Source organism: Zootoca vivipara, chromosome 1 (assembly GCF_965207765.1).
Source record: "Zootoca vivipara chromosome 1, rZooViv2.hap1.1, whole genome shotgun sequence".
Lineage (NCBI taxonomy): Eukaryota > Metazoa > Chordata > Lepidosauria > Squamata > Lacertidae > Zootoca > Zootoca vivipara.
In genome coordinates, this window is record NC_142582.1 from 105451584 (window position 1) to 105523672 (window position 72089).

At 43.5% G+C, this 72089-nt stretch overlaps 1 protein-coding gene and 1 long non-coding RNA gene across 2 annotated transcripts; both read left to right on the plus strand.

Annotated features, from left to right (window-relative positions):
• Window positions 1-330: 330 nt before the first annotated feature.
• IFT43 (intraflagellar transport 43) lies at window positions 331-50810 on the plus strand. Its single transcript, XM_035108145.3, has 9 exons — window positions 331-402; window positions 991-1077; window positions 12185-12255; window positions 28559-28594; window positions 29388-29434; window positions 47214-47286; window positions 47713-47788; window positions 48388-48450; window positions 50530-50810. The coding sequence occupies exons 1-9, from the start codon at window positions 361-363 to the stop codon at window positions 50647-50649; spliced, it is 615 nt and encodes a 204-aa protein (XP_034964036.3). The 5' UTR covers window positions 331-360; the 3' UTR covers window positions 50650-50810.
• Window positions 13252-14624, plus strand: LOC148687700 (uncharacterized). The gene is made up of 2 exons (XR_015950656.1): window positions 13252-14008; window positions 14250-14624. It is a non-coding gene; the product is annotated as an uncharacterized LOC148687700 (long non-coding RNA).
• Window positions 50811-72089: the final 21279 nt, after the last annotated feature.

The window sequence follows — 72089 nt, forward strand, 5'->3', positions numbered from 1 at the left end:
CTTCCGACGTTAACAAGCGGACAAAATATTGCGGCTCCAGGAGGCGCTTAGCTTGTTTCGGAGTGGCGGGGGAAAGTTGCTGCCGGGTGATATCCGGGGAGATGGAAGTAAAGGGCCCTCCCTCGCTCCCCGCGTGCTGTTGGACTACAACTCCCACCGTCTTTAGCCAGTTTAGCCAAAGGTCAGGGATGGCGGGAGTTGTAGTCCAACAACCTCCAGGGACCCTATAAGGTTGAACAGCACGGGGGCTGTGGAGGACTACAGAAAAGGTTGCGGTCCCTTTAAAGGGAAATCAGTGGTTGCTAAGGACGCGCGCGGGGGCGGGACTTTCTCCCGGAAGTGAGCGGCTCGGTCTGAAAGATGGACGACGACTTGGAGCTGGACGAGGAAGTCTGCAAGGGGGTAAGAAGACGAAGAAGAGCGGGCCCGAGTTGCCATGGCGACGGAGAGGCCTACCGGCTGTCCTAACGTCCGGCGCTCCACGCGCTGCCTTTTGCCCTGTTCCCCCGATCTGCCGGAGGGGAGGACCGCCAGCCGAGGGCTTTGGTTGCCCGAGGCAACAGCCCTTCTGGTGGCCCCTTCCCTGTTTTATAGCGGAGAGTGGGGGGGGGGTGTGAGGTGTTGATGGGCTGCAACCCCCAGAGTCGCTGGCCATTGGTGGGAGCTGGAATCCAACAAACGCCTCCTTCACTCCCATTGGCTTTCTTTTAGGAGCCGCCATATATATCAGGCATAGGCAAATTCGGCCCGCCAGATGTTTTGGGACTACAACTCCCATGAGCCTTAGCTATCCCAGTGGTCAGGGATGATGGGAATTGTGGTCCCAAAACATTTGGAGGGCCAAGTTTGCCTATGCCTGCCATATATGAACTTCCCTAAAGACTGACTGTGTAACCTGCTAGCCCAAGCTTGATCTGTACATCTGCCTCCTTGACCACGCATGTTGTGACTGAAGCTCCCCTTTTGAATCATTCTTTGTCCTCCACGTAGGTAGTAGCAAAGATGGGCCGACGAGCTCACCAGGATTTCGCCCCAGAGGAAAACCATCTTAGCCTGACCAACTCTCCAGCTTTGCAGGTAGGTGCAACTGGATGGGTCAACACCGATTGTAACCTGGGCTTAGTTTCACATCAAACATGCTGAATGACTTGATCTAGGGTAGAAGACTAAGAGCCAGGTTATTATAACCAGGATCTTAACCATAAGTCAAACTTGCATAAGAGTAAGAACACAAGAAGAGCCCATAAGAAAATATCAGACCAAAGTCCAATCTAGCCCAGCCTCCTGTTTTCCTCAGTGGCCAACGAGATGTCTGTGCGAAGCGTACTAAACCACAATGATTATTTCTCCTCTTCTGCTTCCATTTTAGTAGATGATTAGAACAGTGACTTGGGGGTGGACGAACGGGACTTTTGTAGGTAACATCTATTCAGCTGAAGTTTTCATTAAGGCAAGATGGGGAACTTGCCACCCTCCAGATGTTGAAATTCAGTGCCCATCATCCCTTAACAATGGCCATGCTGGCTGGGGCTAATGGGAATTGGAGTCCCACAACATCTGGAGGGCCACAAGTTACCCACCCCTGATTTAAGGAGTTCTCTTACACTGAAAAAGTAAGGATTAGCATTCTCAATTGCTCCAACAGACATTTCTTTTCCATAGTTATGTGGTAGTGGCCCAAAGGGCCATAATGAATGTGATAATGTAAACCCCTATACAGTGGTACCTCGGGTTACAAACACTTCAGGTTACAAACTTTGCTAACCCAGAAATAGTACCTCAGGTTAAGAACTTTGCTTCAGGATGAGAACAGAAATCATGCTCTGGCGGCGCGGTGGCAGCAGGAGACCCCATTAGCTAAAGTGGTGCTTCAGGTTAAGAACGGACCTCCGGAACGAATTAAGTTCTTAACCAGAGGTACCACTCTAAATCCTTGAATATGCTTCTAATAGAGAAGTTACGGTAACCTGTTGCTTTAGGAAACTGATGATTTTGCAAGATGCCATCCCCCACTGGGACAGAAGGACAGCTAATATGCAAATCACGAAGATACACCTCATAAGCTAGAACATAAGTTGATACATGGTGCAAATGGCTACACATAACACAGGTTCCCAACATGCATACTAACACAATGAATGTAACTGATCACAGTGGGAATCAAAGCTTAGTCAGCAATGCTTATTGCACATGCGTATTAAACATGAAATGAGGTAATGATACATGATTGGTGAAAATTGAAATCCTTTGTTTGAAATGTTATAAATACCCCTGCCCGGACCTTTGGGCTGGGTTGCAGTTTTGCGAAAAGATTCGACTGTAACCTATTGCTTTGCAGTAAACAACAATGGACTCCTAACTCCTCTTGTCTCTGAGTTTTATTGGCGTAGCTCAGAAGATAAGACATTTTTGGCTTACAACAGTTTTACTGTGTCTTCATGGCTAAATATGGAATTATGGCACCCTATCTCAGAAGCAGAGGAGCTGAAATATTTGGGATGTGCCAGAACCTCCTTGGAAAGTAGAAGAAAAATCAAAATCTGGCTTCTGACTGGTCTGTTTGTTTGACAGCAAAACACTCCACCAGGAGCCCTTTATGAGAAAACCAGCTAACAACATTACTGGTTAACTGACTCATAGTGAATAGCCATACCTCTGCTGCAGATTAGACTTTGTAGTTGGTGACATTCTGGCCCTCAGCCTACTGCAGTACCTAGTCTGTTTTCTCTGTCTATATGTTCTCTGGTGGCTGAATCTCTCTTAACTAGTGCATATATCTGAAGCATTGGTTGCCTTATGAAGTTGGACATTCTATACAAGATCTCAAAGTAGCTGTCTTATTACAAAAGAATTTCAGAAATAGACTGGAAAGAGAAGTTGCTGAATTGCAACTTATTACCAAACTTAAAACCATGGAGAGACCTGGACTGAATAGAGACATTGGATTCTTATCTCATTATACATGATAAATCTATTTTTAGCCATCTCACCCCTTGCTTTTTCCTGTAAGACCAATTGCAGTTGTTAACAGTCGTCAACAGGTTTACCACACCTATCAGCCAATCACCCATTCCCACCACCCTTCTGAGTAATACCCCTCCCCACCCTCTCACTATATATAAGGGCCTGGTGAATTCTGTTTCAGTGTATCTGAAGAAGTGTGCATGCACACAAACAAAAGCTCATACCAATGACAAACTTAGTTGGTCTCTAAGGTGCTACTGGAAGGATTTTTTAAAATTTTGATTCCAATCTATCTAACAGTTCCCCAAAACTTGAAAATTGATCTTACAGCAAATGCTTTCTGCTACCAGCATAGATCAGGCTGATTTGTATGGATGCCTTTTGAGTATTATCTCATAAGCACCAATTGTTCTTTGTATTGGAAAATTATGAAAGCATTGAAACTATTTTCATTCAAAAGGTGTCATTTGAAAACCCATGTTGTCTAGGCAATATTTATGTGGTTTAAGCTATCAAAAGTTGCTCATCGGTATAGCATTAAAATTCTAAGGTTTCCCAAATTCCCTCAGCAGCCAATCCAAAAGCTGCACAGGTGCACTGTGATATCAGAGCAGCTAAGCCAGTGGCAGCCAAAAGGGCTGTAAGGTGATACCTTGGTCTGCCAAGCCCATTTGAGACAATTGCTTACTTACTGCCAGGCACTAAACCATGGTTTATTGTGACAGGAATGAGCCACAACAATCCTTGGGCTATCTTACCTCCCACTCTTTCTATGGCATGACTTCAAGGAAGAGGTCCGAAGGTTTTGATTCTGGTTTTGACTAACTGCAGTTTAGTGTTACATCTGAAAGCTGACCTATGGTTTTAGCCTATCTATGGTTTGTTGAAACCAGACAGCTTCATAAACAAACCATAGTTAAGATCAACCACAGTTTGTCAAGTTTGGATGAAACAACAAACTGGTTAATAAAAAATAGAGGTGAAAGCTTCTGATCTCCTTACATCCACACTGGAGGAGGGCAGTCATGAGTGCATGAGCCCAAAATTCACTGAGGCTTGCTCTTATTAGAATGAAGCCACAATCCATTATGATTCCAACCAGATCAATGGCAGAATCAGTCAAAAAAGTATTACGTTGTACATAATTTCATACATATGTTATAGGGACGCGGGTAGCGCTATGGTCTAAACCACTGAGCCTCTTGGGCTTGCCAATTGGAAGGTTGGCGATTCAAATCTGTGCAATGGGGTGAGCTCCTGTTGCTCTGTCCCAGCTTCTCCTAACCTAGCACTTTGAAAGCATGCCAGTGCAAGTAGATACCGTGTTTCTCATATTATAAGTCATGTCTTATAATCTTTTTTCCTCAAGAAAATAAGCCTATGGCTTATATTCGGGGGGTGTCTTATTATTTTTTTAAAAAATTACAGTATGATACCTCCCCTGTCCGGCGCCTGGAACTGGCTGCTGATGCGCTGCTGGGCGCGTTGTCGGCGCTTCAGCAGGGCACGCTGCTGGGTCCCGCCGGGTCGGGGCTTCACGCGGCGCGTGCTGAGGCTCTTGCCGGATCCCGGCTTGGAGCAGCGCGCGCTGCGGCTCTTGCTGCATCCCGTCGCCGGGTTGGGGCTTGGAGCAGCGCCAGCGCCAAGCGCCAACCCAGCGGAGGGACCGGAGGGACCTGCAGCGCGCGCGACAGGAAGAGGAGGGACCAGCGAGTGGCAGCCGCGGCGGCCAATGAAGGCTCGGCCGGGTGTTTTTTGTCGTTGTAGCTGCGTCCCGCTGCGTCCCTCCTCTTCCTGTCGCGGCTCGGCGCCCGGAACTGGCTGCTGCTGCACGCGTTGTCGGCGCTTCAGCAGGGCACGCTGCTGGGTCCCGCCGGGTCGGGGCTCCACGCGGCGCGCGCTGAGGCTCTTGCCGGGTCTCGCCGCCGGGTCGGGGCTCGGAGCAGCGCGCGCTGCGGCTCTTGCTGCGTCCCGCCGCCGGGTTGGGGCTTGGAGCAGCACACACTGCGGCTCTTGCCAGTCCCGCCGCCGGGTCAGCGCTTGGCGCGGTGCATGCTGCTGGACATTTTGGAGGGGCAGCAGCAGCCGGTTCCGGGCGCTGACAGGCATCTTCCTCTTCCATGGCGCCATCCAGACCTGCTCCCACCACTACGGCTTATTTTTGGGTATGTCTTATATTTCTTCAACTCAGGAAAATCCTGCCATGGCTTATTTTGTAGGGATGACTTAAAATATGAGAAACACGGTAAATAGGTATTGCTGCGGTGGGAAGGTAAACGGCATTTCTGTACACTCTGGCTTCCATCACGGTGTTCTGTTGCACCAGAAGTAGTTTAGTCATGCTGGTCACATGACATGGAAAGCTGTCTGTGGACAAATACCAGCTCCTTGGCCTGAAAGCGAGATGAGCGCCGCAACCCCACAGTTGCCTTTGACTGGACTTAACCATCCAGGGGTCCTTTGCCTTTTTTACCTTTTACATATGTTATATGTTACATTTTAGATGGACTTTAGAATCTTAGGGTATACCTAAGAAAGTCATGTGTAAAACAGTCCTACTGTGCTATTCTGCCAAAGTTTTGCTTTTTGCAATGTATCATAGAGTGATGTAATGTTATTATTTGTACCTCAGACTTGCCATCATGGGAACTGTCCACCCTCTGCAGTGCTACAGTTTGGTGCAAACTTGCTACACGCTATGATTGTGGACAACGAGCCACAATTGAGGAGCAGCGTGTTATGCAATTGTGGTACATAAGACCCACACATCGAGTCACATCATACATATATGGCAATCTTCACTTGCTATGATATGACATTGCTGTTCTCCATCCAGACTATTGTAGTTCACACATGCAATGCACTGAGCCAGTCTTAGTGCTTAGCTCCTTGGGAATGACTTCACTGCTAAATATCCTTTCATATCTACTCACTAGTTCTTGGACTGAAATATACTACTGTGTCCTATTCATAGTTGACCTTTGGCTGGTGGGAGACATGTACCTTCCATCAAAAGAGGATCAGAATAGGTGAGCATTGCCTGTTCCACTCAGGTTTCTGTGTAATGGATCAGTGGTTCTCCTCCTGAAGCTACCCAATGGCCTGCAAAAGTGTTGGGCTTCCAGCTGTTCCCTAGGAATATGGCCAAATTCTCCAACAGGAATCTGGAAAATGTAGTTGAACTCATGTTCCCTAATTAGGCCGGCTTATTTCGAATGAGCTCTGGCCTCATTCAGCCTGGAGCTCCCCAAGGCCTTCTCGTCAGCCCCTGGCACCCTGAATAGCTGCCTAGTTATTTTCAGCCTGCTGGGGTTATCTCCTTATCCTCAATAACATTTTTCATCATCCTCACCAAAATAACTCTCTTAAGCATCTTTTCTTTCCCAGCCCTTTTCGTTTTAGTTTTCGCTGTTAGTTTGCATTGATGATTGCTGAGTGTTGAGCACAAAGCCATGGGAAAGACTTATATTAAAATTCTATTTCCACACATTTATTTCATTCTTTGAATAGTTTCCAACTTGAGCCCACTGAAGGAAGAAGGAGGGAACCATTGGCTGAACACTGTTACACCACACATCTCTCGCCTCCTAGGACACTGTGGCTATATGGGTCTACATATGCCCCCTGAGGGAGAGGCCTGGGATCATTGGATCCCGGCAGCATGATGTGTGGGAAAGATAAAATTGCAGCTTGCTGTCAGGAGTTGTGTGGTCAAATTAGCCTATAAGAAGGATATTCAAAGGATTTTAAATCTGAACTCCACTGAGGTGTTTCAAGTTGCAAGAGACTCCAGATTTGGTTTCAGTGAAAAAATGTGTTTCATGTACAAACATGGTAGAAAAGCCCTCTATCACACAGAGTGATCAGCAAAAGAGGTATATTCAGATTCCTATACAGTAATGGCTTCCACTGAAACAAATTGACACGATTGAAAGATATACTAATTGACCCCGTTCAGTTTCAGTGAGAGAATTTGCAGATGATACAAAATTGTTCAGTGTTATAAAAAAGACGCTGGACCTCTTCAAACTGAGTGAATGGGTGTAAAAAAAAGTGTAAAATGATGCTTGTCAGGGCAAAAATATTAATCTCATATATATGTTCATGGGGTCTGAACTAGCAGTTATTGACCAGGAACAATATCTTGCTGTCATAGCAGATAGCTGATGAAAGTTGTAGCAGATGTGAAAAAGGCAAAGGAATTGAAAATAAAACTGCTGACAGCATAATGCTGCTATACAAATATATGCTTTAACAGCATTTGGAATACTGTGTACAGTTCTCACCTCAAAAAGAAAATGGTAGAGCTGGAAAACATTTGGAAGAGGGCAATCAAATGATAAAGTGGTTAGAGCAGCTCCCCTATGAGGAAAGTTTGCAATGTTTGGTACAATTGCAATGTTTGGTTGCAATGTTTTGAGAAAGGCAAGTAAGAATTGGCATGATAGGCATTTATAAAATTATACATGGCATGGAGAAAGTGGATAGAGAAAAGTTTTTTTCTCTGTGTGTCATTATACTAGAACTCAGGGCTGAATGCTGGATGATTCCTGAAAGATAATGAAGTAATTCTGCACACAGAGTGTAGTTAAACTATGGAACTTGCTCCCTCAGGAAGGAGGGATAGCCACCATCTTGAATAACTTTCAAAGAGGGTTAGCTAAATTCATGGAGGATAAATCTGTTAATGGCTGCTAGCCATGCTGGAGGCTATAATTTGCCTCCACAGTCAGAGGCAGTAGGGGAGAGTGCTTTAGTACTTAGGTTCTACTTATAGGCATTTGGTTGGCCACAGAGAGAACAGGATATTGGACTAGATAGGCCATTGGCCTAATCCAACAGGCTTTTCTTATATTTTTAATTTCTTATATTCCAGTCTTGCAATCTCTTCCATATATTGACCTTGTTCTCTCCTGGCTTTTTTGTGTCTCTTGACATCTTTCGTTCATTCGGCTTCTTTCCCTTTTCTTTCAAGAGCTCAAATCTCTGCCATTCCTAGAAAAAGCTACCTTTGATCCCACTTCTCCTTCCACCTATTGCTCTGTCTCTCTCTTTCCTTTACACATTTTTCAAGTATATAATTTATAACTCTTTGTGACTTTTATCCTCCCAGGTCTCTGCTTGATCTTATTTTTTGCTTGTTTCACTCCTTTGAAACTACTCTCACCAAATTACCTTATACAAAGATTTAAGGGCTGTTTATTGATCTGCCTGTTGCCTTCAACCCTCCTTATACCGTTTTCTTGGCTCTCCATTTTACAGTTTCAGGGTTCTGTACACTCCTCATTCCTCTACCTCTCTCACCACTCCATTATTATTTTCAGATCCTGCTCAAGTTTATTTGAAAGTATATCCCACTGAATTCCATAGGAGTTATTTCCAAAGTAAGTGTTCCATAAGATTGCAACTTTTGTCTCCTGGGTTAAACCCGCCAGAATATTCTTACTACACTTGGAAAGCCTGCACTTGAGTGCATAATGTACAATTCTAAAGTCCTAAAAATGTATTAAAATCCAGCATACAAAATTAGTGTGAAGACAAAAGAATCATTTTCAACGATCCCCTTAATGACTTGGATCAAAAGAGCTCCTTAGGGCCATGCGAGGGGTTTCTGCTACCTAGTAGAATTCACTTTCTTAAAACATGACAAACTGCTTTTTAAACTTTCCTCATTGCTATGTCACATGGGGAGACGGCTATTCAGTCTAAAATGGGTTTTAGTTTGATTTCTGTACACTGCATAGATATATTTTTTTATGAGTGTGCCATATAGAAATGAAATTTTAGTACTAATTATAATAATATACAAATGCCCTCCTTTCTTCTCTCTGCATGCATATATACAAGACACATGCACACCGTCATTCCTGTTCCTGACTTCTCTTGTCCCCTTTGTGCTGATGTCTACTACATCTACCTTTCTACTCATGGGAACTCATTTCCTGCTGGCCTCTGATGGGAATTGGGGAGGGGGGCACCCTAAAACTAAAGGCCTGAGCTGTTTGACTGCATTGCATCCCTTTGTCTTTTCTTTTTGTCACTGAAACCGTCTCGCAATATGAATAATATACAGGGGAATCCCCACTTACGCAGAGGCTCCGTCCCTAGCTGCTGTGCATGTCACCGGGACTCATGTGAGTGGGGATTCCCCTGTTCTGTCCCCGCCCCTGCCCACCCCATTCAACCCCTCCTTTCAGCACTGAAAACAGCACACATGTCAGCAGGAGTGCACATGCTGATCGCACACAAGTGGGGAGACATTGGATGTTGCTGAACTACAACTTCCATAATCCCTGGCCATTGGTCATGTTTGCTGGAGCTGATGGAAGTTGTTCCCCACACCTCAAGGAACACTTATGAGGCAGTTTTCATACGCTGTGTGAGGAATAGGATAGAATCTGGTGTGTGTGCCGCCGAAGGATTGCCTTAACTGTTGGGCTTTGGAAAGGGTTGCACTTATAGCCATCTGAGCTTCCTATTCCCATTTTAGAAAGGATTGTTAGTACTCTTTTCAGTGAGATGGAGCAGCAGGATAGGCGTGTTGCCTGAGGATGTCTTGTCCTGTGACGTACATATGTGCAATTTACTTATGGGCAGCGGACAAAAAAATTTATTAGAAACTTCCATGTAAAAGGTTTTGTTTTGTTTTGTTTTTTTAACAATAAATAGGTTGCAGTGCTTGCATATAAGACAAATAAATGTGATCCCATGAGAAGGTTTTGTGTATATTTTGGTGGTATATTTTGGTAGGATGACACACTATGTGTAGGCTCTTTTGTGTATGTGTACATGTACATCCATATGTGGTATGTTTTCCTGAAACATCCCAGTTTGAAATGCTCCTTTTTTGGCACTACAGCCTCTTGGTTTTGGCATCTTAAGAATCTGGAGGAATCATTTAAAGATCAGAAAACTCCATTCAATGCAGCCCCTGAAGGCTTCACATTTTGTGACACAGTCATTCCAGTCGACTGAGCTCTGTCGCTTGCGGATGAGCCCATATAAGGAAGCTGTTTCCTGCGTTCCAAGCTATCCGTTTGTCCCTCTGCCCTTCCGCGCCCCCTTTGCTGAAGAAAGCTGGTATTTGAAACTGCAGCTCTCGGCTCATTCCTTCTCCCTGTTTATTTTTGGAGAGTTACTATTTCTGCTCCTCTTAGGGAGCTATGTTGGGTCGTGCCCCCTTCTTCCAGCAGGCAACGGACCCCAATGACAAGTATTGTCTATTTCCCACAGTCACAAACATTACATCAAGAAACAATTTCCCCCCTCACCTGGCCTTTCCACCAGAGTGTAGGTCGCAATGGCTTTTGAGAGACCCTCAGGATCTATTCTTTTCTCTTGCTACTTTCTGGAGGGATCTAGTTTCTGGAGGGATCTAGAATGTTCTCCCCCACCCCCTTTAGCAATGAAAAAGCTGAAGTGACCTGAAGAATTTACACCTCTGCAAATGTTGTTAGAGTTTGTGATAGTCAGCTCAAACATGTATCAACAACATGTGGTAATCCTTGCAGGAGTGGACAACAGCTGGGGGATCAACTGTTAAGAAAATAAGAAGAGTCCTGCTGGATCTGATCAATGGTCCATGTTGTTCAGCATCCTGATTCTAAGAATGGCTAGCTGATGGGAAGGACACCAGCAGGCCATGAACCCAGCAGGCCATCCCCTAGGATAGCTCAGTTGGTAGGGCATGAACAGGGCTTTTTTATATAGGAAAAGAGGTGCTGGAACCAAAGTGTTTTAGGGGAAGGACACCGCAACGCTGCAGAGGTGCTGGAACGCACAAAAGAGGTGCCAGAACTCAGTTCTGATGAGTTCTGGCTGGAAAAAAGCCCCAAGTGTAAGACTCTTAATCTCAGGGTTTGAGCCCCACATTGGGCAAAAGATTCATTCATTGCAGAAGGTTGGAGTAGATTACCCTCATGGTCTCTTCCAGCTCTATAATTCTGATTCTATTTTCATATGTTTTGAATATTTAGGTACCACAAATTCCACTTTCTTTTGCCAGGCTGAACTACTGCCAGCTAATTTTATTACATGATCCCAAATTCTAGGATTTGGAGGGGGGGGGAATCCAACCATTGTCTCCACACTCTTCATAACTTTGTCACATGATTTCCCCCATAGTAGACTTTTCCACTATGCTTTAAAACCTTTCCTAATAGGTAAAAACGATTCAACGACTTATCACTGTGGTTGCACTTTTGTATACTTTCCCCAGTGTTATGGCATCCTTTTTGAGATGTGGCAACTGGAATTGGTTGGGCTGAGGCCAGGTCCAAACATGTAGCAGAATGAAGTGGGAAAGTGTTGAGGTGGTAGAATGGATTGTATCTGTTTAGATTGCACAAGGGCAATCATAATTTTGAATGCTCCCCCACATTTTTTTAAAAAAAACTTCAAATAGAAAATGAGAACAGTCTGGCTAGAACATGTGCTAGTTTTCTTATTGTGGGGGAATGTGGAAGAACCTTCAAAACTGAAATCCTCAATCTCTGGTGGTACATTTCATTCTCTCACCTTGTACATATTTCAGATGGGAGGGAGGGAGGGAGGGAGGGAGGGAGGGAGGGAGAGAGAGAGAGAGAGAGAGAGAGAGAGAGAGAGAGAGAGAGAGGTTTGCCTTAGGTCACCTGGTAAGATTTACACCAGGGATGGACTGGTTTCTTAGTCACTGCCCTACACTAGCTCTTTTCAGGTTATGAGGTGGGCTTGCCAAACAGGTGTTGAAGGTTTTTGAATAAGTAGAACAATTTCTCAGTGATGAAGAGACTAGGATAGTATGCAAGTCCTCAGAGAGTTTACTGTATATACAGGTTTTCTGTGATATGCCACATCAGAATTTGGAATGAGAAATTTGTTTTGTAAATATTGGTGCAAATGTGTCTGCTGTGGATTTGGCTAGGGTTGCCTCATTCTTCAAAGCCTAATCCCAAGGGAAATCCCATTTCCATAAATTTAAGCAGTTACGTTTGCCTTTATTGTATAAATGTTAGCTGAACTTGTACCATTTATATTGTCTGCTTTACAGTATTTGCTTAAATTATTATTATTATTATTTTGAGTGTGTTTGACTGTTGTTTTGTTATGAATTGTAAAGCCATCTTGGAGGTTCCATTCGTAGGACAGAAGGGCGGGATACGAATTATGATTATATAATAAAATAATAACCTAGGTTTTCTTTCCTGTTTCTCCCTCATATTGCTTGCTGCCTTGCTGTAAGCATTCGCCAGTTAAACCGGAAAAAATGCGGCAAAAAGTATGGTATGGCTCGGTTGGCATCAGCGCTTCCAAGTGAGTGCAGTTTTGTTTAACTCAACAATGATTGAAAGTGTGCTGTTGTGGTCACTGGGGCAGTTTCATAGAATAGCAAATATCTTCCTTAGGTCTTTACACCCTGCTAGAGGCATTTCCTTAGGCTGTTAAATTCCATTTCCTCTGGCATCAGTGACTGCAGAGAAGATGCCCTTCATACTTGCCCCAGCAAGTACCAGATTTCTTCTGGTTAGTGCAACAGAGCTGGCAGAGATGAACGTCCTCAGCAGTTTTGGCATACCAAAAGGAAGAAAATGACAAATCTCTGTTAATTTTATTATTTATTTTATCCCAAAGAGTGCCCAAACTTAATGCTTAAGTTTGAGTATGCTAATGAGGACATTTTATTTCTTACTAGATGAATAGTAGGTTAGTTTTCTGTTAAAAAAAACACAACCCTCCACATACCAAGTTTTAAAGAAATGGTGAAGTGCATATAACTCAGGTAAACACTGTGCAAAACTCCCCCCACCACGATTAACACCAGTATTTGTTTTGTTTTGTTTAATCTTGTGCCCTGCTGTGCTATATTTAATGATTTGTATGTTTTAAACAATATATATACTGTAATTGGTTTTTTAAAATTGTGGATTTTTTTCTACGTTTTTAGCTATTCCTGTTTCTATGTACAGTATGAGCTGCCTTGAGTCCCATCAGGGTGAAAGGCAGGGTATAAATAAACATATAATACTAATATCCTGAAATTCAGCTTAGAGCAAAAAAAGGTTACATAGGTGTGTACATTTTGCCTGTAGCCCCATTCACTCAGAGAGTGCAAGAAAGGTGGGTGAGGAGGACTGAAACTAGTGATTAGGAAAAATTGTTTCACAGAACAAGAGGAACAATTCAAAGCATGTATGAACAGCAAAGCGAATAAGAAATTGTGGTCTAGTTGCCCTCTATGTAGTTCACCCACTCTTCTCAGAATACGGTTAGCTGAAGTCCTAATATACAGTATATTATTTCTGCGGCAAGGACAATCTCCAACCAGCAGAGGGCACTCCAATTCTGTTCCTGAAGCTGATGGACACAGAGGCGCTTCATGACATCATTACCTTTTGATAAACAGACTTACAGTAAATGGCCCGTTATGTTAGCTCATGCATTATATTTATAAGACACAAGGGGAAAAGAGCATGTGCTTGCTGAAGAGATCATCAGGCGCCTGACAAAGAGTACTCACGTTAAGAAATTTCAATGGAATGAAGGGAGGACGGCAGTGAGAGACTCACCACCACATCTTTCTAAAAACACAGTAGTTCTAGAGATCTCTTTTATGGAGTCTGTTACAGTTAGTATCTGTTCCTTTCTCTGATCTTGTTTAAAACAAAAAACAAAAAACCCAACCAATATTAAGCATAAATTCCTGATTTCTGTTAGTTTCCATACATGAAACATTATGTTGTCTTTGTCTTAAAGTAAAAATATATTGGTGGGAGCTATCAATACAACCACTTACTTGCTTTAGTCTTAATTATGTCTCTCCTAGGATAGTGGATAGGTCTCTATATTGCTGTACAGTCATACCTCGGGTTGTGAACGCTGCGGGTTGCGCGTTTTCGGGTTACGTCTGGGTTTCGGCGCTTGCACATGCGCAGAAGCGCAAGATGACGTCGCGCGTATGCGCAGAAGACCAAATTGTGTCATGCGCGTGTGCAGTCGCAGCGCTGTGGGTTGCGAACGCTGCGGGTTGCAAACGTGCCTCCCGCACGGATCACGTTCGCAACCCGAGGTTGTTGTTGTTGTTGTTGTTTAGTCGTTTAGTCGTGTCCGACTCTTTGTGACCCCATGGACCATAGCACGCCAGGCACTCCTGTCTTGCACTGCCTCCCACAGTTTGGTCAAACTCATGTTCGTAGCTTCGAGAACACTGTCCAACCATCTCGTCCTCTGTCGTCCCCTTCTCCTAGTGCCCTCAATCTTTCCCAACATCAGGGTCTTTTCCAAGGATTCTTCTCTTCTCACAACCCGAGGTATGACTGGGGAATTGGGACCAGAGGAGTACAAGACCATCATGAAGGGCATTTCATGAAGTCCCTGCCTGCACCCATCAGAGTCTTCTCAAAGCACCCTAAACAGCTTAGCCTAAATAAAGGACACATTTTACTTCATTGTGGTTGAACACTTAAAATAATATGCAAACTACTGTTTTTAAGTATAGCTAATGTAGAGTAGTGCCTAAGAGTCTGAGGTGCAGTTGGAAAATCTGCAGAAAGTTGAAATATTGACACCTATCATAAACTCACCCAGATAAGCCACTTTCCATCAGCAAAACTGGGATACTAATATTTACCAACTTACATATGTGTAATAATGATTACATAACATAATGTATGTGAAGCATATTGTTGTTGTTATTGCTGTTGCAATTGAATTTTTATACAAAATCACACTGATGCGGAATTCTGAATGATTCATCCAGAATCATTGGAAAGAGTGAAAAGGAATTTCACAGGGATATTATATGATATATTTTCCAGCCCCATTAGCACAGAAAGCACAGTGAACAAGAAAGGAGGAGAGTGGGATTGACAACTAGCATGAATAATTAGATTGACAACACAATCCTATGCTTGTCTACTGACACATGCAAGTATATATAGGATAGTAGCCTAATTACCTCATTTGGGGGCCAGAAACTTGCCTGTACAGTACTAAATTACGTACTAGAGATGTTGTTGTTATCCTGCTTTCTCTCCTCAAAATAGGCTCCAAATGGCTGACCATAATATAATCACAATATAGATTGATAAAAGCAACACAGTAAATAAAACTCACCATTAAAATGTGCAGAACTTGAAAATCCAAGCGCAGTACCCAGCAGCTAGAACAGAGCAAACTGATTAAAGAGGAATCAGCCAAAAGCACAGGAAAATAACATCTCTCTAATGGGTGCCTGAATGCATAGAACAGGGGCATCAAACCTTGGGGAGAAATTTGATGTGTTTTGATTTACATTCAAGATATGAGCCCCTGTAAGGTGGAGGGTGGGGGCTAGAAAGAAATGTTTCTATAAGGGATGAATGTTTTTCCTTCCTGAATAATCTAGGCAAGATGATTATGTAGTTAAAACATAAGAAACTGGGTGGATCAGGCCAACAGCTGATTTAGTCCAACATCCTCATCTTACAGATGCCTATAGGAGACCCACAAGCAGGATTGGAGCATACTGCCTGCAACTGTGGAGGCAGAACACAGCCTGCTTCGTGGCTAGTAGCCATTGACAGACTTATCCTCCGTTCATATGTCAAAGCTTCTCTTAAAGCCATTCAAGGTTGGTGGCCATCACTTCCTCCATAGTTTAATTATGCGCTTCATGAAAAAGCACTTTCTTTTGTCTGTTCTGAATCTTTCAGCGTTCAGCTTTTCTGAATGTCCACAAGTTCTAGTGTTATAAGAGAGAGAATTCCCCCCCCCTATCCCACTTTCTCCATGCCATGTACAGGTGAACTCGGAAAATTAGAATATCATCGAAATGTGCATTTATTTCAGTAATGCAACTTATTATTATTGTTATTATTATTATTATTTTACAAATGCTTTCTTCTGGAAATTCCACAGGAATAAAACAAATAGTTACAATAATACAAAAATAAACATTGCTATTACATTTCATTAATTACATTCCATTTACAATTGACCCGCCTAACGACAAATAATGACAATTACAACAAATAAAGGTTTGACATATCTTGCTTGGCATGTCATGCATCTATCTCACATATTGGTTTCACCTTTTAAGTTGCATTACTGAAATAAATGCACTTTTCGACGATATTCTAATTTTCCGAGTGTCACCTGTATATTCTTTGAAATCATTTCATGTTACCTCTTGCTCACCTTTTCTCTAAATGCAATGATAGATAAGTATAGAAAGGTACATAAGAGCAAGCTTTTCGTGGCTTTTGTAGATCTTACATCTGCCTTTGATTCAATCTGTAGGGACAAACTATGGCAAAAACTATATGAAACAGACATTGATAGACGACTTCTCAAAATACTTAGAGAGTTACATACAGATACCACAGTCAAAATCAGAACCGGGATGTCAGGCAGCTACACTGACCCACTGCCACTGGGGAAAGGGGTTAAACAGGGTTGTTTGTTAGCACCGTTCCTATTTAATTTTTATATAAACGACATTGTTCAACATATGGCGAAGTACAAGTCATCAGCTCCTGCCCTGGAAGGCAAACATCTGAATATATTGCTATATGCTGACGACATGGCTGTCATGGCACTTACTCGAAGGGGCCTACACAGCATGCTGGAGGGGCTCGCAGCTTATTGTTCCCAAAACTCTCTAAAGATAAATTATGACAAAACAAAAATTGTGGTGTTTACCAGAGCTCGCCACACATTTAGATGGTCTTTAGATGAACACATAATTGAACAGTGTCCTTTTTTTAAATATCTTGGTATTACTTTCCAAGCCACATCTAGCTGGCGTGCCCATGTCAAGGCTGTAACCCTTCTAACACGTAGGACAATTGGTGCTTTGCTCAGCTTCTTTTATACGAGGGGAGGGCAACTGGTGATCCCAGCACTAAAAGCTTTTGTTGGAAAAGTGATTCCCCAGATGCTATATGGGGTAGAACTCTGGGGATGGAATCAGAAGCTGCTAGAACGGCTTGAAATCTTCCAAAACTTTTATCTCAGAAGAATTCTAGGCCTCCCTCAGGGTACTCCGGCAGCTTTCCTAAGAGTGGAAGTAGGATTACCTTCTGTGTCTGCCAGGGCCCACTTAAGATTTCTGCGTTTTTTCACCAACCTCGCAGATGCCTCAAACACCTTATTGGCTAAGCAAGCCTTTGTATCTTTACAACATAATACTACTTGGCGTCAAAACCTATTAGACATTCTATCCAGATACAATCTACCTGAGTTTAATACTCTCAAACTGTGGAGCCCTGATAAAGTTCGGGAATGGATTTTTGAAAAAGACGCCTTTTTGGACACCACGAAGATAAAAAACTCTGGGTTTTCCTACTGGTTTCCCCGAGTAAAAGCAGTCAGAATCTGTGCCAACTACTTGGTGGAGATCACTGATCCCACCCTTCGGAGAGCTTTTACTATGGCGCGGTTCCAAACATTGCCAACTGCATATCTGACCGGTAGATTCACAAAAACCCCAGTAGAACATCGTTTATGCCCTTGCCTTATGAAAATTAAAGAGGATCTTACCCATTACCTCCTCTATTGCCCCATTTACTCGGGCTTTAGAGATGCAATGCTGCAAATTATACCCAACTCTATAATCAATCCTGAAGATAGAGTAAAATTTTTGTTAGTTGATGCAAACCCACGTATTACCCATGCGGTAGCGGTTTTTGTGATGAAGGCCATGAAAGCCAGGGAAAGATTTATGGATGACAATGTAAAGACCCCTTCATCATCTGTTTAACTCGTTGCTTGTCTTCCTTCTCTTCCTGTTTTGTGGGATGAAGGTTTTGTTGGGATAGCATGCAATGAATTTTAATATTTTTAATTATTTTCTTAACCATTTAATATTTTTAATTATTGTTGTGTTGTTATTTGTGTACAGGCATGGTCCTCACAATAAACGGATTTGTTGTTGTTTTCTCTAAATGGGAAAAGTCCCAAATGTTGCGACCTTTCCTCATAGGGCAGCTGCCCCACACCCTTGATCATCTGGCTTGCTCTTTTCTGAACATTTTCCAGCTGTACGGTATCTTTTGGGGGGTGCAATTTTCCATATCAAAACTTCCAGATTGTACCTCAAGAGCATCTGTAATTCAGAAGTGTTTTGAGAGCTCACTCTGCAGATGGTTAGAGGGAGGTGAAGTGTCTTTGGAAAGCTCTGAAGTGAAAGAGACATCTATCAGTGGCAGCTTTGGGTTCTGAGCTAGCAATAAGTGGTTGAGGCTGACAAGGCTCGGAAGTCCTCAAGCATTTAAGCACCGGAGGCTTAGCACCTCAGAACTGGAAACCGAACTGGAGACTGAATCCTTAATTTGAGGGCTCTAGAGATGTGAAAATCTGCTAATCACAGATGGAAATTAATTTGATTTTAATAGGATATTTTCCATTGATGATCTAATTTTTATAGTTTCCCATCCCACGTCTTCAGAACAAGTTGGGCTCTGAATTCAAATTATTAATAATGCCATCGTATTTTCTTTGCACATAGTGACTCTTAAGAATTGATAAAATCTCAAGAGTAACTCCTCTCATGCTAGCAAAAGCTTCTATTGCCAAAGTCAAGGTTGCAAATGGGATGTTTATTTTTGGCCACCCCAGTAAACATTCAGTAGAGGGGGTTATGCAGAGATACCGCCATATAATTTATTTATTTTAAAAATGTACTGCTTAACATAATAATGTGGTTGACATAAAAAACCAATATGGCAAATTTCAATACATTTTCTTAAAGATAAAAATGAGATAAAAATAAAACATAAGTGTATTATCACAAATAAAATCGAACCATTAAGACATTAAAAATTAAGAGAATTATGCTGTTCATGGCTAGCATCCTGTAGGAGCCACTTCCACTATTACAATGGCTACTGACACCTACATACTTCCTGGTTCATAGAGAGGTTTCTCCATTCAACATTTTAAATGGGAGGGAGCCAATAAATGTTCCCTTTGGATGTTTGAACCAGCCCATAGTCAAAGAAGGGGGCTTGCTGGTGGCACTGCCATGGCTCCTGAAGCTTAGCTACCTTGAGATGAAAGCCTTTCCCTGTATGCTTCCACCTGTTGATGTCCTTGCTCGGGGACCGGGAGAGGCGGGGGGCACAGGAAGCAGAGTGAGTGAGCAGAACTTGGAAGGAAGGAAAGGAAGTCTGATTAAGTTTTGTCTCGAAGTGTCTGTTTTTGGGTTTGTCCCTGCATTGATCTGCAAGGGAATGAGGCAAGTAATGGCCCCTTGGGGACCTTCAGGACTTTCTTCTCAATGTCAGCCGTCATTTTCAATCACCCTCTCCCTCCCAGCCATTAATTTTGGCCCGGGATCATGGGGACTTGTCCATCTATCACACCTAATTGACACTAAATGATCTGTCAGTTTATTGATGAACGGCAGGAGTGGAATTGTCACAATATATTTTACTTTCTAACAACTCCTCCTGACAATTTTACCTTGTCCATCTCACTCTCCTCACATAAATCTCCATTGGCCTCTCGTTCCTTCACTTGGGCTGCTCTGGTGCCAGCCGCCTCCATGCCATCAGCACGCATCAAGGGCATCAAGATGGCGGGAGAGCTGCAGCGTGTGGCTTTAGATTTTTTTCCCTTCTTTTTATAGAGTGGATGTTCCAGGAATGCTAACTGGCTCCTGTCCTCTTCTCCTTCAGTGTCATTGCTGGGGTGGTTCTCTCCTTGCCTTTTCACAGCCAATTCTTATGTTGAGACCCAGCAAAAAAGCAAAGGCAAAGGGAGAAGCAGGAGACTTACCTGTACAAAGGTGGCTGTAGGGTAAATTTAGCGTTCTGTTCTCTGGGTTTATTTGTTCTGTTAATCCTAGAGGTATGTGGATAATCACAATTGGTTGTTGCTTTTCTACTTTTTATCCAGAAAAGCTGGAAGAGCAGGATTTTTACAAAATGGGGGCAGGGTAGTAGGGTTTTGTTACTCTGCTTTTTTTCTTATAAGACCTGATCATTTCGAGACATTGTTTTCTAAGTAGAGTAAGTCAAACAGTAGAGCTGGAAAAAGGTGCAGAAAATGGCAACCAACATGATAAAGTGTATGGAGTATGGCAGATGGTTACTTTGGGGGCTATTCAGCTTTGGGAAAAGGTGAAGAAGAGAGGACATAATCAAGGTGCGTAAAACAATAGAGAAAAGATAAGGAGAGGTTTCCCCTCCCTCTCTCATAATACTAGGCCTGGGGTCATCCAATGATGCTGAATGGTGGAAGATTCTGGGTGGACAAGGTATTCCTACCCTTTGGGGCCTGGAGACTCATGAACACCACAAAAGAGGCATTTCAGAGAAGAAAAATGGGCGATGCTCAGAATCATCTGCAAAAACCTTAAAGAAAACACAGGCAAAAAAAAAAGACAACTCACCACGCCAAAGTCAGAAAAACTCTCAGTTAGAAAAATAAAATAAAATTGGTAAAGGCACAGGGCCTTCGCAGGTGACTAAGGACATTATGGTGCCCAAATGCACCACATTTGGGACCCCAGGAATAGACAAATGGAAATGCTTCACGCAGTGAACTGTAATGCTGTGTAATTCTTTACAAGATGCAGTGATGATAGTCAAATTATGTGGCTTTAAAATAAGTTAATGGAGATAAGGCTATCAATGGCTGTTTATTTCCAGTGTAAGAGGCAGGATGCCTCTGAGTACCAGTGGCTGGGGAACATGAGCGAGAGAGTGCTGAAGGGCAGGGCTTTGGCACATAGGCCTTACTTGTGGGTTTCCCAGAACATCTGGTAGGCCATTGGGAGAACAAGATGCTTGACTACATGAGTCTTTGGTCTGATCTATCAGGGATGTTACAGGTGAGTGGTATAATTTTTTTATGGGCTTCAACGCAGTATCTGATGTAGAGCTTAATACTATGAGTCGGGATCTGAATTGTATCCAGTAAAAGAGCTCATGTTGGAGGCTGCTATGCCACTAATTATAATTTTGTGTTTATAATGTGAATATTTTTTGTTCCATCATAAATCTCCTTTGTGAAAAAGAATAAAGTTGCAAACGTCTGAAAGTTGGCTGCTTTGTACTTCGTTGAATTTCGCTGCTGCCACTGCCCTCTGACAAAGGACCCTGGAAGTGATATATACTAGCATCACCATTCCCGGGATCAGAGATTTTGCTAGGTGGAATATGGCTGAAGTGCACACCGTGCTGGTGCTAATAATGACAGAGCTGAAATTTCCCCCAGATTTTCACAAATATCATTGGCAATTCTAGGGTGGGGAAATTATTTTAACTTGTAAAGATTTCATCTTGTTCTCACTTGATCTCACATTGATATCCTGTACTCAAATCTGATTGGCTATGTAGCATAGCGACATGATCCTGCTTGATATATAATCTTGATTGGCTAGGGTCACCAATGTGGTTAATCCAGGAAGCATGTTTCCTGCATTCAATTGTGTTAGTGATGCAGTCACGTAATCAAATCCACTTCCTCCTGCTCACTATGTGATCCCAGGGTGGGGTTGAGAGAGCAGAAGCAGACATAGAAAACAATAGTCCTCAATATGATGATGATGATGATTTTTAATGTATGTGTTACCTTTCAAGACAAAAGATAGCTTTCACCAAAACTATAATATACACTATATTAATAACACAATATAAAACCAAAACATTACAGCATTAGAGCATTAAAACAACAACAGTTAAAACAATAGAGCACCACATATGAAAAAGCAGTTTTGAAATAATAAATGTTTTCAGAGTCTCTGTAAAATCCAGTAAAGTAGGGTTTTTTAAAAAGTGAATATTCACACATTCGAAGTATCTTACAGGGAAAAGACTATTCCACCCAAACTGCTGTTTTACTTCCAAAATCAACACTGGAGAAAATTCATAGTAATCCTACTAAAACATACACTTATAGACAACCTCATGTAATTTAGGCAGTTGCAGCTGGGTCTTCAGCACTGCACTAAAATCACTCCCCCCCAAAAAAATTTGGAGCAGTCTGTACAAAACAAATTTATAGTTTTTAGCAGATATGTCTTGGAGCTAAAAACAATAATCCAGGTAAAAGGAGAAATAGTTGCTGCTCTTAGCCACTGGAAATTCTGTCCTGATTCTGTAGTTTGAGTCTCTAGCAGATTCTGTTCACAAGACCATACCATAAGGACTGAAAACCTGGCCTTGCAAAGAAGTTTATGCAAGAAGTAAGATTCTGTCCTTTCTCCGTCCCTTCAGCCAGTGGCAATCAGTGAAAGCTCCCCGTGTTTTCAGTAGCTTTGTTTGGAAGTGGAGAGATTTTGAATGCTACGAGCCTAACAAATTGCTCTGTTTTCCCTTTGATGAATCCGCTCTTCAAGAATAAAATGTCTGTGAACATCAGTACTTTCTTTTCCCTTCTGTTCTTCTAGCAAGAGGGCGTCTTCAAGGGGCTTTCATTTTGCGGGTCATTCATAAAAGAGAAATGGCATAGGCAGGCTAGGAAGTATGTTCACTGCCATGCTGAAACATCCCCTTCAGCTGTGATGACAGAGCTTCTGCATCTGGACCTACAGCATCTTTGATATTCCAGTCCTTGGCTCCCTGCAGAGCTCTGTCGATCCCCATCCCTCACAACTAGCACTACTGGGTCACTCTGTCTGTGTATGTAACTCTCCAGAAGTGAAAAAACTAGGCACTATATTTCCTGGGTGTCTACATTGGCCTTCTGTTTTTGGAGTTTTCAAAGTAACATGACTCTTTGAGTACAACACTACTTGTCGCAGGGTTCAGGACAGTCAACTGTGGTTTCTAGAATTATTGCTGAAAGTAAAAAATTTTGGGAGATCGAGATCATATCTTGAATGCAGAGGCACAGTCTGCAATGCATAATGGCTCAGCTGCTCTTGAAGTTGAACAGAAGACAGACAGATATAACTATTGAGGGGAGTCTTTTAACTGAACGAGCAGTTGAACACTGGTTCCCTCCCCCCCCCCAGCCAGAAAGTCCAGAAAACATGAGATCTCTTTGTATTTTTCTGCCGGGGGGGGGGGGGAGACGAGCTTCATGTTACACCATATGTACAGCCACAGTCTTCTTTTTTCTTTTTTCACGGAGGTGTGGGGGGAGCAAAGCTGTGAGGCATTAAATGGAAATGCTGTTGTAAGTTTAGTCAGAAGGGGGCAAACTTTGCAAAGAAATATGCACAAACTCCAATACAGTTGCAGCCTTGGCAGTCTCTGTTCTACGGTACTGAGTTCGGCCCCATCAATACTTATTCTCTATGGATGAATTGGGTATTAAGGGTTAACCAAAGTGGACTGGGGGCTGTGACAGAGTCAGACGATAGTATGGCTTCCCAGCTTAAAGAATACAGGTCTGGTAGGAAAGACGAAGGCAGAATTGACTGCTGCGCAAACACTCAACTCATTCCATTTTCTTAATGCACCTTTTGCTTTTACCAAACCTCAGAGCTATTCATGTGTTGCTCACCTGAGTTATAATCTCATGGGTCATTCACCTTGTTTTGCCTCTCTCTGAAGCAAATATGCTGCCTGATTGTGTATTGTTTTACCCACACTTTGTTTTTTGACCACATCCAGTCAAGGGTGACGGGATGAACTTATGGTACTTCTGCAAAGAAAACAAGGTTCCAGCATGATATTGTTTACCTTCTTTTTTTAGAGAGAACTGTTAGTGTCAGCAGGTATTTTCCCAGAGGTGTATATTCTGAACATAATACTTGCAAGTAGTAATGGCTGGTAAAGGAGTAGGTTTCAGGAAGATGAAGGCGATGTCCTTCAGTGTGTTCAGATTTCTCTGCCTAATCATTCTGTTTCATATATTGCTCTGTGATGTGGCATGGGAAATTTCCCTGCATTTTATTTTTCCGTGGGAAAAAATCCATTTCATAAATTCATTTGTAACAAAGAGTGGATTGCAAGATTAACTGTTTCAAAGTTTTTACCTTTTGTTTACCAAATACAAGTAAAACATTCTAAAATTAGATCACTCAGGGGCATCAGAAAATTTCCCGATGCAAACTGAAAACTACTTACGCAGCTTACAAATGTGTAATTCAGAATTTTCTGGAAAACCTGTCTCATTGATGGTCCAATCACTCTTTGACTACACACTCCCATATCCAATATATTATCAGAGTATGTTATTTCCCTGTTCTTTACCAGCTTCACCACTCATATGCAATTTATTCATTTTATGTTGCATACCTGTACAATAGGCTGACCTCCTGGTGCTCAGCTGTATGTACTGTACTATACCACAGCAAGGAAGAATAACTAGGGCCCACGTTGAGCTACGGATATTACAAAACATCAAGGGCATTTGCCCACATTTGTCCCACTTATGTCCCCTGTTAAAACAGGTTAACGGTGTCTAATTAACCACTGAACATTGTCATCCTGCATGAATATAACATCCTTGCTCTTCTTGGAACCTGGCTATTTTATCTCCATTAAATCTCCACAGTATTCCATTAAATAGGAGAGAAACATTTTAGCAGAGATGATGTCTACATTAGTGCTGCCTTTCACCCTTCAGCACTTGACCTCTGAGACACTGGCACTTATGGAGGAGAATTGCCTCCTCGCCCAAAATCTGGTGCGTAGCTTAGGGGGAAAGAGAAGAGGGGAAGTATCAGTGGTGTATATGAATGTGTTTAGAGAAGCTATTCCTATTTGAAAAGTATATCCTCTGACAGGCTTGACAGAACCAGGTGTTGTATTCATCCGTGTTGCTTCCCTCCCCTATCCCAAAGCCTCAGGTTAGGTCATCCCTCTGCCCAATTGTTTACCTCGTGAGATAGGTTAGGCCAGTGATGGGCAACCTTTTGAGCTTGGTGTGTCAAAATTCGCCAAAAAACCGAGCATAACTTGGGTGGTGTGTCACTTCGAGAAAAAAACCATAATTTCACGATATTTATAGCTTAAAAAACAAAAATGTATAATTGTAATATATAACTGTATTTAATAAACCAAAAACTAATTATTTAACCAAACCAAACCAAAAACCTCTTATTTATCACAAAGTGCCCAGAGTTGTTGAGCTTTTGGTGGGGAGCTGCTGACCAAAGTTTAGGAGGTTTTTTGGGGGGGTGCAAAAGTTGCTTTGCTTTTTTTGGGGGATGCCCCAAAGCTGCTTTGCTTTTTTTGGGGAAGAGAACAGAAATAAATGATGAATAATACTTTCGCTAGAACTAACACGCAGCACCGGCATAGTCTGCCAAAGCACAAAAAAACCCAGCACAGAATGGGTTAAAAATGAACGCTGTTACACCCAATCATAGTCTGCCAAAGCGCCAGAAAGAAACAGCACAGAAAGGGTTAAAAACCAATCTCTGGCTACCAGCAACAACAGCAACAAAAAAGAATCCGGTTTTTAACAGTGGAGACAAGCTGTAGGAGGAGCGGGAGAACAAATGGGGGGAAAACAACAACAACAACAGCGCGAATGGACCGATGGGGCACGTGCCAGCAATGAGGGCTCTGCGTGTCATATCTGACATGCGTGTCATAGGTTCGTCATCACTGGGTTAGGCTGAGAATCCTTTTCAAAAGCTGGGCTTTATTTCTGAAAAAAACTTTTGAACTGGGGTTCCCTGTGTTCAAACCCGAAATTCTACCATCAGCATTCTGCTGGCTGGTTCTCTTGTGTGTTCACACAGTGACTAATACATGACACTGTAAACTATTTTTCCTTTATTTATTGACAGGATTTGTGTTCTGCCCTTCATCATAAGCAATCTCAGGCCAGATTACAAAGTTCACAAAATTATAACATCCTAATACACGCTAATTTAGACCTATAGATGGAAATTTAGAAATAATCACTATCATTTAAACTGAAGTAAAATAATCTCACCGTACTAGAAAAGACTGTGGCCAGGTGGACTCTGTGCCTGCTCAATCTTCTCTCTAGGATCTAGTTGTTGAGGGACAACTTCAAGGCCCCTCACGATCTTCCTTCTTATGGTCCTTCATCTTTAAACTAGACTTTGGACTAGAAAGCCCTTCAGAGGATGCCTTTTAACGGATGACTGTCCTTTGACAGCCCTCCAAACCAAGAACTGTTTTCCATAAAGCAGAACACCTGGCCACCCTAGTTAGAAGCATAGCTGCCAAGTTATCCCTTTTTTAAAGGGATTTTCCCTTATGCCGAATAGGCTTCCTCGCGAGAAAAGGGAAAACTTGGCAGCTATGGTTAGAAGCTCTGCGGTGTAAGAAAATGAGTCCTGTGCCATACTGTCTCACATTAACAAGAAATAGTGGCAGTTGAGGCCACATTTGATAACATTTGCCACTTGGAGACATTGCCTGATTCTATAAAAGCTAAGGAGACAGATATTTCCAAGCCCTTTAAAGTACTGCCTCTTGATTTTTTTGGTGGCAGTCCTTCCTTGCGGGCAGAACATGTAAAGGAAAGCCCTGTTTTGTTCTTGGTCATGCTGTGCCCCCACTCTAGGAAATAAGAAAAGAGTATTTCCCAGTACACAGAGTTAAAAAACTTCATCCTGTGAAATAGTCAAAGCAATCAGTAAGTGATGGAGTATCTGCTAAAAAGAAACCTGGCATTTAATTAACTTTTCAAAGTGCTGGTTCAGCAACCTCCATGTTTTACATTTTGAATATTGAACAAGCATCCCTAATCGGATCTGAATTAGTTCTGGGCTTGCTGAGGTGGAGAACGAGCGAAAGAGCAGCCTGCCATCTCCCCCGCCCCCTTGTCGCCCTGCCTTCTCCCTCCAATTTCACATTATTATTATTATGAACTCTGGGTAATTCAGCCAGATTTTGCCTGAACCACAAGACGTCTGGTCCAGCCTTTTCCAGGGCCGTGTAAGGCAGCTAGGTTAAATAGTAAATTCTTTATTTATGAACTAGGGGCAGCCAGGAGAGCCTCCTCTCTCAAGTGTTTGTACCTGTCACTAGTCTGGCATAATCTTTCTATAAGGATTGCAGATTCTATGCTTTTAAATTGCTGTTGCTTTGGGCTAGTGTTCAGGGGCAGTTTTGCAGGCGACAGAGAACCCAAATGAAAACGGTTTTGCCACAATTTTGTTGTGACACACCTTGTACAATTGTTAATACCTTTTTATTCAGTAGCCCATCATTTGATTTGAGCTTTAACTCACTCCATCTGCTATTTATGTTTTTAACATATAATTTTTAGAATACTGTATCTCAGAACATGCTCAGTGACTGCCTTCCATTACTTAGCAACCCCCCTACAATGGACATTGCTTTTAAAAAAAGAGCAGCTTTCAGATGTTACAGGAGAACAGCAATGTCTACATGTGAGGTGAGACTTGCACAGCCTCTCTTCATCTCTTCATCCCTTTAGTGCAAAGTGCAACACATAAACTTGCGTATCATCTCCATGCAGTGAAATGCATTTAAAAAGACAACAAAAGGACTTGGACTCCTTGGCAGGTTTTGAATAAACATCCACAATTTATTAGTAGAACATAGGACAGATGGGGCAATGATACGTACACTTTTATAACATGCAGAGAATAACATGTGTAAACAAATCAGAGGGGGGAGCTGAGGGAAGACTCTGGAGGGTGGGAGAGGAGGGCATGAAAAGGGGGGGAAATGCAATTGGTTATATTGATTGATAATGTGTTTTGTTAAATTTCTTCAATAAAAATATATCTATTTATTTTAAAAAAGAACTTAAGAAGACTTCTGCTGGATCACACTAAAGGCCCATCTAGTCCAGCATTCTCTTTCCACAGTGGCCAACCTATGGGAAGCCCACAAGCAGGATTTGAATACAAAAGCACTCTCCCCTCTGGTGGTTTCCAGAAACTGGTACAGTGGTACCTCGGGTTAAGAACTTAATTCGTTCTGGAGGGCCGTTCTTAACCTGAAACTGTTCTTAACCTGAGGTACCACTTTAGCTAATGGGGCCTCCCGCTGCTGCAGCGCCGCCGGGGCACAATTTCTGTTCTCATCCTATAGCAAAGTTCTTAACCTGAGGTACTATTTCTGGGTTAGCGGAGTTTGTAACCTGAAGCGTTTGTAACCCGAGGTACCACTGTATTCACAACTATGCTGCCTGTGACAGTGGAAATAGAAGACAGTCATCACGGCTAGTAGTTACTGATTGCCTTATGCTCCATGAGTTTGTCTAATCCTCTTTTAAAGTCATCCAATTTGGTAGCCATCACTGCTGTTGCTGCTTCATCATCAGATGAAAGGCCTTGTTGGGCCTTAGAAGTGGAGGAAGTTTCACACTTTCCCCCTTGCTTTTTAAAACTTGCTGCACAGAGGGCGCTACAAAAAGTCAGACTTTAGTTCACAGGCTTCCATTTAGGCTTCATGAGCATCCTGAGTTAGATGCCTTCATCAACTAAAATACCGACTATCCGACTTTTAGAAGACATGTGAAGGCAGGAAAGTTTTTAACGTTTGAAGTTTTATTCTGTTATTAATGTTCTGTTGAATGCAAATATATTATTATTATTATTATTATTATTATTATTATTATTATTATCATCACCAGCACCACCACCTTTTACCAGGATTACATTGAAATAAACTTTTGCTTAGGAGAGATTTCAAAAGAGTTGCTGAAAGCCCATTTCTCTACTGCTGCTTCCTTGCAAATATTCCTATACTCCTTTCAGCAATGGCCTTTTCTTGTCTTTCAGGTCAAAAAAGAGACCCACAGAACAAGAAGTGGAAGAGTAAGTTTCTTGCTTCACCATGCACTACATTTCTGCATAAATGTCAACAGAATCAGCCAAATGTGACATCTTTGTACAGTGGTACCTCTGGTTAAGAACTTAATTCATTCCGGAGATCCTTTCTTAACCTGAAACTGTTTTTAACCTGAGGTACTTTAGCTAATGGGCCTCCTGCTGCCGCCATGCCACCAGCACACGATTTCTGTTCTCATCCTGAAGCAAAGTTCTTAACCCGAGGTACTATTTCTGGGTTTGCGGCATCTGTAACCTGAAGCGCTTGTAACCTGAGGTACCACTGTATTTTCTTTTCTGTCTGTGGCAGTAGACCTTCCTAGTTTTTTGCTAATGCAAACGTTTAGTTAGCTTTGCTTGGTGAAGATTGGAACATATTCTTCTTTAAGTGCTCAGAAGGACTAGTTTAGTCTGACTTCTCAAGACTTCCTGAATCTTTAGATTATGAAGGCATGATTTGCAAAAATCCTGAAAAAATCCTGTCATTCCCAATGTTCTGAGTTTGTACATCACATTGTCTCTACTCTACCCTCTATTCACAGGGGGCTGTATCCAATTCTGCCCCTCCACTTTCAGATAACTCTTTTTTTTCTCCAGTTAACACTTTTGTGAGTGTTACTGGGTGGAGGGAATTTTCACAATTTCCCCTTTCTCTTCCAGCCCCTCACATCATCTTGCCCTATTCTGTTTGTCTTTGAAGTTGTGCACAGCAGGCAGTAGAGTGAAACAGGACTTCAGGAGACATCATTTTATAGTTATGCCTCTTTCTGGTTTCTTCTAGCCATCGCCTGAGACAGCAGAGCTTAGAGGCAGAGGATGATGAAGAAGGTAAGATCCTGCATTCCTAACTGAATTTTTAAAAAGGATTTTAGGAGCTCAGCAGAAAATTTAGGTTTGTGCAAATGAAGTGGATTAAAGGGCTTTGTTACCCTTAGAATCATAGAATCATTGAATTGCAGAGTTGGAAGGGACCCCGAGGGTCATCTAGTCCAACTCCCTACAATGTAGGAATCTTAATTCAAGCATTCTCTTACCATCAGAAAGCTCTTCCTGATGTTTAGCCGGAATCTCCTTTCTTGTAGCTTGAGGACATTGGTTCATGTCCTCCCTCCGGAGCTGGAGAAAACAAGCCTGCTCCTTGTGTAACAAATCCATGTTCAAAAAAATATATGGACATTTGTGGTTAGAAAAAATATAGGCTATTGAAAAGTGTGGAATGAACAGATGGTTAAAAGGAAGGTGTATAAACACCTTGCAACCAAACCAGGATGAATGCTCAATAAATAGATAGTTTGGAGGAACTCTGAGGTGCCTACATTTGTGTTCTGGAAGCCTTTTCAGTTAACATTAAGTTGGATAGAATCTTCCCTAGCAGAGGTATCAAGTGAATTTAAGATATATGTGTAAGAAACAGTAGTGCCTCGACTTATGAATTTAATCCGTTCCTAAGGCACCTTCGTAAGTCGAAAAATTTGTAAGTTGAAAAACACCATTGGAAACGCGATTTTCCATAGGAAAGCATTGGAAATGGAAAAAATCGTGAGTCTAAAACCCTATCTAAAAATTCGTAAGTCGAAAAATCCCTATCTAAAACCAGATGTCGAGACATTTGTAAGCGCGCGGCCATTACCCCCACTCGTAAGTCGAAAAATTCAGTTGTTGAGTCGTTCGTAAGTCAAGGTACCACTGTAAAAGGTATTTCTTCTACTACAAGGTGCAAGAAGCATAGCAAGTGACTTTCTCCGCTACCAGGGCCATAGTGCTTTTTGTGCTTGTGCAGGCATGTTCCATTTGTGGAACTGTGTGGGAGGGGAAGAGATCATTCAGCATCCTCCTCCTTCCCCTCTTTCCTTCCCAATGCACTTGCAGAGGCAGTGTACAGCAAAACACAAAACATAAAACATTTTACTGCAGCGTAGAGAACAAAAGGACATAAGAAGAGCCTGCTGGATCAGGCCAGGGGCCCGTTTGATCCAGCATCCTGTTCTCACTTTGGTCAACCAGATGGCGATGGGAAGCCCAAAGCAGGATTTGAGAGCAACAGTATGCTCCCCTCCTGGCCAGTCACCACCGATTCAGGACAAGATGAGTGTATATGTGAAATTAATACTTTTTCGCCCAGACCAAATGCTTCAGAATCACTGAACCAGCATCAGATTCACTTTTGGTTGATGAAGACTTTTGGTTGCCACCTAAAAAGTGAGCGAATAAACCTTGGCTCTCCAGATGTTTTGGAACTACAACTCCCATGATCCCTAGCTAACAGGGCCAATGGTCAGGGATCATGGGAGTTGTAGTTCCAAAACATCTGGAGAGCCAAGGTTGTCTATGCCTGGAATAAAGTGTATTTGTTCCAGAGTAAATACCTGCCTAAAAGTATCCAGAATGTTGACGACAGGAAGCAGCTACAGGAAATGTGGCTTTGCTGCAGAACTGGAGAAAATGTGATAGAGTAGCATCAGAGCCTAGGGGCAGGAAACGGGGAATTAATAGCTTTGGCATTAAATAAGGCAGAAATTGTCTATAGAACTTGGATATTTCCCATTTATCTGTACCACTTACTGTTCCTATGCCTGTTGAACACCTTCATTTGCCTCCTCAAGGCAAGCCTTTCACACACCCCAAGAACAATACTGAGAAGTCTTACAAAAATACCTCTGGAAATAAAGAGTCTGGCCCATTTGGCATCCTGCCTGCCTGCAAAGGATGGGCAGGTGCAGCCCTGCAATGTTCCTTCTGCTGTTTTCCTTCTAATAGCGACTGTGGTTTTCCACAGCTTCCTGACTGGGCTTCTGCTATGCCTGGTTCACCTAGGAACAGTTTTATCAGCCAAGAGAAACAAGAGGAGAAATGCTCAAGGGCAGCAGGAAGCCTGGCAGGCAAGGACATGTTTTCTGCCAGTAGGTGCTACGTTTAACTTGAAATGACTAAATCTCAGTCCATGTGAGAATTGACCTGCAAGGTTAATGTCCACAAACACAAGAATAAAATCACCCACCCAATCTTGCCTACAAAGAGAAGGGAATTTCACATATGGGATGAGGAACTGATCAATATGTGCTCATTCTCAAACAAAACAATGGGGTGACATTTGTTACTTGAGAGGTGCAGGAACCAGCTCACACAACCAATGAAGTGAAACTGCCAATACATGCAGTGGTCCACACAGGCAGGTATACTTCCTGGGTGGCATAATTCTTTCCTATCTCCTTCTCTTAGAATGTAACTCTTTGGTTGGGGTCTGGATATTTTCTGTGTTCAGAGAGCATAGCATACTTCTAGTGGCACACAAATATTTTTCAGCACTTGCTTTTAGTAATAAAACACTGTGCCAAGAATACCAAAATTCAGAGCTCGGAACAATATAAGATTGTTCATACAAATAAAACTGATTTACAAGCCATATTCCCAACCTATTATTTCCACTTCTGCAGAATTTACTTCTGCATTTTCTAATGTGCTTCCATAGTCATGAAAACTAGGACCTTTCTTAAAAATCAAAGATTCTCAGAAATACAAATTCTGTCCCAGATACTGGGATTCACTAGGGAAGTCTGCACACATGAAAAAATGAAGACAAACAGTCTTCATAGAAGCATCAAGTTGTAGAGTTGGAAGGGGCCACGAGGGTCATCTAGTCCATTTCCCTGCAATGCAGGAATCTTTTGCCCGATGTGGGGCTTGAACCCACAACTCTGAGATTAAGAGTTTCATGCTCTACCAACTGATCTTGTCAATACTTTGCTTCTTTGTGTGCTCAGGCATGTGTGTAAGTATGAACGTACCTAAGCAACGTGTGCTAAGTCAGTAGGCAGCGTACCTCTGCTACTTTTGCCTTGTTTCTATCCAAGTCCTCTGGCTCTGAGACTCAAAGAGAAGGTCTGTGGCTTACTGCACCATGGGAAGTCTGCTTTAATAGGATTTAATATAGTGACAACCTTAGGAATAATAAACTCTTGCAAGCAACAAAAATGGTTTAATTCCTAAAGGACAGGCCTGGTTGAACCACTTTTGGCCAGGGGCAATTGGGGGCTTAATATTGTGTATGTAGCAATCTGGGTGAATTGAGAGAGAGGCATTTAAGGGTAATTGCTCAATTTTCTATCCATGTCAACAGGGAAAATAGGCAGAAGTGGCTGAGCTCAGCACAGTAATAGAGCTGGATGAGATGGAAGATGCCAGGCTGTTAGGTGAATTGGAAAAGTGCTATCTGTTGAGCATTTCCTTCCCAGAGCTAGGTGCTTCTTCTAAGCTCAGGCTGTTCTGTAGACCTACATAAGGGGGTAAAACAAGGATTTTGAAAGGGGTGGTCCCTGACCCTTCTCTGGGGGTTGAACCCAGTATTTTGCTTTGGTTTCCCTTCTTGTTTTTGTAACTGCAGGTAAGTGGTCAGTTCCTGTGTGGGTAGTTCTGGACCACACTAGAGGTTATTCTTCCTTCTTTCCAGACGCTTCCCTCTGATTCCCTGTAATATCCAACTTCATCCTTTTCACAAGTGTCCCACTCTCTTATATGCTTTTTGAGAAATAGAGCCAAGAGAATGCCTTAAAAAAAAGTAGAAAGAAAGGGATTCTGTGTTTTTTTTTTTGGTTCAGTTGACCCCAGGAATGTAATTATGGGCAGGCAGGCCTGGTACCTCATGTGAGTGCTGTTTTGCCCCAATGCAGCCATTTTGTTATTTTGCTGAAGTCAACGGTGGCCACTCGCTTCTCCAGAAGCAATTAAAGCACTGTGCTTCGGAACAGGGTTAGCATAGAAGCAAAACTCCTCCCATGACATCAATCTGTGTGCCAGGTATTGGGGGCGGGGGAGGCAGATTTAATGTCTCTGATGAGTCTATAAATTTCTTTGCAACATTTAATTTCTTACATGTATTTACACAAGGGGCCTGTGATGAAATGTTGCACTGTAGAGTGTTTTCAGTGTTCTACTCAGTTGGCCATGCCCCAGTGGCGCAACAGGCCAGTGTGTCTGGCTGTTACCAGAAGGTTGGTGGTTCAAGTCCACCCCAGGATTCTTGCATTGCAGGGGGTTGGATCAGGGTCCCTTCCAACTCTACAATTCTACGATACTCAATCCATTCCCCCTCCCACTTGGTTTTCCTCTTTCCTCCCCAAGTCTTTCAGGACGTTCAGTCCTCATTGGGATGATTTTGGATACACATACACACACACACACACACACACACACACACACACAAGCCCCCCATTGTAAATATTTTACTGTACTTCTGAAAACTGGATTTCCACCCAAGTCTGCTGATACCATGCACCATCTTATGCATGGATAGTGTCGTTTTGCCTATATAAAGACCAGCTCTTCAAGAATTGAGCTTGCGGTTAGGATATATTATTGCATTTCCTTCCATCATGGAACTCAAGGTGGCGTGTTTAGGGTTCAAAGGCAGACTACCATCCAGGTACTATTACACAGACCCAGATCTGCTTAGCTTCAGCAGAGCTGCTACCTTAGCTGCCTTCATGCCCTGTTGTGCCTCCTCTTTGGAACAAATTGGCAATGACGACTGGTGTTGAGGCGGATGCAAAAGGTTGACCCCTTTCTTTTTTTGCCCATAGGAACACATTAATTAAATTCCAATGCATTCCTATGGGAAACCGCGATTCACAGGACGCATTTTTCACAAAACGAATTCGTCTTGCAAGTCACCATCAGATTGCAAGACGCATTCATCTTGTGAAAAATTCGTCTTGCAGGGCATTCGTCTTGCGAGGTACCACTGTATAATTAAGTATTTAACTGCGCAGCTTTACTTAGACTTTAAAGACTTGATAAAGATACAAGAAACAAGAAGAAACAAGATGGCGCTTGTTAATATGACGCAGCACGAAAAAATGAGAATTCCTCCCTTTTTCGAGGGAAGTGGGAAATACTTGCTAGCTGACTTTATAATGACTTGAGACAACAATTTGGGATAACATATAGTGCATCTGTTTTCAGAATTTATTCATTATGAGCCAGAGAGAAGGCTAAATGGATGTCTAGCAACCCCCCTTCTAGGGCCCAGAGGGGGAGATTGTGTGGTCTCCAGGAAAACTGATTGATCGCCAAATGACATATCTGTGGAATACAGTTCATTTACATTGTAGTATTGCAAACAGTATGCTCAACAATGGAAATCAGTAACAACTTAACAGCGTGGAAGTTACTGCATCATTAAATCTCAAACAACAGGCTTGGACAACAGCCAGGATTGGAATAATTTAACAACTTGGGAGTTGCTGCGTTATTAAACTTCAAATGATAGACTTGGACAACAGCCCGGATTGGAAGATTGTAATGAAGTCAGGAAAAGCTGTGCTGGCAAATAGACAGTTGATAAAATATATATACACAAATAAATGGATGAAAGGATATATGATTTCTGACATGATTGAGAATCACATAGCCAGGGACGGAGAACTTTAAAGCTTTAAGATCAGAATGTGGAAAATATGAGAACATCAAGAAGAAGGCAGGAACGAAGATACTGGAGATATACTTCAGAGGTACAAACTATGGGAAGCCTGAAAAAAATTAATACTGTAATTAATAATTTGGATTGTAATTCGGTTGTTTTTTATTTTAGTTTATTGTTTTTAATTGGATTATGATTTGATGATATGTTAATCAGCTGTTTTAAAATGATTTTTAAAATATATATATAAAATATATATAAAAAAGAGTAGTTAGAGATCAAAGGATGTCACCGGAGAGGCAAGCAGTGAGGATACTTACAAAGAGAGCTGTTACCTTCCTTGACCTAAGGTTGATCAAAGGGAATAGATTGTGGCAAATTTATTAAATACATACATGCAATGACATGGCATATTGTGTAGGCACCAGGCATTAGTGTGGTGCTGCTCTTTTGGAGTCCCTTTCTTTACAGAGGGGCTTAGTATTTCTCTGGAAAGGCCAGAGTCGTACAATGCACACTGTTGGAGTAATAGTGAGGGCAATGGTAAGCATGCCTGCTTCAGAACGGGCTTTTGGCATGCAATGCTTTCCTGGCACAATTCTGCGGAACCCTAAATATACAGTCCTATTGACAGCTGTGATTGTTGAGTCCATAAGTGTAGTTGACGGACTAGGTTTACCTAAAAGACCCTTTAAGAAAAAGCTCTTGAAATATGATTACAGAATTGAGACACCATCATTTGAAAGTGCCTAAGGCAAGCTTCTTTGAAAATTGCAGCTGTAGAGGGACAGCAAGAGAACCGCATAGCCCTTGATTGTAGCGTTGTTCCCTCAGGACCTGCTCCCCCCCCCCAGTTTCTCATCTGATAGGAGTGAGAAAGAAAGCAGCAGTTAGGCTCTTCGTCTGTCTTATGAAAATCCGATTCCAAGTGGCTGTGATCAAACCCAGTTGGCTGTCAGCTGTGGTGGCCTCATGTGCAGGGAGGGAGGGGGCTTCTGAGGAGTTTCTGGATGTGGAAATGTCATGAGTGCTACCGATCAAAGCTGCCTTTTTTAATAAATATATATAAGATTTTTTAAATAAAAAAAACCTAAGGAATTTAGCATAAAAGAAATGTAGTTTGTCTTGTTTTTGCAGTGGAGCATGAAAGGGATTAAATAGAATCAGACATACCTGCTCCCTAACATAATTCAATGAGAGGCTTATAAGAAACTTCTTTCTTGCCTCATATTAAGGCAAAAATCACCAAACTGGCATTACAGAAGGAAGTTTTCTATTTCTTCCATACCCTGTGCACTCTACTCAATGTGCAAAAGACTAAACTGTAGGATAAAACTGTATAATAATGATCACCTCTTGAGTTTTGTCTTTTAGAAATGAATGTGGGCAAGAATTACAATGTCACATATATGCGTACTTTGAAAGGATGGAGCAAGCCAAGTAGTTGTGCTGAGCATGAAATGACACACAGATGAACAAGGAGAAGCATTAAGAACAGCATTTATCCTAAGTGATAAATGGTCCATCTCACCAGTTCCCCTATCACCAAAGGCAGTTAGTGCCACATTCTAGTGAGGAAGTCTATAGCACAACCTTGGCATGATCTAGTATTGGGCAATGTAACATGTCTGAACAAGTTGGACCTGCAACAAAATGTTGCAGAGTGGAGTTCAGTATGTCTTAAATACAAATAGAACACAGATACTGAAGGCAACAGGCATGATCCAGTTGTAAACCAATGGGGATAAGATCAATGAACTTAATGAGTAAGGCCTTTTGATTGCTTACGATCAAAATGGTCAAGACACCTGCAGCTCCACTTGTTCATTTCCACCATTGGTATTCTGGCAGTCAGGAGTATGGCCACATTCCTTTCTCATCTCTCTTTGAGTCAATTCACAGGACCAAATTACACTAGCAACTTAAAAGGGCAGTTTTTAATGAATGAGCACTGAGTTCTGGACTCTTGGTGTTTCCACACTCACAACATGGTGATTTGATCTCAGGTTTGTTTTCTGCATGGAGCTTTTGCGTTCCTATGATGATTTCTCCCATCCTTTTCTCGTTTGGTGACACAGATGTTTTGGGGCTGAATTGCAATATGAGTTCAGATACTCAAGAAGGTGCACTGTAATATATCATAGTTTATTTCTTGCCCCTTATTTTGCTTGTCTTGTGGTAATGCATGTTTTAAAATCCCAATGCCTTGTCTATTTAGTTGGGATTATTTTTTCCAAGACTTTGCTCTTAATTAAAAATCAATTTAATCACTTAGTTTCTCAGTAATTCTTCCAGCTCTGTGAGTGTTTTCTGCTAACTCACAATCTGTTTCAGAGATTTGAACCATTTGTACCCTCTGTAAAATTTCCACAGCCCCCCCCCATTGCTTACCTTTTCCCACTGTGACAATAAACAACTGATGCCTAACCTCAGTCATTGTCTTTCCTTTTTAAAAATGGAATTTGAAGAAGCTTCTGATTCAGTTATTCATATCCAGTGCATCAGTCAATTTCTTTTTTGTAACCAAAAACATTTGGGACACAGCACAAATGCTATACCTACTTATATTAAAGTCTAGCAAAATAAAATATTGAGACTTTTGAAAATTATTTTTTAGAATTTGTTCTGTGACAGTGAATTCCAGGCATATTTTGTACATTAGCATACTAAAGTCCAGGATTTTGCTGATATATTGGCTTGTATGAGTATACGTCTTGATTTAGTTGCAGGAAAATATAATATGTAATATGTTTGTTGTTTCACATAATTAAAGATTAAACAAAAGTGCATTTATTTTTAAAGCATGCCTTTTAGTCTTTTAATGGCATTTTTGGCATTGATGGCATTTGTTGGCATTTTCTGGTGTTGTTGTTGTTTTAATTAATGGGGATATACCTTTATTTTGATTTTTGGTTTATACGCACTTCAGCAGCAGCTTCATTATTCATTTTTTTTCAAACTGGTATCCTATCTTTTGTAAGGTAAATGATACTGTATATGAGAGTTTAGACACATTTTTGGCTTCAGAAATACTGCATTTAGTTATATTAGTACAGCATCCTGTTCTCCGATGCTCCAGCTGTTGTTACTGTTTGGACTAATATGTGTATATCACTTGGTGATAGATGAGAAATTGCTTTTTGTTACCTACAGCTTAGAACTGGCTGCTCTAGAAAGTAATAATTTATGGCATCTACAGATGTAATCTTTGCATCACACCCTCAGGCAACATTTATACAATTAATATGAGGACAACTGAAATCTGTTCTGTGTATTTTCTTTTTTAGCATCTACAGATAGTTACATTCCACAGTTGTTATCAGTACAATGTGCAAATGGCCAATCACAAATTTTCACATACGGTATTTGTTTATTAAGACAGAGTTGCTGGGGAGAAATATTAACTGGTTCTGGAATCGGAGCCTTTAACATACACAGCTAGTTAACTATTTGGCACAGAAGCATGAGCAGAGTGATCCTGTCTACGCTTCATGTTGGGACAAGAGATACATGGCAGCTACACCAGTGGAATGACCATATAGCCAAATTCATGGTCAGCCTAGGAGAGAAGGTGGAAAACAGCAGAAAAAAACTAAAACAACAGAAAAACAGCATGGATTCCCACAACAACCCTGCCAGTGTCCACCAGTCAAGCGCAAACACATATCAGTCAGTATGTAAAAGTCTCTGAAAAGGTCCAGAACCTTTTACCTGTTGACCTGTGGGACGTGGTACAACCATCCAAAGCCCACTGTGATATGTGTATGTGAGGCATTTTAAGAATAAAATGAATTGCCTCCTCCAGGACTTCGACTCCACCTTTTACAGCAGGTGAATCTAGCGAAATATATGGAATGCAATCTTGTCGTTGGATGAGTCTCAGTTGATTGATTGATTGATTTTATTTCATTTATATCCTACTTTTTCTCCCAGGAGCTCAAGGTAGCATCCATGGGTCTCCCCCTCTCCATTTAATCCCCACAACAACCCTGTTAGGCTGAGGGGCAATGACTGGTCCAAGGTTACCAAGGGGCCTCAGGAAGGTGATCAATGTCTCTTTAAGAGATGGGGGTGATCTTCAGGTACCTGCAAGGGACAATAGCAAAAATGCTCCTGAAGAAGCCTTTCCTAGGACCTACCGTGTTTCCCCCTTTTTAAGACGTAGCCATAATATAAGACATAGCAGGATTTCTAAGCAGTTGCGCGATATAAGCCATAACCCGAAAATAAGACATAGTGATAGACCCTTCCCCCCTCCCGCCAGCCAACTCCCCCCCATAAAAATCTCTCCCCATTTTACTGTCGCTCCAAAGACACGTATTTCTTTTAAAAGCTTGTAAAAATGCACCGTAGAGCCGTTCCTGCAGCCTCGTGATTCCCCCTCCCGTTTCTGTAAGCATTTTTTAAAATACCTGTAAAAGGATTCCAAAATATATTTTTTTTAGCTAGGCTGTGTGAGCTCTGCTTGCTTGGTGAAGAGGAGAAAAGTGGCATTTGCGGAGGGGAGAAGATGAAAGCACGAGGGAAAAAAGAGGGGCGATTGAAGACGCTGCCTTCCCCTTTAGGGAGAGACTCTGTGTGCGCGTCTCTCTCTCCCCCCCCCCCCGCCTCTCTCTCTCTCTCACACACACACACACACAGCCCACCTCTCGCTTCCCCCCACCTTTCCCCCTTTTAATAGCCTTTTAAAAAGTGAGGATTCTTTTTTCTTTCTATTGCTTGTCTGTAGAGCTTCCCCTTTAAGGATTTGTACCGGTACCGGGATCGCTGCCGGTGGCGCAGTCCTTGCCTTGGGGATTAAGGACTTTCCCCTTCTCGCTGTTTAGGAGCTGCTAAACACTGCCCTACACCCTACACAAAAGTTAACATTTTGTGGGTAAGAGAAACACAGACGGGTTGTTAGGACCAGCAGATTATCTCACCCGGCTTTCTGCTGGCTCAATTGCTACTTAATTGCTACCATTTACCATCTTAATTGCTGCTCAGCTGGCTTCTTTGTTTTCTGCAGTATCTCAGCCGGTAGCCTCTTTGCTATCAGTGCTACAAAGTGCTACATTGTTGGAACTTTCGCTCTTAAGTCTTGGGCAGTTGGCTGGCTGGTAGAGATCCTTATTTGCTTTAGTATAGGCTACTGCTACGACTGCATCACACAGATAGATTCCATTATACTGTACTGGTTTAAATTTAAGAAGCTCCAGTGTAGCAGATTGCTATTAAGTGAGTCCCCACCTGGGAGGGGAGAGAGAGAGAGCAGCCCTTCGGAGGAGCTCCTTCCCTCCCTCACGAACATCCCAGGGCCGGGGAGAGAGGGCTGGGCCAGCGATGCACACACCTCCCTTCCCTCAGACTCCCTCTCATGGAGCTTGGTGGTGGCTGTTGCCCGTCATTTTCTTTCAGTCAAGAGTCCTGCCCCGCAGGGAGACAGGGAGCAAGAGGGGCACTGCTCCTGATGTAATAAAAATACCGGTAAGACATTCCCTGAAAATAAGCCACCCAGTGTTTTTTTGAGGAAAAAAAGTTATAAGACGGTGTCTTAAAATGTGGGAAAGACGGTAGAAGGTACCCATCATTTTAGCCCAGTGGCGTGGACAACCAGATTCAGACTCTCTTAAATTAAACTGATTTCCTGGATACATTTCAGTCAGGATTCAGGCCAGGTTTAGCACAGATACTGTGTCAGAAGAGAGACAGAAGAACGTGATGCTACTGAATCTCAGCGGCTTTTAGTGCCATTGAACATGGTGTCTTTCTGGAGCGAATGGCTGAGTGGGGAGCATCCAGCCTTCAGGCTGTCAAGCAGGGCTCCCTTCTTATGATCTTATAGTAACGTTCAGTATGAATGACTCTAAATGACTAGACGTTGACTGCCCTATGGACTGGAGGCACACAAATGTTGCCCCCATGTTTGAGAAAGGGAAAAAAGAAGACTCAGGTAACTACCAAGCAGTGAGATAACCCTTGGGGTCCCTTCCAACTCTACAATTCTATGGTTCTATTTAAAAGGATAGCCGAGAAGTCAGTCTAAGTGAGTTCACCAGCATTTTCTCTTTCTCTCTGGAATATTCTCAACACAGAGGCAATAGAATAGTGCAAGAATTATTTTTCTATACTGTATAGTGGAAGGGTCCATGGAGTTTTCTTGGCAGGGATACTGGAGTGGCTTGCCAGTTCCTTCTCCAGGTGGATCACGTTTAGTCAAAACTCTCCACTATGACCTGTCCATCTTGGGTGGCCCTGCATGGCATAGCTCATAGCTTCTCTGAGTTATTCAAGCCCCTTCGCCACGACAAGGCATTGATCCATGAAGACAGGAGTGCCTGGTGTGCTATGGTCCATGGGGTCACGAAGAGTCGGACACGACTAAACGACTAAACAACATAGTGGAAGGGAAGTCAACCTTGCTGCAGGGTGGTGTGTTTGCTGCTTCCTTGTCTCCCCCACCCCAAATCATAACAGGCAACCAAATATCAAGCTTTAGATGATTTAAGAGAGAATAAAATGCAGCTTGCTTTTGTTTTCTCCTAAAATTATGGCCTTTATAAAGTGGTGTTCTTTGGCACTACACAGCATAGGGCAAGGGCTATGATGGTGATGAGATCATCCTAAAGCTTCTTAGATAATTTTTGGCTGTAGTCAGCATGTTGGCATAGTTGCAGCTGTTCGTAAAATGCTTTCAGGAAGTTGGACAGCCCCCCCCTTTTCCCTTGATATCTCCGTATTTTTAGGGCTATGACTTTCCTTTTAATGACAATGTTTGAAACCCACTTCTCTGTGAATGGCATCACCAATGGGTAGCGTGACCTGATGCTGGAAGAGTAAATTGTAACCCTCCACCATCTATGCCCTGGTCAGTGGTCCAGAGAGGCTGGGGCATCTATACATGCCTCATTGGTTTGCTTATTACCCTCAAAGGAGAGAGAACTCAATCTTGTTTGTGTGTTCCACCGAAGCTGCCTCCATTCCTTGTTCCTTGCATTTTTTGAAGACTCTAGCCTGTTGCTTTCCACTTCTCTATTTTTATTCCTCCTTTTTCTATTTAGAGGGGAAAAATTATCGAATTGAGATGCACTAATTAAAGCCATTTTCTGGTATTTGGTTACTGGCGTGTTTGATGTCTCTCTGACAAGACCATGAAATGCATGGGGTGTCCACAGGGACAGAATTTGCTGAACACGGTGCTTTGTAAATGCGGGGACACAGTGTCGCAGCAGCTCATGAATATGAAACGCCCATGATGCTACCTCAGTGGACTCGAGAACACAGATGAATCCTGTCATGTGCTAAATGAGACCAATTTCTTTCACTTAACTTCATCTTCAATCAGATACCTTCTTCCATTTGCCTGTTTAAAATTCCCTAAACGTGATGCAGAAGGTAACAGCATTCAGTAAAACAAAGTTTTGCAACAGCAGAGAAATTAGAATGGTTTCTGGCTGAAGTTTTCTTCTGTTAAAATATAAAACTTAGCTCACTTCCTTTGCTTTTAAAGCCTCATAGTGCTGTGTACAAAACAGGGAGGACCCAGAGAGTTGGCCTTCAAAATCTCACTTTCCACATGCTCTGCTCTTATATAGTTTTGTACGTACACAGCACTAGAGGTGTGCATTCTTGCATTCTTTGGATACAGCAACTCACTAGGATTATATTTGGAGGAGTTCCCATGCTGAATTGCTTATTGAAAATGGCAGGTCAATAAATGGGGACAAAGTGTGGCATAGCAAAGCAGAGAGCATAATTTTAGGGCTTTGGATAATTCCTGAGAACAAACTAGGTCAGTGTTTTTCAGAGTTGTAGGATTCCCAGGGAAACTCAATCCACCCATTTCTTTTTACTCTCTCTGCAACATTGTTCCCTGCTTCTCATGTGGCCCCTTTCCAGAGTCTAGCATCACTATTTGAGAATGTTGGAACCAGGTTGAGGGATTTCAATTAAGAGCAATTCCCATGTTGAAATTTCCCATGTATAGAGACTCATTTCCCTAGCTGAGATGCAGTCATAAGGCAACTCTTCAGAAACTTGTGAAAATTCACTTGTGAATTTTCATATGACAACAATGGGGAGCATTGGGGATACAGTTACTGGTCAACGGGTCAAGGGTTGCCTGAGGCAGACTGTTTGGCAGGGCCAGTGGTTTCAGGGAGTACCTGCGTGAGTTACTACCGTACCGGTATAAAGATTTTAGAAGCAAATGCTTCTAAATGAAATGAAACTAAATGGGGGGGATTTCTTGTATTTGATCAGCATCTCTGATGGTATGCATCTTGTACTGTTCTCTGCATGCTGTTATCTGAACTATGTGGATTAATCTGTAGGGAACTAATTTATGAAGGTACTTCACCCTTGAGAAATGTTTCTTAGATTTAACAGGAATAGGTTCTATATGTTTTCACTTAAACCTCTAGCAAAGAATAAGGCTGACTTTTAAATGCTGTCCTTGTGAAAGCTTCTAAATGTAACTTTTGGGCTGCCGAACAGCTCTTTATTGCTAAAGCTTTACCAGCCCTATTAACACAGGGGTAGAGAACTTGATCTGACTGGTGGGCCACTTTTGGCAGGTGGGCAGGGCCATCCAGCTGTCAATCACCTGACATCTTCCTTAAGTTTCAAAGAATTTGAAGTGTACTCTAAGTGCACTCCCGATTCTTGCAGCCACTGCTTGAATTCAAACCATAGTTGCAAATATTCTTGTCAAATGCAGGGATTGACTTCATTTAGAACTCCCAAGTGGAACCAACCCCAGTGGGGACTGCATTTGGGGGCAAATTTAAGAGGCATCCGGTGCAAAAACTGCTTGCAGTGGAACAATTAGGTGGGCATCCTAAGACTCCCAACTGTTCCTTTGCAGCCAAGGCTTTACCTACCTGAACCCTGCTATCATATGGCAGCAGGTTTGGGGGAAGTTGGTGTGGCTCTGGAAAATGGCCTGGCAGACCAAATTAAGATGCCTGGCAGACCTAATCTGACTTGCGGGCAAGAGGTTCCCCAAGTAATAATGCATGATAATAATGCCCCTTTTCCTGCACATTTAGATCTTTTTTTTAAAAAAAAATATCATACAGGGTTCTATTTATGTGTGTTTTTTTCAATGAACTAGACGAATAAGTTAAAAGACATAAGCTGTACCTGAAAGAAATACGCCCTACTTAGAAATAAGCCTTACTTAGTTTAATGCTCTTTGGCGCCTCATCATTCTTGGTATTTCCTCTTGATTTCATGATTCTTATCCTCTAGTTTCTTAATTTCATTAAGCCTTTTAGCTTGGCAAAATGAGAGTTAACAGCACATAGTGAAATCAGTTTGGCCTTGGCTGGCTGCCAATTTCAAGCAAGTACGATATTCAGTGTATGCTGCAGAATTTGTTATACTAAACGGGTGGCATGAAGGGGTCCCAAGTAATACCTTCAATCTATGTTTTCTGAATAGCTGCTGAGCTTATTGCGCTCAGAAAGTGGTACTTAAAAGGCAGGTTTCTCTGTGCAAGAACCAGGTCCTAAAAGGGACTTGACTGAGTATGCAAAAATAAGGCCACCAGATCCCCTACAGATTCAGGTCTTAGATTTGTTTCCAGCTTATCTTTCACCACTTTTTATTTCTCTGTCGTTCTTTTGTGGCCTGCTCAGTCAGAGCCTCTGCTGTGAAATGAGCTTATGCAAATCTTCCATGGGCATACAGGCCTTCCTGTGCTACAGCACTGAGGTGGCCACAGAGTATCTCTGTGCTGTTTGGCACAAAGATGGCACCTCCAGTGCTCTGGTTCCTTTATCCAAGTTGCTGTGAGCTGAAAGCTGCTCCATTGAAGGCAACAGGTCCTTGAGTGGTTGGGGAGCTGGAAAGCACAACTCTGCAGAGATTGTCCAAGCTGTTGCCATCTCTTGCTTTAGCTTGGCTCTGGCTTCAGTCTCGGTTTCATTCAGCCCCTTCACCAGGCAGCCAATTAGAGAGAAATCCCACTGTGTGGGTTGCTCCAAACAGCCCTCGTTGTCAAGAGTCCGGGCTAACCCTTGCCCTGCTGCAGATGGACCAGCACTGCCTCCGCCAGGGTCAGGGAAGCCTGCAGGGATGCAGAGCGGATAGGAAGATGGGACCTGTGCACTTTGGAACTGGCAGAGGGCTATAAGGGGAAACATATATTTTTTTAAAGACCCAGTCCTGGACCCCAGACTCCACAGGCAGGGCGCCTTTCCAGCTCTTGAATATTCATTTCAGCCTGGGCAGAGCTGGAAACAGTCAAATGCTTAGTTAGAAAGCACAGTTGTGGATAAAATTGGAAGCAGCCTGTTCACTGCCAAGGCACCATCTCCCTTTCATTTCAGGCAGTGGAGTAAAGGATCACAGTAGAGCTTTGCCAGCCAGTTTCCTGAGGAATGTATGATTCTGGAACAACTTTCAGAATCAGAACAAGTCAGGGATGGCCAGCATCTTAAAACCAGAGGAGGTGCATACTTTAGAGCCCAGGTGCTCAAGGGCTAGTTCACTGGAAATGGAAATGCAGTGTTTATGGACTATTTCATCATACCAGGGAGCCCAAAATGTCTGGCATTGAAAAAGAAAAATGAAATCCACTATTCAAATTCAAAATTAGAATGCAGTGAAACCAAGTCTAGTGTGAACTATCCAGAGCTGCAGATAGTCAACACGTTCTGGTACGGTAGGCTGGATGCTGCTTGCAGGCAGCTGGCTGGCCAGCTTGGGGAAGGGCCAGTGGCTTAGCAGTAGAGTACATGCTTTGCGTGCAGAAAGTCACAGGTTCAATCCCTGGCATCTCCAGGTAGGACTGGCAAAGATCTCTTCTGAAATCCTTGAGAGTAACTGCCAGTCCATGTTACAGGTAGGTAGCCGTGTTGGTCTGACGTAGTAAATAAAAATTTTAAAAAATCCTTCCAGTAGCACCTTAGAGACCAACTTAGACCAACTTATGATCAACTTAGACCAACTTATGACCAACTTAGTTGGTCTCTAAGGTGCTACTGGAAGGATTTTTTAAATTTTGTTTTGCCAGTCCATGTAGATAGAACTGAGCTGGATGGACACAGGCAGGTACTTGCATAGAACTATAAATATTTGCCTAGGGGGAATATAGCTAATTTTATCACTCTCACTGAGAGACAGCCTAATTCACAAAATATTGAGCCATGTATGTAGGCAAAGCCTGAGGATGCGTCTTGTCACTTGAAGCCCAGCAGTCCGAATTGTCACATATAGAGAATAGAGATAAGGGGCAGGTGGGGCTCATCAACCTGAGAAGGTAGCCCACGCAGGAGATGGAAAACTCTGATCCTAAACATAAACCAGGGATTTCTTTGGGAGAAGAAAAGGCTAAGGAGTAAACCCTACACAAATCCAGAGTGGAATCTCTAAGGCAGTTGGATGGCGCCTTGTATGCCTCCTTCTGGCAACTCCTGCAGCCAAGCCGGTGCCAAATGTATTGCTGTGCTTTCCTTTGGACCACCAGCAAGACTGAGGGGGGAGGGTCTTGTTGTCTAGGCAGCCCAGGACCTCCATATACTCTACCCAGGTTTGCGCCCTAGGGAGGTTACTTCAGTGCTGCTAATTAAGCAGTTTGACTTCACCCCCAGAGGTGCACTCCATTGTCCCTTGAGACAGATGGATGCCAACAAGAAGACAGAGATAATCCCGATCATCTTCTATTTGCTGTCTGAGCTCATATGCTCAGACAGCAAATAGAAGTCATGCTCACATGACTGCAAGAACATTACTCTGCGTAGTATTTGGCAGTTTGTCAAAGCAGTCAGGCTATCCCTCAATCTTCACAGAGAGCCTTTTGCTTTTCTTTCTTTCTTGGGATCTGTATACTCCTCCCACTGGAACACAAATCCATCCATTTAATTTTAAAGAAGGTGCAGCAGCCACATAGCTTTTTACCCTGCAGTATAGATCTCTGGTGTTTTCGGAGATACAATGTACAAACATACCACACTGTTTTACACTGGTGTCCATTGGTTTATCTACCCCCGGGATTGTCCATTCTTGTCAACTGCTCTCCAGGATCTCAGGCAGAGGTCTTCTCCACCATCTGCTATGTGATCCTTTTAACAGGAGGCACCAGGAAGTGAACCTGGACATTTTGTGTGCAAAGCATGAGCTATGACCCCTCCACGTTACTTTCACACTGAGAAAACTAGGGAAGGTTTTGGTAGTTCTGCAGCCTTATGACTCCTCCATCCCTTGCAGATATCCCAGTGATCCCTGACTTGGAGGAGGTACAAGAGGAAGACTTTGCCATGCAGGTTGCAGCCCCACCCAGGTAACAGCAAGATCACAGTTGCCACGGAAATCCTTGTGTTGAACTGATAGTCATAAGTGGACCCCACTCATTCGGATTTTGTTGTGATTTGCTTGAGCAGTTACATGGTGTTGCTACAAATAACAGGTGGTTATGATAAACTGTTGTTTTCATATGGAGAGAGAGAACAGCTGCTACGGACTCTGAATATGTGTGTCAACCCAAAAAACACGAACTTTTTATTAAGACCAGGTCTGTGTTTATGACAGCCGCTTTATTTATTCATTATATTTCTTACCTGCCCTTCACCCTAAGATCTCCAGGCAGGTTACAACTAAGGAATATACAACAATAAAGCAAGTAAAACCATTCCAAGTGGAACATATGGATTCTGGTGAGGGACGTGGCGTGCTCTTATTTGGTTCCTTGCTCTATCCCCAATTGCAGCGTTCAGGTGAACAGAGTGCTGACCTACCGTGACCTAGACAATGACCTCATGAAGTATGCTGCTTTCCAAACTTTGGTGAGTGCAGGCAGATAGAAATCGATATTCCCATAAACCCCAGGGTGTCCCTTTTTACAGGGAGACTGTTGTGATAGTGCAGCATGTGAATAAGGTGAGCATTCTACTGATAGCACCATTCTGGAACACAAGATGTTAAGTACCTGTTTGGCAGATCTGCATGGTATATGCTCTGCAGTGTCTGCTAAGGCATCTTTGGGCGTTCATCTTCACTTCCCACTTTAGTGATCTTTACTTAAATCCAGGGTCCATCCCTTTGTTATAATTCCTTTGGTGGAGCTCCGTTCCCTCCAGAAGGAATAAGCACACTCCGTTTTTATACTTTGAGCCAAGGCTCAGCATGTGAATAACGAGAGAATTAGAAAGCTCTCATGCAGTTCTAGCTACAGAGCCTTCCCAAAGTGAAAAGGCTTTTTCCAGATGGTAGAGTGCCAAAATTTCTCTTTGGATTGGTTTTCTCATCCAGATGCCGATGCGTTTGAACAGCTTTGCTCCATTAGTGGCAATGTAAGTTATCCAGAAGCAGGACAGACGTGTCCAATATGTGCGTTTCCGTTATTGTTCTTGGAATTGAATTACGTTTTTATGTGATCCCACAGGATGGAGAGGTTGACCTGAAGTTGCTCAGTAAGGTTCTAGCTCCAGAACAGGATGTACGAGAGGTGAGTTTGCTCTGGACCAAGAGGAGAACTAGACCATTATTTTTGCTCAGCAGGAACAGGAACATGGGTAGCTGCCTTAAACCAAGTCAGACCTTTGGTCCATCTAGCTCAGTGTTGTCTGCTCTGACTAGCAGCTGCTCTGCAGGGTTTCAGTCTTTTCCAGCCCTACCTGGAAATGCCAGGGATTGATTCTGGGACCTTCTCCATACATAACATGTACTTCTTCTTTTTCTGTTTGCTGCAGTACTCTCCTGTTGGCAGTTTTCTACCCATACAGTCGTACCTTGGTTGTCAAACGCCTTGGTACTCGTACGTTTCAGCTCCCAAACTATCGAAACCTGGAAGTGACTGTTCCGGTTTTCAAACTTTTTTTGGAAGCCAAACATCCAATGCGGCTTCCGCTATTGTTTCTGGCATGCCTGTGCAATCGGAAGCCATGCTTTGGTATCCGAACGTTTCAGAAGTCGAACGGACTTCCGGAACACATTCTGTTTGAAAACCAAGGTACGACTGTATATGCTTCCTGTTCTTAACAATGCAAGCTTCCTGTTCTTGGGATTGTGGACTATTTATTCTTTAAAAGTAAATTTATACTGGTTATCTACCAACATATCTATCCCCCCTAAAGGCCCAATTACAACATTGTGCCAAACGAACAATGCAGCAAGTGTTTGTGTATATAGGAGGACGAGACAAACTTTTAGGTATCCTGGTTCCAAGCTATGTAGGACTTTGTACACCAGTACCAGCAGCTTGGACTTGGCCCTGTAACCAGTTGGCAGCCAGTGCAATTCTTTCAGCAGCAGTATAATATGATGGAAAGATCCTGCCACAGTGAGCTGTCAAGGCACTGAATTTTTGCATTAACTGCAGCTTCCAGGATAGTCTCAAAGGCAGCCCTGCATAGAGCACATTACAGTAATCCAATCAAAATTAACAGTGCATGAACAACAGCTGTCAGACTATCCCAATCCAGAAATGGCTATAACTAAGGTTGGTAAAAGGCACTCCTGGCCACTGAGGTCAGCTGGCCCTCTAGCCCCTTGCCCTAACTCTCCTAATGACCTGTGGCTTCATGTAGATGTTAGATAGCATTGGGAACAGGATAGTACCCTGCAGCCCCCCACAAAACAATTGCCAACGAGCTTGTAAAATAATTGCCCAGCGCTACTCTCTGATACCAGCCTTGGAGGTAGGAACTGAAGCACTGTGTAACAGTGACTGACCCCAGTGCTCATCTCATGGAGACAGTTCAGGAAGATACAATGGCCAATGGTATCAAAAGCTGCTGACAGATCAAGTAAGAACAATAGGTTCCACCTGTCCTTCTCTCGATAAAGGTTACCCATCAAGGCGACCAAGGTCAATTCAGTCATATAACCTGACCAAACCCCTGTTTGGAATACAGTGGAACCTCGGTTTATGAATTTTCGGTTTATGAGCGCCGCGGACCCATCTGGAACGGATTAATTCACTTTCCATTAATTTTAATGGGAAAGTTCACTTCAGTTTATGAACGCTTCAGTTTATGAACAGACATCCGGAACCAATTACACCCATGTTTCAGTTTATGAACGCTTCAGTTTAAGTACTTCGCGGACCCGTCTGGAACGGATTAATCCACTTTCCATTACTTTCAATGGAAAAGTTCGCTTCAGTTTATGAACGGTTACTCTGCGGACCGTCTGGAATGGATTAATCCACTTTCCATTACTTTCAATGGGAAAGTTCGCTTCAGTTTATGAACGCTTCAGTTTATGAACAGACTTCCGGAACCAATTGTGTTCATAAACCGAGGTACCACTGTAAGTCAAAACAATTGATTTCATCCTAGAGGACTTGCAATTACTGTGATCATGTATACAGTATAATTTGCAGTGATATATAAAATAGTGGCACCGCAAGTGGTGTGGATTAAAACACACCTTGTCAAACCTTCAGGCTTTCTAGTAGAGTTTGGGTTTCTGCTATGAAGTAGCTTTTAGACAAGACACAGCATTCTTTCTGCCATTTGAACTGTGTAGCAATGCTTTGGGACATTTCTCCGCATAGTATTTCTCCTTTTCTCTTTTTTGGCAGGATGATATCAGCTGGGACTGGAATCATCTCTACACAGAGGTGGCCTCGGAGCTTCTGAGCGAATGGGACTTGGGGCAGGCTGAAAAGGAGGAGACCCTCGCTCCAGTTAAGAGCACTTGAGCCTTGGCTGTTGAGCTTTGACAGTCAGGAGTGCCTCCTTTGTTAACCAGGCACAGCTGCCAACCACACCGGCACAACTATGGATTACTAATGCATTATATTTTGAACCCATGCTTTGTATCTGAGGAATCATTTTAATAAATAAACTTGTTTAATATCAAGAGTTTTGTTCATGGTGTGTTTGCGAGGGCTCCAACCTCATCAGTTAATCAGTTTAATTGGTTAAAAAGGTTATTACTATTATTAGTACAATCTGATCAAGATGATGAATAAAAATACTTACAAAAACAAGATCTTGTCAAAGCTTACCACTTTGCAACCAACATAGAACTCTAAGAATTACCATTTCTCCTATGAATCAGATCAGTTAATTTGTCCATTTCTGCCTTCTCCAGATATTTCACCAGTGATTCCTATGCAGCCAGACCTTTTGGACCTTTTCACAAGTTTGTACTGGGATTAAAAACCTTTTGAGTTACTAATTGGGCACAGCATTTAAAAATATAATAAGTACATGTAACGGATTATAGATTGACTTCCCAAACCTGCAATTTATACATATCTTGATTGACCTAAAGGAAGTATGTTTTTTTCTTTCAGAACCATTATGTATTCTTCCTAAAATATTTATGCAGATTGAATTGATAATTTGACAAAGGTTTCTTTAACTGAGTGACAACCCTAGCATGTGCTCCAAAACAATTTGGAACAATAATGAGTGCATGCATATAAAAAAAGCACCATATATCACATTCTGTCTTGAGCTTTGTTTTACACTGAAACGCAAACTGCAAGCAGAAGTTTCCTGTTATGAATTGCACAGAAAGCCCAAATCCTTGCAGTCTGCTTGTTTTCCCCAAACAAAAATGTGTGTGCACCTCTTGCTTTTATCAGCGTTAGCCCTCCTTTTTTGGTGGCCCTGTGCAAACAGACAGGACAGCGAAATGAGGCCATCAACGGACAAAGTAGGAGCTTCTGCATACTCATGGGACTTTACAGGTATGTGGAAAAATATTTGTAAGAATAGAGAAACCCCTCTCAAAGCAGGCTGAAGACATACTACTGGCCCCCTCCCAAATAGGTATAAAGCATTAGAAACAGTTAAATGCCCTGCAAGTGAGGAAAGCAAGGCTACAAAAGACCCATCTTTTCCTGAAAGGGAGAGGAGACAGAAACAGCCTTTGGGGGAGCTGTCCATCATCCAGTTCTCTGAAGGTTCTGGTGGAGTGGTCTTTGACATTCAGGAAGTGCCTCTCCTTTGCTAACCAGGAAGGGCTGTTGTCATGATATGATACCATGAGGGGAGGGACTTCCCCCTCAGCCTCCAGACCAGCCTTACCTGCTTAGCAGTGCACAGGGCTTAGTTGGAGATCATCCTGAGCGCCAGTAAACCAGCGACAAAGTTGCAAGCTTGGGATCTTTTTATTATTCTCTCCTACCTCTTCCTTCCCTAGTTAGAGAGCGGATAGGAGGGGTCAATATCTCCCTATTAAGAAAACCAAAAAAACAACAGCCAAGTCTCTCAGATGGGGTGGAAGGAAGGAGGTAAGCAAAAGCCCCAATACATTATTGCTCTATTTAGAATTTAGAATCATAGAATTGTAGAGTTGGAAAGGGATCCAAGGGTCATCTAGTCCAACCCCCTGCAATGCAGGAATCTCAGCTATAGCATCCATGGCAGATGGCCATTTGGGGACTAGCTGAGATGATTTACCGGTATGTGCTGCCAGCTTCCCCCCACCCCACCCCCGGAATAAAGCACTCATGGTCAGGGGTGCTTACACATCATGGTGGTAGATTTAAATCACTGTAATGCTCAGTGATAATTTTTGCGGAAGGAAAGCTGACTTCCTTGTGGGGGGCCCCAGATTCTTGCTTAGATTCCCTTGGAAGTTACAGCAGTGCTTGCTCTGAACCCAGAGCTGTCAAAGTTCACAAGAAATTTCAGAAAAGGACCATTGACTGCTGCTTATTCCTCATTTATGAAAGAACGAGGCCAACCCCTGTGGTGGAGTCAGGCTTCCTGTGAGGTGCTCTGTTGGCATCATTTGTTATATTAATTATAATAGTGCTTTAAGAACTCCTGCCATGAAGCAGGTCCTGAAGTCCAAGATCTACTGATGCTCTGCATTCTTAGCACTGCTGGGATTTTTTATTATTATTAAGCTCTTTGCCCCTAAAGATCTGAAATGGGGGTGGATGATGGCAGAGAGTTGGCGTGTCCTCCATCTGTATACACACATGCATGTATAGACGCGTAGTAGAAAAACCATCATTGTTCACTGAGCACAGAAAACTGCTTGGCATGGGCTGATCTTCAGTGATATTCGTCACCCATCCCGCTGCCTTTTCTTTCACCAAGGCCCACACGTAGGCTAGCATCCACACCCCACTTGAAAAGCCTCTCATTAAAATTCAGAAAAACAAAGTGGCTCAGTCCCTTGGATGCACACCTGGAAACCTTGGAGATCTACACAGACAAAACACGTATTGCGATTCTTAATTATAAGCTGTGGGACTTACTGGGGTAGGAATACTTTCTTCCTCATCTTCTAGGGTCAAACTCAGGCGTGCTCTGCTTTCCTGTTTAGCTGGCGTCCTGCTGTGGTTGCGCTTGCTGTTGTTTGTCACTCCCGATTCTTAGCGTTCAGAAACCTGAAGGGAATCTCTACCTTGAGAATAAGGGCAGGGGGCCCCAGCAGCCTCAGGAGTGGGTCATTGCAGTGGACTCTGCAGCTCCCTTGACACCCTGTTCTATATGTTCTGGCTGTACTTAGCCTCCCCTCTACTGCACAGAAGTCTGCTTCGTTTCAACATGAAAACAAAGGAACTCAGATACTGGGCAACTGAAATCTGAAAGGGAAAAGGAATTGTGAGCCCAGGGTACTGTTGCATTCAGTTACAAGGGAGTGCTCAGCTGGTGTTTCAGGGAGACAGACCTGGAATGGAGGAGCAAAAGGCTGCTTCTTCCGAAGAAGGACACACAAAATCAGGGAGAGCTGTGGATCTAATCTCCATGCTGAAATGTGCAGAATATGTCCCAGCTGTATTCATTCATTGTATTCTGCATCTTCTTTTGACTTGATACTGCCCCTATATGCATTGCAACATTTTTCAGCCCAATGCATTAGAGAGAGGAAGAAGGTATATGGTCCCTTGTTTGACAGGGATAGGAGAAGTTAACCTACCACCACAGCCCTTGCCACAATAATCCAAAATTCTGCTCAGTGGTACAGCATGTTCTCTGCATGCAGAAGGCCACAGGGCTGATACAGGAGAGCATGGAAGAAATTCTGCCTGAAACCGGGGAAAGCCATTTTTTGTCATTGCAGACAGCCCTGTGCTACATAAACGATTGATTTAACATGGCATAAAGCAGCCTCCTAGGTTCCTAAAAACCCAGATGCAGTCCAAAGTAATTATGTCAGTTATGTGCAATTAATTCAACACATCACCCTTCAATTTGTAATTTGGAAGCAAATGCATAGCACCCTGCTTTTCAGATTCTCCAGCCGCCATCAGTAGGAGAAGGAGCGTCATGATTTCCCCATCTTCTTCTATCCCTCTCTGCTAGGTTTCTTCGGGATCTTGATTTTGGCAGCATCACTGACTTTGGAATGTGGCTGGGAACTGCTGCTTCCCCTTTCACATGACCTGATACTGTCCCAGGATGAGCTGTGCATCATCGCTGCCCTCTAAGCAACTGGAAACAATGAGACAAAACTGGAGGCTCTAACAAGTTCTCAGCCATGTGCTGGAATGCACCCAGGTGTCCTGGCTGGGATAGAGCTGCATGGCAAGCCCTGATCTGTAAAACAATTCTCTGGAAAGTATCTGCATGTGTTGAAAATCCTAGAGCAAAATGTTCCGTTTTGTAACTACTCTCGGTTGCACTGAAGTTATGGCATCAGTGACATATTTCATGCAAGCTGATTCCAGCACTCGGCATCTGTTGAAATCAACACTGAGGTCTGTTAAAAGGGTAGCAGGAGCAAAGGATCTCAAAATGTGACTTTGGCTGGCATTAAACTAAATTTGCGCAAGTGGAACAACTTTCGCTTCCACAACAGGACTCACCGTACCATCCTCAGATCTGGGGTGAGGGTGGGGAACCCAACAGAACAAATTTATCGGGTGTAAATGGAGGAAGAAGGAAGTCCTGTTGCACAAGTAGAAAACCTCCCACTCCCACAAAACACTACTTAGCACTATTCTCAAGTTATACAACCTATAGTCACTCTGACATATTAGGAGTATTTTCATATTCATGCTTTTTCCCCCTGCTGCATGATCTATTTCAGGGCCATCAGCCATAGGCAGACACCAATCACAAGGCTTCTGTGAGCTGTCCTGGGGCCCTGACTCAGGAATCTCTAGGCTACTGCACCTCTTTTGAGCCTTCGGAACCAAGTGGCATGTCTTTCCGTTAGCATCCTGCATGCCATTCACAGACTTTGCTTCCTTCTTTGCCCCTTCTGGCTGCTTCTGTCTTGGATTCTTGGTCTTGCAATCTTTTCCTCAGTTCGTACCAATTACGCTACTTGCATCTGCCTCACCTAGCCCGGCTACCTTTCTAGAGCTGATCTCAAGTTTGCCCTTCTGACTTAACCATTCTTTATTACCCTAGTCAGATTCTCTCCTTGACTGCAGCACAAGCTAAACCTAGCTAGCTCAAAGCTTTATCATACCAGTGATGATCAATGGCCCTCATGCTAGGATATTCATGAAGGCAGGCCCCCTGAGTGAGTTTATATGTCCATGTTGCCACTATGGGGCAAGTAAACGACAAGATGAAAACTGCTGGTGGCCATCACTGTGCATTAAGTAGCCAGGTGTGGTTGCCCTCGTGTAGCGAGTGTCCCAAAATCTTCTGTTGTCAAGTTGGAGAGTCACTGTGTGACAACCACAGAATAGAAGCATAGAACCATAGAACTGTAGGGTTGTAAGAAAGTCCCTCTGCAATGCAGGAATATGCAGCTGTGGTACATCACAGTGAATGAGGCTACCAGTTTTGTATATGGACTTGCCTTAGGAGTTCAATATTAAAATCATCAAATAAAAGTACGGTAGCAATTTTATAGTAAATGCTAGATATGCGTTGAGGCTCTATATCTACAAGAAATCTGGGGAAAGAGGCTAAAAATCAGGGAGATTTCTGAGCAACTTTCACAGAAAAGACTCTTGCCAGCTCAGAACCTCAGGAAAGGCTACATCATTAAGTGAGACAAAATGATTGGAGGTTAGGGAGGTTGCTATGTTAATAAGTTGGAAAGACTCTGATGATTCCTCATGTGGAGCTTCTCGGGGAAAGCAGAATTAATTCATGGCATATGCTCCCAGCATCTGCTGCGGTGGCCTGGAGTGGCGGGATCACAGGGCAAAAGAGTGAGAGCCAAATTTTTGCATTCCCCCGATCCTTTTCTGCCTTGGCATGCAGCCTGTATTCACTAGGTAGGTGGGGAAGCCAGAGTTGCAGCCGAGTTGCCCTAGAGCACAACATGTGGCTTGAGGAAAGAAGAAGACTCCTGAACTGAAAGGAAGGCTCTGTGATGGTTCCCTGAATTAGTAGATGAGTGCCCCTTTTAGTTACCTGTGCAAACATACTGCGTTATACATTTGATCAGAATCCTCAGTCAATCGCCACTTCCTAGCACAAACTGCTGCTGGGCCTTGATTTGTGGTTATTGCTATTATTCTACCAAGGAAGTTAAAGCTGGGCCAAAATGTTTTGCTACCTGAGGCAAAGGACAAGGTGCCCCCTATCCCCATTTCAGGTGCTGAAGACCATTGAATCTTACTTCAGCACATGCTGACATGACGGACTCCTCAAGGTGCCGAGGGGCAACAAGAACACAAGGTTCCAGAGTGCACACAAGGCTAAATGCTTTTGCAGTGGCCTTTTGTTAAAGGCACTTGAGCATGGCCAGGAACACAGGAAGCTGCCTTATAGTGAGTCAGACCAGACTGACAGGTAGCAGGTGTCCAGGGTTTCAGATAAGGGGCATTCCCAGCCCTACCTGGAAATGCTGGGGTTAAGTCTGGGATCTGCTTAGCAGATGCTCTACCACTCAGCCATAGTCCTTCGGGGTGGCTTTTAAAAGTGGCAACCTGAGAAAACACATACAATTCCTTCTCTCCCTCCAGTCTCCTGCCTTTCTTCACTCTTTCACTGTGCTTTCCTGCAGGCCTTTCCAGAGCAGCTCCAAGGCAAGGCTACACAACCTGTTATCAAGGTCCATCTCCTGTCACTTTCAAGACCACTTCATTACCCCTTTATTATTCCTCTTCTTCTGCTTATCGTTATTAATAATCACTCTGGATTGTTACAAGTGCTGACAGCTGCCCCTTGTCTATTCTTTCTGTCTGTTTTAATCCTGCATGCTTATCTGAAATAAAACCTGATTCCTTTTTTTAATTAAAGAAATCTGGTCAGCCTACTCTTCCCCGTGCAAAGAAAATGCTGATTGCTTCTCCTGATACACAGGAAGAGATCTTCAGGCTTAAAGGGCAGACAGATGGGCAACACAGTATGTTCCATAGTTTGGAGAGGGAGGACATCTCGATGGTCACCGCCAGGACCAGGCAATAGGTATGCCTATTTGCACCCTTGTTCACATGGTCAGTGGAGGCTGGGAATGTGATCCTTGATGTCTACAGAAATGTTAGGAGGGACTTCTGCAAAGGCTGTTTATATGTAGTTCCCAAATGGGTGGGATGAGCCTGTCTAGTGATTATGTTTACTTCGGCTATAAGAAGCTGCCTTATTCTGAACCAGACCATTGGTCCATCCAATTCAGTACTGTCTACACATGGATTTGCAGTGGCTCGCCACGGTTTCATGTAAGTAGCACTCCCAGCCCTAACGGCAGATGTCAGGGATGGAAGCTGGGACCTTCTCCATGCAAAGTAGATGTTCTGCCACTGAGCTACTGTCCCTTCTTTCACAGTTCTTAGGCATGCCATCAAGACTTGCTTTCTGTTGCTCCAGAGGGCGAGTCTAACACCAATGGGTGGAAATTGCAGAGAAGCAGATTTTGGGTTACATTAAAAGAAATGCCTTCATAGTAAGAGCTGCTTGACGGTGGAACAGATTGCCACAGGAGATGGTAGCCTCTCCTTTGCTGAGTGCACAGTCATCTAATCCAAGCTGCTGTAGGCACTGCAGATCATGCACCAAGCAGAGATCAGACCTTCCTGTTCTGTGATTCTTTGCAAGTGAGGTCCCTTCCAACCCTCTAGTTATTTGCAAGTAAACATTTCTTTTTAACTGTTCAGCCCCAAGCCCCTCAAAACAGAAAACAGGTAAGCAGAAAACAAATCAAAATACAAAATAGAAGCCATTAAATTTGAACAGGATAAAATAACAGCATCCGCCACATAACAGGAGATAAGCTGGGGCTGGAACAAATAGATCACCATGAAATGTCTGATGGAAGAGGACGGCTTTCACCATCCACCAAAAACAGGCAAGTGAAGTGGCCCAAGGAAGGGGGTTGCAAAGCCCAAGAGCCAGCATGGAGGAGGCCAGTCCCATGCATAGCCACCAACCTAATTTTTGACAGTGGTGGTACATGGAGCAGAGCCCCATCCTTGAAGATCTCAACTGGTGGGCAGTATCATATGGGAGAAACGGGGCAAACCATTTAGGAGTTTAAAGGTCCTAAAGGTTCAGAGGTAAGTTGGGAGCCAATGCAAGAACAAGGATGATGTACTCCAAGCAACTGGGCCTCACCAACATCTTAACAACTCTCAAGCTGTTATTAGCTCCACAATGGCGCTAATAACACAATTAAAAATACTGCCAGGTTGTGATAAAAGAAAAACGCACAAAAATGATGTATAGCTGGTATCTGACACCTGGTAAACTAGCAAAGATATGTAAGTCAGAATCGGATGCCTGTTGGAAGTGCAAGGAGAAAGAGGGTACCTTTTTCATATGTGGTGGTCTTGTAAGGGCAAAAGCATTCTGGGAAATGATTTATAATGAGTTGAAAAAAAATGCTTTTTAAAAATGTTTATTTAAAAACCCAGAAGCTTTCCTTTTAGGAATAATAGGTTCAGAGGTACCAAAGAACAAAGGAAGTTATTCATGTATGCTACCATGGCTGCATTCGACAGGTAGATCCCCGGATGATCGCAGCCGATCGCGGGATCCTTATCGATCGTGGGATTAAAAGCAATGTGTAAGGAATGTTCCTGCTGTCTCTACATAGCCTCAAAAGGGCGGTATTTTCTAGGCTGTTGGCGACGTTAGTTGGCTTTATGGTTTTGTGCTCATTAGCACCGTAGTTAATGGATAGCCTCCCCCCCTAAAAAAAGCTCAACAACTTTTGGCTCTCCCCCTACAAAAGCTCCTCCTCTCTCCAATGACAATGGGTAGATCACTGACCTTTTTTTATACTAGGAGTAGATCGCAGTCTCTTGGGAGCTGGATGTGCCTGATATATATGAATAAATGATATATATATATAAATGTAAAATGTCCATGTTGGTGTGTCTCCACTTTTCTCCAAAACCGCTTGACCGATTGCGTTGAAATTTGGACACAACGTCACATGCGAATATGTGAGTGTTTGCATACATTTTGCGTAGACAGATGTCTCACCTGTGGCAGGTAAAACTCTGTTTTTCAAAAACACAACTCCACACAGCGCCATCTATTGGGCGTCAACGTAACAGACACTATACTACATGCACCACACAGCGGAGGCTGCTGGGAGTGACTACCCCACAACTCCTTCTCCAAGGGTGGGGGCCAGATCCTGACGTCAGCAGACATAGAATGCTGGAACCGCCACCACAGCGACTCCAAGGCCACTCATGCTCCAAGGCCTACGGCCGGATCCTGCCCCTTGGCCCACTGGGACCCACCAGGAACATGAGCTATACGGGGGGGGGGGGGAACGCTGGTGGATAGTGGGCGGCTCCTGCTCCGAGGCCAATGCCCGGATCCTCCCCCATCGACCGCTGGGCCACGCCAGGAACATGAGCTATACGAGGGGGGGAGAGGGAACACCAGCGGATAGTGGAGGACTCCTGTTCCGAGCCCGATGGCCGGATCCGGCCCCTTTGCCTGCCTGCCAAGGTATGCAAGGGGGTGGAGAGGGAATGCCAACAGAGAGTGCAGGAGACCCACAACTTTCGGAGACCCTCAATGGGTCGGGAGGGGGTGGGGGTGGGATTTACCAGAATGCCCTTGGGGGACTATGAAACAGGGGGCCAGAGGGGCTTTCTCAATTTCACTACAACCCTCCTATCTGTGTCTTATCTACAAATGAAACGCACGTCCATTCTTAGCCTCAGCCACAGCAACGCATGGCCGGGTACAGCTAGTATGATATATAAATACTGGCAGGTATTAGTAATAATTAGTAATAGCAGTAATAGTAATAATTAGTAATAGCAGGGCTAATACTAGCTTTAGATCTGGAAAATGGGGGCAGCGGGTGAAGAGGCAGAGGCAGATGATACACTTGTCTCTAGCACTATGACATCTATAAAAATCTGAGTTGAAAAGTTTATTTAACGTTAAGTGTCACTAGACCTGATTCCAGATCTCCTGTCTTAAGTGGTTTGGCTCTGGAATATGCACAGGGGGAGGGAACTGTGCTCAACCCCCACTTTGCTCCCTAAATAGCAAAACTGATGACTTGCATTATAAACTAAGTTTCCATATCCCTTAACACCACAAAATGTTGCCCGTGGGCACAGTTCACGCATTCACCTGCCAGCTACTGAATGCTAAATCAGGGAGTAAGGCACAGGCAGGTGTGAATCGATGCTAAATTACGGTGAACGACTACGGCAGAGATTGGAGATCTCCGTGCATCAGAATGCGTGTGGTTTATATATTGTTCTGTTCCTGCATACTTCTACGTTCAGCATTTAAGCATATGACACCTGTCCACATTGCAGTCTGATCACCAAGTCTTTTGTATACGTGTGTTTGTCATCTATTATTGACACCTTTGTTCTGTCTATACCATATCAGACAAATTATTTTTTTCCCCTTCCTGTTGGTTCTGCAGATCTCTGGGCCCATCTCTCTCCCTTGCTTCAATCCCCTTGTTCTGCTTCTGCCTTGCGCATATGCACCAGTGCGTGGCTGAGGTTGGAAGTATTTATGGCAATTAAAATGTTTTGCCTGGGAGCTGTTTTGGGGCTTTTTTTTTGAAGTGAGGATTTTTCAGACTTCAAGGTGTTAACAGCCCCCTCTAAATGGTTTTGTTTTTTAATTGCAGCAAATGACTGCTGAGCCATTAAAACATGCGCCTCTCTCTCTCTCTCTCTGCAGTTGTTTCTAAGCCCTTGCAGTCCTCCTTCTATTTATTCTGTTTAATTCAGTCAGGTAGCTTCGGGGCAATGAAGATCAATACTTTACTTTGATAGAAAAGAGTCAGGTTTGAAACACAGAGATAAAACTGACACATTTTGTATAAATTTAATTAAAAATGCACCTTTAGTGGCTTGTTGCAAGCACAAAGCAAACCCCTCCGCCTCGCTTCCTTTCTTTCCTTCTCTTCCTCCCTTCCTCTCTCTTTCCTTTCTTGTTCCTAACAGGAAATCTTGGGATCGGCCTCGCCAACAAAGCAAAGCTTATTTTGTTGTGTTCTCTCTCCCTCCCCTCCCTTGCTTTTTTCCTCCTGCCTTGAAAGTTTAGCATTCAGGGAGATGGAAAGCATGTGAAATTCAAAACAGACCTTCTGCTCTCCCTCCTCTGCTTTGGTGTTGGTGGTGGAGGGAGAAGGCTCCCAGGTGATCACGGGGCAAGGGCCTTTTTGTGCAAAATCCCAGCAGACTAGTCACCCTGGGGCACTTTCCATGTGGCTCTCCTATGGCTCCCCAACCCCCTGCTCCTGGCTTTGTCCAGAGTCCCTTTTGTGGGAGCATTACAAGGCAGCATCTCTATTTTCTCTCGCCCCAGCCTTTCCTCTGCCTAACTCTCCTGCCAGGGAGGACATTTGTCTTGTGTTTTATAATCTGGCCCTTTCACCCGCTTCCCCTACATGTCTCTCTTTCTCAATCCTGTTTGGCTCGGTTCATTTTTCACATGAGTGGCTTTCCTCCAAGACTCCCCTCTGCTCTTGCCTCCGTTCTGCTCAACACCAATAAAATACGCACAACACAGGTAGGACAAGGTGCCAGGGCTCAGTGTGACAAACAGCTCACGCACCACTCAATAACCATGGCTGTAAATTTCCCTCTGCTCACCTTCCTCAAGCTGGGAGCCCAGTGGTCATGGCGGTGCTGGTGGAGGGCGTTGTAGCTCGCTTAGGTTCCTGAAGCAAGCAGAAGGACACAAGCGGTGCCTGCCTGTGAGCCAGTGTTTGATCCAGCCCTGCCCTTTGCAATACCACTTACTTACTTACTTACTTAATAAACGTTGCACAAGGGTATTTGCCTGACACTGGTGGAACAGAGGATTTAGCTGTTCAGTTACAATAGGGAAAGTAATTAATGTGGGACTTTCAAGCAACAACACCAGTACTTTTCAATTGCTAGGGATGTACCTCAAATATATCGTATTTTCGCTCCATAAGACGCACTTAGTTTTCAGAGGAGGAAAGGGGGAAAGCCCCATTTTTGGGGGGGATCAGCTCACAGTTGTGCAGCTCTTTCTATTAAAAAAAAAAGCACAATCTGCTTTTTGCCCCTGGGCAATTCGGCCCCAGGGACCACACATTCGCTCCATAAGACGCACAGACATTTCCCCTTACTTTTCAGGAGGAAAAAAGTGCGTCTTATGGAGTGGAAAATAGGTAATACACATGCTCTGAATTGAACAGCTTTGGAATTTCAGCCTAAATTTGTTTTTTGTTTTTAACTTGGTTCTTTTGCTGCTTCCCTTCATCACAGTAGATGGTTCAAATTTAGAGGCAACTGTATTCTGCAGCTCTGGGTGCCACTGGCACTCTCCTAAGTACCAGACAGCCTGCTTAAAGCACACATGTAGCTCATTTCCCTCCTCAAAGAATTCTGGGCACTGTAGTTTGTGAAGGAGTGCTGGGAATTGTAGCTCTGTGAGGAGTAAACTGCAGTGCCTACCATTCTTCGAGGAGGGAAACAACACTTTGGAGGTCCTGAGCCTCAAGGAGGTTAGGTTGGTCTCAACTTGGGCCAGGGTCTTTTCAGCATTTGCCCCAACTTGGTGGAACGCTCTGTCACAAGAGACTAGGGCCCTGCGGGATTTGACATCTTTCCGCAGGGCCTGCAACATGGAGCTGTTCCGCCTGATCCCTTATATGGGATTTGGTTTTTAATTTTTCCCTTGGCTTTTTTTTCTGGCCCATGTAGGACCAGCATGGATAGCTGGATCAGGTTTCCTCCTCTGATGTTTCCTCCCTTTATGGTCCTGATTTATGGGCTACTAATAAAATGAGCCTGCATTTTAAGCTGTATTTTAAGTCAAATTTTAATTAACTGTTTTTGTTGTTGTTTTTTTTCTATTACGTTTTATTGTATTTTTGTTTGGTATTAGCCGCCCTGATCCTGGCCCTGGCCAGGGAAGGTGGGGTATAAATAAAACTTGCTTCAAATGTGTTTTCAAGGTATAGTGTGTACGCAGCCTGTATAACTCCAAAGAGAATTCTTACCAAAAGCTTGGTGCGATGTGAGTGGGGCAGGAGCTTCTTCTACTCCTTGTCTGACCAGATCGAAACAACACTGTCTTAATTTTTTTTTGCTTGGAAGGTTATTAAAGATATTGCTGTGGTTGTGAGGGGTAATCCTTTTATTCAAAAACACTGTAGACACCCATCACATACCAATATTTCAGATCTAACAGTGCTGCTTTACCTCTTAATTTTGGTAGGGAGAGTCCCAATCTTATGGTCATTTTCACATGAAGTAATTGATTTTTTTTTGTTCTCTTTATGTCCCCTAACAAGATACTAACACACACACACACACACACACACACACACACACAGAGAGAGAGAGAGAGAGAGAGAGAGAGAGAGAGAGTTTGAGACTATTCGTAGTAGCAAACAGAAGCAAAGTACATGATAAAATGGCTGTCTAGATGAGCCCTTGATTATTGCAAACTGAACAGCCGACTTTGAGGTAAAAGCAATCAAACAGCAGCTTTGAAACAGTTACAGCGCCACGTCCCCTTGAACTTTACATCCGTCCACACAAAACGAAGTACAGTAGTGAGAATCCAAACTGGGTGCAATGAATCTCACCTGAGCGTTGAACTCCTCGTGTGGCCTTGAGCAGGTTGTAATCTCTCACCGCTTTGGTTCCTCATCTGTAAAATGGAAACAGCAGTGACCTATCCTCCAGGATTGTTGAGAAGGTGAAAACACAATAAAACGGCTGCTAGCCAATATATACTGATACAGTATACGCACAGAGAGAGGCATTTGAATTACTGTGCTGCTTCCTATTTTGCCTACAGTATTTCATTCACAGACAAGATAAACATGGTGAGGGGAGAGCGGCAATGTCTGTAGGCCTGCTCCAGTAGGAGATGACTTGAGATTGCGCTCTCCATTTACAAATGAAGGCAGCAAGCATCCTCAGGATAACTGTCCCAGCAGAACCTGCTTCAGATTGACAAATATTGTGGGATAAAGACAACATGGGGATGGTGTCGTGTGCATGGCACCCACCAAAAGACACGCCTGTATCCAGCACGGAATGCACATCACCATGGAGTGTGCTCCCACCCTTAAAGGACGTTACTTCCCTCAAAAAAGCCTGCGAACCGTATTTCCCTCCCCGCTAAAAAGAGCTACAATTCCAAGTACTGTATCCCTTAACAAACACGTCTTCCAGGATTCTTTGCAAGGAAGTCACATGCTTTAAATGGGTGCGTATGCTGTTCAGAGGGGCTATTTGTACAACAAACGCGAGACAAAAACAAACAAGAACATTTTGCGGGATTAAAAAGTTGCAGCATTTCCGTAGGAAGTTACGGGATATGTATGCACTGGTTGGAAATGACCGACCACCCCAAAACGTTTGCTAGGTGCAAACAGTATTGAAAGCTGGACTGTGTATGACTGCCCTGATAGCATCCAGAGCAAAAATCACCCTGCAGATGTAATGAAAAGGTTGTTTGGAGGGGCCCTTCAGTGCCTCCAAAAATGTCTGGCCTGAGAGAACAGGTATATTTTCAAAGTCATAGTACATGATTGCCAGTCATGGATCCCTGTAGGGGTTTGTGATGAGTTTATGGGCAGAAAAGTGTCCCCTGGCCTGGACTATCCTGACGCGCGTACCTGACTGTTACCTGAGCGCAAAGGAGCCCAGGTGCCCTACCTCTGTTCATCAGAGGCAGCGATGAAGGCCGAGAGGCGGGCGGGGATGGGAAGTGTGCGCTGCTCATCGCCGACTGCAGGGCTGCCATAGCTCACCGACTGAGGCCTTCAATCCCCCAGCCAATGCAGAAATAAAAAAGTTTGCAAGCAGGCAGACAGGCTCTGCTCTGCTTTTTCGGGGGCTGGTAATTGCAGGCACGAGTCACTTTGTGTTTGGGTGGGGCGGGGCGGATAAAAAATGGCAAGCGGTAATTGAAACAGAATTGGGAATCAGGACCCTCCGGGCAGCACTTGTTGAAAGAAGAAATAAAGATCGCTTGGGTCACCTCTTTTTGTAATTTGCGTTTAATAATCGTTCCGGGAGGTACGCACAAAGGGAGAGCCGAGACACGCGACGAGGCAGCCCAGCCAGCCGCTCCCCGCCTCCCGCTGCCGCTCAGCCCTGTCGGCGGAGAGGAGCGAGGCCTGAAAGAGAAGCCGCCTTTCAAGTGCGGGGCGGGACCAGCCTTGCATCTGCCGGCTCCAAAGGACGGAGGCTGGGTTCCCCCGGTGAGGGGCGGCCTTTGTGCGACTCTCCGATTCAGCTTCCGCAGGTCTAGGCTGACTGAACCCACAAGTGGGCCTCGGCCCCGTTGGGTCTGGCTGGTGCTTTGGAGCAGAGGCCGTGCCAGCTGGTAACGACTCCGGCTTGCATTGAAACTCCAGTTGAAACGCGCTCTCCTCCTCTCTTCCTTCCTTTCTCTCTCCCCCGTCGCTTTTTGTGGCTCCTTTCCCCCGGAGTTGATGCTGTTTTGTTGCTCTCTCCTCTCCCTGGTTTGTCTGCGCTGAGGAGTCACTGCAAAAAAAAATACAAGGCCCCTCTTTGAATCGGAGTTTCAAAACTCGGGGCAGTCAACACCCTGGGACGAAGCTGTAGTGAATTTGTCACTAGGTTTAGTACAAAGTGGTGGACGTGGCAAGGGGAAAGGGGGAGGTGAGCGACCACAGATTTGAAGCGCATCACCCACCACCCACAAGAAAAAGAATATTGAGAACTGTGGTTTGTTGTGGGTGCTATGATCTGTAAGGGGTAAACTACAGTTCCCACGAATCTTTGGGAGAAGCCGTGTGCTTTAGAATGTAGCCCAGCGATCCAACATTGATCTCAGTAAGAAGTAAGTTTGGAGTACATCTGAGCATGCACAAAATGCATGTCACCCCAAACTGAAATTTATAGAAAGATTGGGTCCCTGGCACTTTGCATTTGAGAAATGAATCACTAGTCAGATTGATATCAGTGCAAATGTGGGCATCCACATGGGGGGGGGGCGCAGTTTCCATCCTACTCCACAGCCCAATCAGCTGTCCATCTTCTTTCCTAGAGTCTCTAGTACATGTTCTTATTCCTTTCTTTCTTTCCTTCTTTCTTCAATCTGTTCATTTTGCCCTCCATCTTTTCGAAGAATACTCTAATGATAAAATACAAGATTTTAAAGGTGGGGCAAATCCATAAACTACAACTACAACGTTTTTTATTTCCCCCATAACTGAGGGAAGCTTGCTGTGCCAAAGTCCGAGAATCTCTGAACTAGGCAAGCCTTCATGGGCCATCTGTCCCCAGATGGTTTAAGTAAGTCCATCTCCCGGGTACATCTGTTAGCCTCCAGAGAAACAGGGAAGATTCAGGATATGATGGAACTGGTACTATGTACTGACCAAGTAGGCCAGGCAGAACTAACGTGCTTTATATTTGTGTACTTGTTCGTTATCAAACCTTTCTTTATCAATTGAATCTGTTGATGTCATCCTGAGCTAGGGCGGTACATCTTCCAAATCCCTCTCACTAGAGAGCATCCCTTTTTACCCTATTTAACCTGCCTTTCTCATTTCCCTTCTGTTAGTGATGGTTAGTGATTCTTGATTTCATAGTTCTTGCCTGCAGCCAGGAAGAAAAACAGCATCTGTTGGCTGCATCTGAAGATGCCAACCAAGTTAACATTAAGCCCAAAGGGCTGTGCTTAAAGGACCATACTGCTGCTGTCAACTGCCAAGACTGAGGTGGGATGGGAAGGGAAGGTAGATTTATCTTCAATTTTTCAGTGATGGCTATATAGGGAAGCTCAGGCTTTCTTCCCATTTAAAACCTGAAGAAACTATGCTCGTATGGGATATAGGTAAAGGTAAAGAGACCCCTGACCATTAGGTCCAGTTGTGACCGACTCTAGGGTTGCGGCGCTCATCTCGCGTTATTGGCCGAGGGAGCTGGCATACAGCTTCCAGGTCATGTGGCCAGCATGACAAAGCCGCTTCTGGCGAACCAGAGCAGCACACGGAAACGCTGTTTACCTTCCCGCTGTAGTGGTTCCTATTTATCTACTTGCACTTTGACATGCTTTCGAACTGCTAGGTTGGCAGGAGCTGGGACCAAGCAACAGGAGCTCACCCGTCACGGGGATTCAAACCGCCGACCTTCTGATCAGCAAGCCCTAGGCTCTGTGGTTTAACCCACAGCGCCACCCACGTCGCAGGTCGTATGGGATATACTGTGTATTAATTAATTATGTATCTGTTTTGGTTTTTAAATCTACATATTTCACATGTTCTAGCCATAGCCTCTCAACTCTCAGTATATTGAAATTATGACCACCTGTTCTCTAACTTCCCTTTGAACTAAATCTGAGTTGTCTTGGCCAGAGACACCTGAAATTGATAAAAATCACACCCACTCTTCTTCCAAACGGCTTAGGGCAAGGTATTAGCTCCTTACCCTCCCAATTTTCAAAGCAATCTTGTGGGGCTGGTTAGGCTGAAACGTTAGGGACTTGTCCAATATCATCCACTGAGCATCATGGCTATGGTTGAATAGGATTTTAACTCTGATCACTCCAACCTTAGCAATCTTATGCACCACATTGTACAGGCTCTCCATAGCATGAGCCAGGACTGACAGCCATAGGCTGCTGACTAATGTTAATAAGATTCCCAGCTTTCCCTTCCTATTGCTGCCCCTTTCAGTATTAAGGCAATGTTTAGACTGGAGCGCCTAAAGGATTTTATAAATGTGTGATGTCAAACTACTTCAAAATGAAGTTTTCCCCTTGGGATGACTTTTATAAAAAGTTCAGGGCTGTCAGATCTTTGTCCTTGCCTTGACTTTGGTCAAATCCACACCATATATTTAAAGCACATCGCTTCCTCCAAAGAATCCTAGGAACTGTAGTTTGTCCCTCGCAGAACCACAACTCTCAGCATCCTTAGCAAACGACAATTCCCAGGATTCTTGGAGGGAAGTCATTTGCTTTAAATGTATGGCGTGGATATGACCTTTCTGTGGATACGTGGTACCTATTAAACTTTCCTTCACTTTCTAACAAAGATGTAGGTAATATTTAGGTTCTTAAAATTATTATTGTAGTTAGATTTTCAAATTATGTAATTCTTTGAAAGGGGAGGGACAACCTGGTGTGTGTGAGGGCAAGGGCAACATTAGTTGTCACATTATTTGTGGTGTTTGGCCTTGTGTGGTTGGTGCCAATGGAGGCCTTCATCCTGTTGCAAATTGCAAGTGTGAGGGTGTCTGATTCCGATCACGAACATAGTGGTGATGGCAAAGAATTAAAGCTGTGTCATGCCTCTAAACCAGCTCATTCTTCCATGCCTTCTACTTCTTAAAAAAACCAAAACCTACGCAAAGAAAGCCTTGCATTTCAAAACACAACACCTCCAAACCTCCCAAGAGTCTCAGAGAAGAAGCAGTGCTAAGCCTAGTAAGTTCCGAAAGAACAAAAGTCAAACGGCTTTCTTACTGTTCTTGGAAATACTGTGTATGCTGTGCTAGTGGTCTATCCTTATTGTCGGATAGATTTACAGCCTTCTATACTTTTGCATCATTAAACAGCCTCATTCTAAGTATCCTTATAGAGGTGCACACTTCCCAGTTTGAACACAGGTGGGAGAAGGCCTAGCAAAACTATAATAAATGTGTTAAGCACACACAGGCAAATATACAGTGTGTGTGTACGTATACACAGACAATCTGGCCTGTTCCTCCCGATCCCGTAGCTCTCTTCCTCCCATCTGTTTGCTGTATAATTCCTTGCTAAAGTCACTTTCTCTCCGCAGCCCGCAGGCCTGGGTGCAGAGATTTGCTCCCTCCTTTCCCCAACAGTCCACTGGGCTTGTGAACATGTGTTTCTGGGAGGCAGACACCAGCTGGCTGGGGGGATATTTGCATATTCAGCTAAAACTGCCAGAGCTGAGCTGGGAACGCCTAGAGGAGCCCGTGGCAGGACAGTGGAAACAGAGAAGCTTTGGTCAGCTAGAGGTCAAGTGGAACAGATTTCCAAACCAATGGCCAGATGGCGGGTGGAGATGGGGGAAGGGAAGGGCTCAAACTTTTGCACCAGATAAATAAACTGTTAAGTGAACAGCGGACCAATGGGCTGCAACCAAGGAGTGAGCAAATGTACCTTTGAGAGCAAAACTAATACAGTAGCATGGAGCTTTTAGGGCAGCTCTTGGGTTTATTTTTTCTGTTTGTTTACAGACAAAATGCCTGCCAGTCTGCAGGGGAGAGGAATACAGGGACAATTTTGTTTTTTGGGGGGGAGAGATAGAATTGGGAATGGGTGGGGGATCATTATGTTTCTTTGCAGTCTTCACATCAGAACACATCCCATAGCATCCCTGGAAATGAAAGTTGGACCACCTGTGGGGCCAGGGGGTAGGAAGATGCTTTTGTACCTATCACAACTGTGGCTTCAAGTGAGGTAAATATTTATAATATGTCAGAAAGTTCAGAGCCCGGGGAGTGGTGGTGGGGCAACCATGAGTGGTCAAAGAGAGAAGAGGGGAAAGACTGGGAAGAGGATGTGTCAGCAGCTGAAGGGGTAACTGGGCACAGTGAGCTGGGAGAGTCTGTGGCAGAGAGAAGTCCAGTATCAGAGGCAGAAGCTGAAGCAGGGGAGGGAGGCCAAGAGGCAGAGGTGAGTCTGGCTGGTGAAGAGCCACAGGGGCTTCCCCCTCCTGCTACGACAAGCTCTTTTCTCCACTTGTCTCCCAGAAGCAGAGGAGGCATGGAAAGATTCCCCTCCCACAGCGGAGTTTAGTGAAAGCAAAAGACATCAGGTGATCCCATCACAGATCACCTGCGACCCATGCAGTTTGGCCCTCGTAAACAGCAGAGCAGAAAGTGGCTGTTTAGATTTTGAGGGCCATCTCCTTCTTTCGCTCACAGTGCTCTCTTTTCCCACGATGCACCTCTTTGGTAACCTCTTCCTCTACTATGACCCATTTCCTTCCCACACTATGGGCAGTTGCTGCAAGATGCCTGGGCTCTTATTTGTTTTATGAATCCCCAGCTTCCATAAGGGATTTTCTTTTTTAAAAAATCGAGCTAGAATAGATCCATAACCTTGCAGGACAAGGACATCCGCCTGGCTGCTGGTACACACGCTGCGTTGTACTTCCACTGCCCACCCCCCCAGCCATTACTCTTCATTCCCCTTAAGAAAATAAAACATTCTCCCACAATAATGGGAGTCCAGGCAGAAATCCTTTGCCTCGTCCCCAGCTGGGGTTTGGTGGGGTTTGGGCTAATTTGGGAATAAGAGATGGTAGAGAGGAGGCAGATCAGCTCTTTGCATCTGATTCATTTGCAGGCTGGGATGCAGGAAAGCAGGCTGGAAAGACAGAAGGTGCTTAGGGAGCTGCTGAGAGATCAGGTGACTTAAGGGCTATGCTGCAGATTTCCCACACGCAGGTAAATTGCATTTAGGAGACAGTGTGAACCGCACCTGGAGATTCTGGTCAGCATGCTTATTTCACACTAGGATTGGGGGAGAAAGTCAATTCATTATGCATAAAAAGCTGGCTCTATCAAACACACACACTTTCCAAAGCAATGTAAGAAGTGAAACACAACCATCCTTCAAAATTTGCATTCATTCAAATTTTGCAAAACAGTTCCCCAAACCAAACTTTTTCACACAAATGCAAATATTAGGGGAAAGTGTGCACAAAAGTGGAGATACTAGTGAGAATAACATACAAAAATGCATTATATTGATGGAAATTGCTTGCAGAGAATGTGTACATTAGTCAAAACTCCATGTGTTCGGAGAAATTGCCACTAAAATGCGGAAGAATTTTCACAAGGATTTAAAAAAACACATAAATAAAAAAGCAAAATGCTGCAAAATATGAAGAAGTGGATTTACCACTGGAAAAATGAGAAACAGAAAGAATCCAAATTGACAGGTACTCCCACCCCTATTTCACACTATGAATATGTGCTAGAAAACTAGATTAGGTGTTGCTACTAGCCAACACAAGAAGCTCACAGCTACATATGTGCCCTCCCTCCCATTTTATTCTCATAACAATCCTGTGAAGTCGGGACAGGGTGACCAACTCAGTGAGCTTTATGGCTGAGTTGGGATTTGAATCTGGGTCTCCTTGGTCATAATCTATTACTTCACATTTTCACTCGGTTAGTCATTACACTGCATATGCAATGAACAAAAAACTCACATTTCAAATGCTTATTAAACATGACAATCTTCATATCTTTCACACACAAAAGCCCAATTCAATGCTTTTGTGTGTGTTGTTTACATGGAAATACTAATGCAGTTTTCATAAGACTGCAGCCTGAAGAGGAGAGCAGCAAGATGCCTCTGGACTGTCAGTATTTTGTGGGACGGAATCGAGCACATACAAGAAGTATAGGTTTGCACAATTGAAGTGGAATAAAACAACCTGTCTCCCTTGCGAAACAAATCCACCCCCCCCCCAAAAAAAACCCTCACTTTTTGCAGTTAGGAAAGTGATGGGGAATTGTATTCAAAAGTGTGGAATGAATGAATGATTAATGGGAAGACTTATAAACACAGCACCAGCAAATCATGATGAATGCTCATTGCCAAATAACCACCCCGTCAAACAAAGAAGAATGAATGCTCAGTAAAGCCGGAACATAGTCTAACCACCACATAAGCTTTGTGCAAGCAAATCAGGATGAATGATCAATAAACAGGTTGTCTGAAAGAGCTCTCACTTCAGGACCATCTAACACATGGGAGAATAAAACAGGCACATTTGTTTAGGATACATGGACCAACAAATTCATAGTAGATAGCGTGTGTGAAAACTCCTTCCTCGGGATCTGGCATGCTATGTCAAAGAAATTTTTGAAAT

Bases quoted from the DNA above. Each gene is read 5' to 3' on its own strand.
- IFT43 (XM_035108145.3), top strand. From the start codon at position 361: ATGGACGACGACTTGGAGCTGGACGAGGAAGTCTGCAAGGGG. The intron at 403-990 runs GTAAGAAGACGA...TCCTCCACGTAG, and splicing joins ACGAGGAAGTCTGCAAGGGG to GTAGTAGCAAAGATGGGCCG. The intron at 47,287-47,712 runs GTAACAGCAAGA...CCCCAATTGCAG, and splicing joins CAGGTTGCAGCCCCACCCAG to CGTTCAGGTGAACAGAGTGC.